Source organism: Helianthus annuus, chromosome 6, assembly GCF_002127325.2.
Source record: "Helianthus annuus cultivar XRQ/B chromosome 6, HanXRQr2.0-SUNRISE, whole genome shotgun sequence".
NCBI lineage: Eukaryota > Viridiplantae > Streptophyta > Magnoliopsida > Asterales > Asteraceae > Helianthus > Helianthus annuus.
The window spans coordinates 90,353,103-90,425,191 of NC_035438.2; the positions used below are offsets into that span (position 1 = coordinate 90,353,103).

Here is a 72,089-nt window from a genome sequence, read left to right on the forward strand (position 1 = left end):
TTTCATTTCTTTAGCGTGCTGTGATAGTCAACTGATGTACTATCATTTCCTCTTTTTCACAACAAAACTCATTTTTTATTTTATCATGTTTTCTGGCTTTTTCAAATTTTCTAATGTTTTTGGATTTTCTGAAATTTCTTACTCCCCTTAAAATTCAAAAACATTTAAAGAAAATTTAACAAACCGATGTGAATTGCTTCAATTCTCCATTCACTTGGCATAAACAATCAGAACTCCCCCGGACAACAAACTATTTTCCCATTAGGATTTCAAAACACTTAAGTTTGTTTTAATCAAAATGGGTTTTCTGGAAAATAAGTTTTGTTGATATTCAAAAACCACTTGTAGGTTAGGGGTTTCATCACATTGTTTTTCAATCACTTGTATGAAGGTTAAATCAGGTTCAACTTAATGACCTTGATTAACCTCTTGTAGGAACAAACACTTGTATGTTCACTTGTCAACCATACCACTTGTAAATTGAAATATAACAATTTTGAGTTTTACCACTTGTAGGCTTTTCAAACAAACATATTCAAGAATGATGCGGATTCCTGCTCCACGATTACCAACTTGGGAGCTCCGGCAAGTCAGGATTTTCAAGCATAGAATACAGACAACCAAGCCTGACCAGCTTTGGGTGTGACCTTCTCAGTTTCACTCGGGGTTTGAACATTCCTTTTTCCTTCATAAAAATATTTTACCCCTTTGGCCTTACCCTTGACCATTTTTCCAAAAATATTTTTCACTTTCCCATTAAAAGCCTTTTTGACATCAAACTCTTTCTTTTCAGAAAAGAATTGATTCGAGATTTCCACTTTACCAACTTTTGATTTTAAATTTTCAGCCCGCAATGGTGGAAAGTTTGCGTCATCCTTTGGCGGAACTGAATTATCACTTTTAACCTCAACTTGTGGCTCCTCTGACTTTGACGAGTCAGATTCATCGCCAGATTTAACATCTGTTTTCTTAGCAACCCGTGTTTGGTTGTTAAGATTTACCCTTCTTTTGTAAAACCTTTTCGAACATTCACCAACTTCATATGTTGAGTTTTTAAACACTTTGAATTTTTCAGTTGGTGGTTCAGTCTTATCAACAACTTTTTCTTTGAGTTTAGAAACAACTTCCTGTTTTGTGTTGGTTGCCTTTGGACAATTCCAGGTGATGTGACCAACTTCTTGACATCGGTAACAGGTTCTTGTTTCCTTTTTGTAATTAGCTCCATTCCTTTCAAACCTTTGTTTTTCTGCAAGAAATGCTTTGTTCGACTGCTTCCAGAATGAGCTTTTCTTCTCTTCTTCAGAACTTGACCCTGAAACAAATATTGTTTTTGTTTTAGAACTTTTCTCATTTTTATGATTTTCAGGTGAAGTAAAACCTAAACCTTTCTTTTTGAAATTACTGTTATGGTTTGATTTCTTTTGAAAACCAGAACCGGAACTGTAACCCTTTTTCTTGTTTAACCTTTGTTGAACTCTTGAGGTGTATTTTTTATGTTTTTCAGTAAGATTTACATTTTTTATTTCAGAAATATTAATTTCTGTTAATTTGAAAACCTTGTTGATCATTTCAATTTTAACACCTCTTATTGGAAATTTCTCATCAAAATATAATTTGTCTGAATCATTCAAAGTATATGCCACTTTGATTGGTTCATCATTCTAATTATTTTTTGATACCATAAATTCTTTATTATAAACCCTTTTGACCGATGATTTTGGACTGTCAACTGATGAACTCGAACTTTCGGATTCGGATTTTGACTCTGACTCCTCATCTTTATCCAACACCTGATCGACCACTTTCTTTATTAACTCAGACTCATGATCGGTTTCAGATGATGTGAACGTGACGTCAATGTTATCTGGCAACTCATCAGTTGTTTCAGACTTTAACTTTATATTTACAGCCTCTTTGACTTGTTCCTCATTTGGTTTTCTGGGAGAATAACCTTCCCAAATCGAAGGCGGACACTTGTTGTAACTGACACTTTATTTCTTACCAGTATCCTTTTCTTCAGTCTTCTTGTCCTGAAAGACTTCAAAACCTGCAACAGTCGGATAAATTCTATCAATCAAATAATCAGAACTTGAATAACTTTGCAGCAATCTTCTGATTCTTTCATTCTCAATTCTTTTAGGTTCCAACTCCTGCTTCAATTTTGCACACTCCTCAATATAATGATTTATAGCCTTCTGCTTAGACATCATCACTACATTCATCATTGATAAAGCATCTTCCCTTTCTGAGTTTGTCTTTTGCAAACTGTTAACTGTTCTGTTTAAAACATCATACGATTCTTTCACATACTGACATCAAACAATAATTTTTCTTTCATATTGTCAAGCTCACTAAACTTCTTGTCTTTCTCTTCACAATGTTTGCAAGGTTCCAAACATTTTAAACAAGGTTTTGTGACTTCTACAATCTTTTCCACAATTTTAACTTCTTCACTCTGTTCATTCTTCACCTTCTGAGCAACATTCTAACACTTTGCCTCTTTCTTTTCATTTGCAGCTCGTTTTTCCTTTAGCTTCTCCAATTTATCTGCAAAATAAAATTTGAAACTTTTAGTAGATAAATGAGTTTTTCCAATGTTTATTTGATTAATTTCTTCATCATCATCACTGCTATTAGTTGATGATTGATCAAAATCTGGTGTCTTTTCTGAACTTTATGAAGAAACAGATTCTTCATCTTGAACCTTCTCAATATCTGCAAACACATCCATCCACTCTTTCATCAACTCTGGTTCTTGAACTATTTGTGCAATGAATGCTCTAAACTTTGAATCAGCCGGAATGTATTTGTCCCAGCTAAAACCTTCAGGCACTCTTTCATCATCTTGATTAACTAGATAAGTTTTCTTCTTTCCATCTTCAATAGCATGGGATGATGATGGTTGTTGAGCAACTTGTTTATATATTGCTTTCCGATAATAATCATTATTCCCAAACGGATTCTGAGCTCCACCTGCTTCTCGATTGGTACATTCCCTCTTGAAATGTCCTTTTTCCCTGCATCGAAAACAAGTAACTTTAGATTTATCAAAACCCAAAGTAGAAATATTAGCATCACGAAAGTCATCTCTTCCTGTAATCTACTTAAATTTCTCAGCTCTCCTCAACACACTCGCTAAACACCACTTAATATCCTTAAGCTCCATTTCCTCAGCATCGATCTGATCGTAATCCTCTTTTGTCAACACAGGATTTCCAATCCTTCCTGCAACCAAACCTTCATAAGATTCTAAGACTGTAGCTAGTAATGCCATATGACCTTTAGCGACTTCTTCAGAGAAATTTTGACCGTTCTGAAGATGCAACGCGATGTTGTATTGTAGTACATGACCATTACAATTGTTTGAACTTTGAACACTCGGATTGACACTAGGATATGAAGAAAAAGCACTTGTGTTGATTGAGCTTTGATTTACTGATCCGGATGAATTTTCTACACTAATTGTTCATTTTAGCAATCTTTTAGCAATCTTTTGTTGTTCAAGATCTTCTCCCTCAAGTTTCTCAATAAATTGTGCAATTGACAATCTATTATACTCTCCGGAATTCTTCAAAATCATGAGGTATGTACCCCATTCTTTTTGAGGTAACGCATCGGCTAATTTCTCAACCCATTCCTCTGGAGTTTTAGTAATTTCCAATTGAGACATTGAATGCACTAGATGACAATATCTCTCAATAAGAGTCTTTGTAGTTTCACCTAGCACACTTGTAAATAGTTCAAATTCTTTCTTCAATGATGATTTTTTACTCTTGATCATCTCTGCACTTCCTTTGAATTTTTTGCGAAGTGTATCCCAAATCGAATAAACACTATTATCATGTTGAAGTAATATGAAAATATCTTCTTTCACAGCTTGTTGAAGTAAACTGACCATCATTTTTTCTGCTTTGTACATATCTCTCTCTTTATCTGAAAATTCCGAGATAATCTTTGCAACTCCCAAATCAGACAGTGGTCTAGCATACTTAGTTTCAATACTTTCCCAAGATCTTAGATGATTTGCTTGAACCCAATTTTCGAAACGTTCTTTCCAACTATGATACTCTTCAATACCCATCAGTTTTGGAGGTTTCTGCAATGTTCCAGTTTCATTTTCCATTGTTACACTCTGAGCAACGGTAACAGGAGTACCCAGGGCACTAGCAAATGCATTGCAGAATTCGTTTTCCATGATTCGGTTTCAAAAATTCTTAAACTAAGCGCTTTCAAACGACATAAAGAATCTTAAACGACCAATCCATACGAAATGATAACACTTTCAAACGAACTGAGCTAAATCGATGCAACCTAGACGATTTGGTGCGGAATGGAGGTTCAATTCATGCGAAATGGATCTCTGATTCACTGTTTCAAATGACCTGGGCTCAATTCGTACGAAATGGGATCTACTGTGTCCAATTCGTGCGAATTGGAAATGATTTCTAGCGAAATCATACAACAATGTCCAATTCATGCGAATTGGAAGTGATTTCAAGTGAAATGATACAACAATGTCCAAATCGTACGAATTGATGCTGATGTCACACAATCAGACAGTTTTTGACAAAATTGATCAGGTTTTAGTTCGATTTTAGGTCTGATTTCTTCAAGGATTGATCAAAACAGAGTTTCGCACGTTATATGTGAAAATCAAGCCACTTTATCCGTAAAATCTTGTTTAATTTTGAAAAATGTGAAGAAAAATGAGTAGAAATCAGAATTTATGATGAAATCAAGCTAAAAATGGTAAGAACTCTTCTTCCTGAGCTCTGATACCACTTGTAGGATCGTTTGCACGACCAAACGAGTCGTTCAGAAGAGTTTTTGATCAATATGAAAGGCAGAAACAGACGTATTGATGTTGAATCAGCTTGATATACACTTTAACTGTCTTGTATATTGATATAACAACGTTTTACAGGCTGGAGACACTTCGGCAGCACCTCGGCTCCGGAATCAGAAAGTTACAAATGAAATGCTCAAGTCAGGTATTTATAGGAGAACCATTTCGCATGGAATGGACATACCCATTTCGTGCGAAATGGCCAGTGTCATTTCGTACGAAATGGAAACTCCATTTCGTGCGAAATGGCTTTACCTTACATATTTCTCATTTTTCTCTATCTACGTGACTTGATCTATCATTCTACTTACAAGACTCGATACAAGACGAAGTCGATAGACATATGCACCAACACTTTCCCCTTGAATTGTAATTCAAAGTGTAGGGAATCTTCATCATTCTCATCCCTGCGAAGTTGAAGTTCTAATAGATCTTGGAGGTCAGCTACACTTAGACCTAGTGCATCCTCCCTTGATATGTGTTCAACTACTCCACTGGACTTGAGCAAGGTCAATACATGGGTCTTTTAATCAGACTTCCACTTTAGTATTTTTGAGTTCAGTGGGTTTCTTTGGAGAGTTTTTATTTCTTTAATCTTTTTTACCATTTCTGGTCCCACAATCCTGCAACTCTCCTTAGTAAAGAATGACCCTTAACCTTTGTCACTCATTTGTGAGACACTAAGGAGCTTGAATTTTAGATTGTCAATGAGATTGACATTTTCAAACTTGACTTTTCCAGACTGAATTGTTTTTAGACCCCAACACCTTTCCCTTACTATTATTACCAAAAGATATATCACCCCCTCCATGAGTTTTGAATTCTTTAAGTAGAGCTCTACATCCAGTCATGTGCCTGGAGCCTCCACTATCTACATACCAAAGACTATCTAAGCATGCAGAAGCTCCCTACACATCAAGTAAATAATTAGTTCAGGAGGGTCTCCAAAGCCGATAAGGCTTTGGATGGGGTCACAACAGTGTCAGAGTCAAGTCCAGGAACATGGACAGTGGTTAGCTTAGCGGTTTGAACAGCTTTTGAAGCATTTCTCTCTAAAAACTGTTGTGGGCCATTTCCTATCAGATGTTGATATCCAAAGGGATGCCTGTTCACTTTTGGTTTAGAAGGCTTTTAGTAAACCTGATAAACACGTGGGACCCTTTGGTATGGAGGTTGACCTTTTCCTCTTTGGAATTGGTTGGCAGGTGGTGCATCTGTCACTTGCACATCTCTTGGAGCAGTGTTTTTGTTTAGCTGTTTTGTAACAGCTGTTTGGACAGACATAAATGGTGTTTGTTTCATGACAGGTTGTTTAGATGAGTTCATGGGTGTTTTTGCAGTGTATTCTTTTCTTTTAACCTCAAAAGTTTTGAGGTACACACACTCATGAGTGAGATGATTTGTTTTTCCACAGATGGTGCAGCTTTTTGAAGGCCCAATGATGCTTGTTTTGTTAATGCCATAGGCTTTTAAGTGAAAACAATCTTTTGTTGAATGATTTTTCTTTGCGCAAAAGTCACAAAACAAATTTTTAACTTTTTCTCTCTATTTCCTCTTTTCAGACTCCCTTGCAACAAAGTTTTGAACCACTGTTGGGATGTCCTTAAGAGGAATTACCTTGGCCTTTGGTGCTTTCACACCATCCACTGTGGAAAAATCCATGGGTTTGAAATTCTCAACGATGTCACACTCATCTGACCAAGTGGGTTTGAATTGGTATTTTTCAATCTCCTCAAAGGTTGAGGACCCCTCTGGCCTTTCAAGAGTGATTTTGTTACCATTTTTATCAGTTATTTTTATTTCTTGACCATCCGTGTTTGTTGGTTTTATCTAAACACTTTTTTGAACAGACTCATTCGCAGTAGTATTTTCAACTTGGTCATTTTTCCTGAAACCTATGCCAAATTTTACATTGATTTTGATCTGTTTTTCTAGCATAACTTCATAACCTTTGCAGGATTCCACCCATTTTTCACATGTGATTTGGGTGGATTCCAACTCCTTTTTACAGGTTTGATATTTTTCTATCATGGCCTGGAGTTGGTACTTGGTTATGCTATGCTCATGCTTGAGGCTGCAAATTTCATTATCTTTTTCTGACAATTTGATTTTTAGTTCTTTAACATACTTTTCAAATTGTATTTCATCCTTTAAGATCTTGTCTCTAAGGTTTTCATTCACCTCTTTAACATAACAAATGCTATGATGCATTTGTCTGAACATAAGTTTTTCAAAACTTGAGATGATACCTTAGCTGCAGCCATCATGGCATAGTCACAGACACTCTCACATTCTTTGGGCTTCTTCTCCTCTTCTTCAACAGACCATGGGTCATACAGTGGCTCCATCAGTGGTTCAGGTTTGTCTTCCAACAGTTGTTCACCAACAACAACAGTAACCACTGCTTCAGCAATTGCATCCACTGTTTCTGCACTAGATTCCCCTTCTTCAGTTTCCAGCCTTTCTGGGATAGACTCTAATGCTGCAAAACAGAATTCATCACTAGAAACATCACTCTTAGCATATAGAGCAAAGTTTTAATCAGCTAAATCTTCAGGCAAGCTACTCCAATCTACAAAGCCTTGGGTAACGAAGCTTTGCTGATCTATTTGACCAGATGTTTGGGTAGCTTGTTGAGGTGCAGCTTGTTGCACCTGAACCTGAGGAGCTGGGGCCTGGACATACTGTATATGTGGGACAGGGGATTGGACATGGTGCACAGGAACAGGTGTTATAGGGTGTGCGTAATAAGCAATGTTTACACGAGCAGCAGGGGCATATTGGGAATAATGCACAGTGTTTTGGGTATTTTGAGGTCTAGGGCTAGGATGTGTAGTGATTGGTCCATTATTTTGACTCCTACACTCTCTAGCAAAATGACCTAACCTATTACACTTGTAGCATTTTATCTTTGATTTATCCAACCCTACTTTCAAATTCCCATGTAACCCTGGAAATTTTCTCCCTGTTCTCTTATAAGACTTGATGGTTCTAACACTCAGCAGTGCAAGTTGGTGCAAAATATCCATTTCATCCAGATCAGTTGGATCAAAGTGCTGGAGATCATTGAGTTCAAAGGATAAGTTGTCAGAACTCTAGTTTTCACTAGTAGTTATGAAAGCATAGTTAATTGAGTAAGAATCAGAGTTATTAAAAGCTCCACCAGCAGTTATGCCAATGTAATGATCATAACTCTGATCCTTACTACTACAAGAATCCTCTTGACCAAGAAGTGTTATGCTACCAAATGTATAGTCATTGGCAACCTTCCCAGACTCTTGTAACTTCTTTTTCTAGTTCAACTCTCTCTCATAAGTGAGGAGTCGACCATGAAGTTGAGTTAGACTTAGTTCTTTGAACCCAACGGAATTTCTGGTTACAAAAGCAATTGTGTCCCATTTTTCAGGAAGTGACCTTAGAAACCTACTATTTAGAGTTGATTTTGCAAATTCAACATTAACAAGTTTCAATTCACTAATGAGACAACTAAAACGTTCAAACTGTTCTGTTAGTGATTCTCCTTTCACATGGCAGAATGTTTCATATTGTTGATTCAAAACCTCCCTGTTATTTTCTATCACCTCTTCTGTACCACCGAACTGTTCCTTTTAGGCATCCCACAACTCTTTGGCACTGTTACAGTGTAACAGCCCAGCATAAATGTCATTTGGAAGAGCTGAGGCTACTATGCTAAAAGCCTTTGCATCTAGTTCAATTTTTTGAAAATCTTGTTCTGAATAGTTTTCAGGGCTTTTAAGCACAAGGCCTTTAGGATCTTCAGAACTAGGCACCTGTGGAACATGTGGTCCATAGATGACTGACTTCCAATAGCCGGTATTTTGTTGTGCCAGGACATGACCCATCCGACGTTGCCAGATGTTGTACTCGGATCTGACCAGCATCGGTGGTTCAAAAAGAGTCCCGGTGTTGTGAGTGTCGTGTGATTGTGATGCCATTCTGGTTGTTTTACAGGTCTTGAATAATCAACTTTTATATGTGATTATACCTTACTCTGTTTTTCAACTAAATACGAACAACTGAAAGTATCAATGAATTCGAGCTGAACTTTAACGTCAAAATGATTGTTAGATCATGTTTGACTGTCCATAGCTCTGATACCAATTGTTAGGATCTGAGTTTCTTAGATTGTGTAGTTTAATTAGAAATGAAGATGAAACAGAGAATTAAAGTGCAGCGGAATATGGAAATAAACTTTGATTACACAATCAAGGAAGAATAGTTATAAGCAAACATGATTTCATTAACTCAAATGATTGTATCTATTACAAGATTGAACTTATGCATGCAGGCACTAGACTCCCCCTCAGCCTGAGCTCAGTGATTTGTTCGTACAGAATGACTTGTGAAGAAAGAGCTAATGGAACAGTACAGAGTACTGTTCTATTTATAGTATAGACGAAACCACTAAGCATCTTTGCTGACGTCACCATAAAAGTGACATATAACCACCTAACAAACTCTAAACACTGTTACATATAAACACTGATTACATAAACCACTGATTCTTCTTTCCATTGTTGTAGTCTAAGCACTGATGATGAGCATCAGTGCTTTCTTCATACTGTCATCAGTCCTTGAATGGGCAGTGCTTTGGTCTTCAACAGCGCTTGGAAGACATCAGTAGATAGAGCTTTCGTCTTTATTCTTCATCAGTACTTTGGCTAACAGTAGTTGAGATGATCAGTGCTTGGAGTCTATCAGTTGCTAGAAAACCACTTTCAAGGGGAGAATCTTGTACAAGCTCTGCTTATGATGATCAACTGTACTAAACTAGTTTTGGCTTTCCTTATCATCTGTTCTTCTAGGTTTGAAAGCATGGACCAACACATGTTTTTGTTATGTTTATCCGAGAATAGAAAGGGAATGGATTAGTTAAATCAATTTCGGACAATGTTAGAGTTACAGCGTATGTGACCATGTTGTTTTGGAGCAATCAAATAAGTAAGATAGACAATGAAAGTCAAGTTTCAAGGAATTCATCCGTTGGTGAAGTATGGTAATCTCTCGGGTCTTGCAAAAGAAATGAAAGAACAAGAACCACAAATAAATGTAGTAGTGGCTAAAGAACATGATGTGCAATTTGTTGGAGAGAATGTTGCTGAAGCTGAGGCAGAATTTGAGAACCTTGTATTTGATGATGAAAATATTGTTAACGAAGATGATCAACAACCACAACCACTACAAAATGAAGAACCTAAGAAGCACTTACCCATAATATCTGCTAAAAGACTTGCTGGAATATTACAATCTTTGCAAGGTAGTACTGGGAATCCTCTTCTCATATTACCCTATGCAGCTGAAGAGCAAGCATCTAATGAAGAAATTCCTTACACTAGTCTAAATACAAAGAAACGAAAGCGAAGAGATCCAAGACCAGGTGTTTTCGATGAATCAAGCCATGTTACAACACAAGATGAACTATCTTAGTCGTTGCCCATAGAACCACAAAGCAAGTGAGAAATAGAACATGTCATGCAAGAAACATTTATAACACATTATGCTATTGAAAGTTCGAGTGGAGCTTTTGCTGATGCACTAGAAAGTTCAAGTAGAGTTCCTACTAATGATGAAGATGATGTTATACGTGATAGTGGAAAGATGCCTGTCTTAGACGACTACAGCGACGATGATGATGTTGATGTGGTTAGATTGAAAAGAAAAGTTGTTGTCCTCGAGCAAGATTCTATTATGAAAGATGTAAAGATAATTAATCTTGAGGACAAGAAGGAAGATAAAGATAGAAGAATTGAGAAGTTAGAGGGAGATGTTATAATGTTGATCTCCTTGGTGTATGATCTGAAGGTAAGCTTGAGAAGAAGTTTGGTGAGGAGTTTTCTAATAAGGGTGATAGAGAGAGGTATGAGGCAATAAGAAAAATCACACCTGAAAAAGGGCTCGCGTTGACGCTGAAAGAGAGGCTGCCCTTCAACAACATTTAGATACTTCGCATGATAAGAAAAAAGAGCTATTCCATAGAAGAAGGAGAAAGAGATAGTTATAATGAAGAACCAAAACAGGAATCCTCTAGATTCTAACTTGGATTCATTAGAACCTAATTAGGTTCCAAAGAGATTCATGGTTGATATCGGTGAAAGTTTGTATTATAAGGTTGGCAACAAGTCTCGAATTGTGAGCTGGAGATTTGATCATGACACAAGTTGCATTTGAGTCTCTAACTCAATCAGATCCGAAAGACTTGATAAGAGTTTCTATCATGATAATCAAACTGATGGAAAGGGCTAGGCATTCTTTAGGAAGCTAGAGCGTGAAGTTAAAGCTGGATTTCATATTATGAAGACTGCTCAGACCTATTTGAAGAGAGCTCCTAGAGTTCGCAATCCAGGCACTTGTAAACCTTTGAAGACAGTGATGTGGCTTCCAAGTAGAAAAGAGAAAACTATTCCACTGCCTAAGAGGTTTCCTAAGGGGTGTATGAAGAAATTCAAGTTCTGGATGTACGATGAGCTTATAAAATTGTTGATCGGAATGATTTGATAAGCTTTCACAGAGAAGATCTAGATGTTTTGTCTAGAATTTAAATCAGGACTTCCGAATAGTATGAGGCTTGTGCAAAGATGTGGACCAATGTTGTGGGTGGTATTCAAGTGTTTGTGAATCGGGACCTGATGCTTCAAGAATGGCTGGTGGCAATGATAATCAAGACTCGTCTACTTAGAATCAATAATAGCAAAAACCTAGGGGAGATTGTTAGGACCTTAAGGTTTATGCAATTATAATTGAGCTTGGTTGTATTAGTTCTTAACATCATGTCTATAAGATCTCGAGATGGGCTTGTTAGTTTTGGGTTTCTGGGTTAGATGTGTGGGCTTGGTTTCGATAGGGTTAGTTGGACATCACCTATATAATGTGACTTAATAACACATTATCTAGGGAATTTGTGAAGAACTTGTATCAAACGACTAAAGTTAATTGTATGCAGGTTTGGTTTTATCGAATTCTTGGTGTTCATCTTATTATTTTCTGCTTTTCGTTTAGTGCTATTGAATCATCTTGTTGGTATGTTTCTGCCATTGAGACAAGATCTTGTTGATATCAAATTGTTGAGATCCAGATTTGCGACTAACATATGCGAGTACTAGGGGTGTAAACGAGCCGGGCCGAGCCCAAGCCTGACTAGGCACAAGCTCGATTTGTCATGTTTATATGAAGCTCGAGCTCAACTCGGTTCAAGCCTACTTATTTGAGCTCGAGCTCGGCTCGCAAGTTAAACCAAAAGCAGAGCTTGGCTCGACCCGGCTCGAGCTATTTTGAGAACAACCTCAAACATGCTAAAAGCTCAGCTCGAGCTCGCTTCAATCGTTTAAACGAGCCAAAGCTCAGCTCGCCAATGTTATCATCATTATTATTATATCATATATTAAAAAAAGTAAAAAAAATTTTGGGCTCGTTTAGGCTCGCGAGCCTAAATGAGCTTTGTGTTTCAGGCTCGAGCTCGGGCTTGATAACTAAGCGAGCTCTATTACAGGCTCGAGCTTCGACTCGGGCTCGTTAAAGCTCGACTTGTTCGAGCTTTTAACCGAACTGATAACGAGTAGCTCTCGAGCCTTTGGGTTTGTTGACACCCCTAGCGAGTACTAATAAGATGGTATGAGAATTAAAGCCAAGAAAGTCATTTGCGAGATGTAAAGGTGTTGTGCGAGAAGTTTACCAAAACCTTTGACCAGAGAAATACGCCACAATCGATGATAGTTACGATGTAATAAAAATGGAGGATAGCAAAAAGAGATTATAACTCCAATGTAACGATTGTGAGCTACAAATATCTCCGATGAAAAACCAGGATGTGTGCTTGTTGAATATTTTTGATTTATGCTTTGATCAACAAAGAATAGATGAGAAAATCATTGATGAAATTTGTATGATCCAATTGAAAGAAAGGGAATCGTTTATTGTAACTGGAAGAAATGGGACTTATGTTCTTGGTTGTATTACTGATGAGGGAAGAAAACCAAAACTCTGATACCAAGCTAGATTAATAGAAATTCACTGATAATGATTCTATTGATTGTATGGAATTCATACATGTTAGCTTATCAAAGAGGGTGTCTATACCTATTCCAAAGGTAAATATTCTACCCTCAACAAACTATATTTACACAAGTAGCTTAATAGTCAAATATAAATAAGAACACTGATTTAATTCTTATTTTTATTGATCCTTCGTCACCGCTCAATGATTAGTACACTAATATGTCATTAATTAATGGGCCAAATTATGTGTAAGTAAGTTGCTTTGGGTTATAAAAAGTCACAATTCATCATAACATATTTTCATTATTAATGAAAAGTGTGGTGATCAATGCACTTATATGCTGTTAGTGAGTGTTATTGTAAGTCCCGTAAAACGGTTCTTTCAATGATATCAAACAATCACCAAGTTTGTGCGGAATCCAAACTTGGTGAGCTTCAAGAAAACTGAAAATATGAAGAACAAACCAAATACGAAGAACACACCGAAAATTAATTTTAAACTTGCACACTATTCTATTACTATGAACTAGCAAAATCGTCTGGTACAAGCTCACAACTCCAAAACCGCCTCTCTCTCTCTCTCTCTCTCTCTCTCTCTCTCTCTAACTCTAGAATTTGTGTAAATGAGGTTCAAACCCTAAAACAAGTTGAAAACTTGTTTATATACCCAGGCAAGCCCACTTCCCTACATGGGCTCCTCTTGGGCCTAATTGGCCCACATGGCCTAAAGCTTGGCCCAAGTGTCCTATAAAGGTCCAAAACCTAATATAAACTAACCCGGTAAGGCCCAGTTCGTAACCATAGCATGTTGTGTTAATTTGATGCTTCAGTCTCACACTTTAGGGCCTAACAATCTCCCCCTAGACTGATGCCATCAAATTGTCTTCATAGCATGAATTCAGCAACGTCTTCAAAGAATTCTATGGTCGTCGCTATGTTGAAGATGTTCTGGAAGTTCTTGACTTCTGAACTCTCAGCACTGGGTCTCTTTCTTCAGGTCTTGTGGTTAGCTTCATATCAGGATCTTGATCAAAATTGCTTGAAAATCTTGTTAAAAAGAATGTGAGAGGAGGATTGTCAACAACTCTTTTCTTCTTCAATCGTTTTCTTTCAAGCAGGTTCACGGTACTTCATTAAATGCACTTTCATTGTCTGATGGCGTTTCATATCCGGTTCTTCTGACTCAGGTACATCTTGTTGTTGTGCTGCTTCAGGCTTCTTTAGCAACTAACAGCATCTCAATCTTCATTAACCCATGTTTCTTGATTTAAATCAAGTTCTACACATGCTTAGAAATTCATAAGCAAACGTTTCTTATGCAACAGGGAGAGTACCATATGAACATTAGGTATATCCAAGTACTTCTACTCCGATTTCACAATTTAAATTCTTTCAACTTTTGATGATCAGTCAAATCTTCAAGAACAATTACATTTTTTATTTTAAGAAAAACAAATAAACACTCTATTTTTGGATTTTTGGTTTTATAGAAAACAAGACACTATTTTTGTATTTTTTATTTTTTATTTTTTTTTTATTTTTAAGAACTAAAAACAAATAAAAACTCAAAATATAAACAACTACCATAATATACAATTACAATTGCAATGGGATTAAAATTCATTCTCGGGCAGACTAAGGAACATTTTTCAGTACGAGCCGAATCAAACTGGTCTATGCGATTGTCAATATGTTTGTCCACTTAAACTTTAACGCTCAACTTTGAATTTTTCAACTTCGTGATATGCTTAAGGTAATATTATACTATTATTCCCATGTGTCCCATTCCAAGGCATACCCCCGCGATCAATGTAAGCACAACGATTCATCGTAACAGGTGAGTATACTGATTTCATCCTTATTGATTTACAACGTTAGACCATTGGTGACAGGTCAGTACTTTCGTACAGCGGAGCGACAAATGATTTTGTCCAACGAGGGCGAGACATATACCTTTTTTGGTACAAATTTGGCTCTTTGAGCATTGGGAATTTTCTCTTTTTGAGATTTGCTTCCTTAGGGTTTTTATCCTTTTGGGATCTTTTAAGATATCCTGACTGTGTCTAGGTCTGCATATAATCTGGATGCAACAGAAGGACAGCCAAGATATCCCCGGATGATTCAACAATATAAAGACTCGAAACCTCAGACATTGGCTATCTATAAAAGCAAGATTTAAGACCATAAAATCATAAGCCATTGGTATGTTACCCACATGGTACATAGTTCGTTATGTTTATATCACTTAGTATCTTTTATCATTTTGAGTGTCAAGCCTATCGACATATCGCAGTAGATCCTAGTCTTTTCAGCTATGGCACCTCACATGTGTTAGTCCAACCCTTTAACACGAACATTTATTTGACTTCCCATATCATGCAATTTATCTTTTTGGCTTTTTCATTTTTCAAATGTTTTTGTATTTTTCTCATTTTCTCCTATTTACAGCAAACTCTTTTTGTATTTTTCTAAGTTTTCTCCCCCTAAACTATATATATGTCTCTCTCTCCCCCTAAATTTATGCATAAAACTTATACGCAAATTTACCATTTACCAAAGAAACGACACTTTATGTACGAAGTAATGAACTAAGAAAAAGAGAAAAAAATATTTTTGATTAACCGTTCTGTCATCAGATTGAAGACTAATCAAATTCAAATCAAAGTACTGAATTTAAATTTTACCTTTTGCTGATCATTTCTTACTTCTCTTATCTCCTCCAAAGGAAACATAGCATCTGTAAAAAATATTGAACTTTTTGCAACAGTGAAATGTTACCCGTTTTATCTCTGGAACAATCGCTATCAACATTCAAGAGATTGTCAACAGGTCCTCCTTGGTTGTTCCTAAAAAATAAGGAGATTAGTAAGACATGGGTACCCAGGCCATCGTGGTCCTGGGATTTCCTGAAGCATCAAAATAAGACACTTCTTTCAAACACAAGTCCCCTTTCATTTCAAGGATTGGAGACGTTGTTGCTTTAGATTTGGGTTTCCAAATCTGTTTCGGTTTAACAAACGTGCTTGTTGCCTTTGGTTGAGCAGCGTTAGCTGTTTCAGGTTTATTAGTTTTAGAAACAGATTTTGTTCCTGAAAAGCTCTGCGTTTGTTTTTAGCAGCATTCCAATCCCCATCAGATGGTTTAACCTTGGGATTCACATTCTTCATTGCCTTAGGTGAAGATACCTTCATTGGCTTATAATGGTAGTTGTCCTTTGGTATAACCCTCCGATTTTACCTATAATATGGTACGCAGGGATGATATGTGCAGTTTCTTGCAATATGACCCGCAATGCCACAATTGTAGCAAGTTTGTCTTTTCATAGGAAAGACATTTTGAGCAGCTTGATTTGCTCTAGCGGGTCCTGAAGGACAAACCAGTCCTTTTGGCATTTGACGCGCCTGCACATTACTCTTAGACAAAGACGAATTTGGGTGCTTGTATTTTTTGTTTGCAGAAATCTTGTTGCTCTGAGCACCATTCTTCATCTTTTCTCCCTGATTAGAGCTTTCATTCACCTTGTCACGAGCCTTATGATGATTATTGCTGCCTTGTCCTTGATGAGCAGACTTCTTATACCCTAGACTCTGATCTGATCATTTTAGCTTCTTTTGGGTGTTGTGAACCGGCTCACAAACATCAGCACAAGAGCGAGTACTAGCATTTTGTTTCACGTTTGAGCGATGAACACAATTTCTAGCAATGTGTCCAGGAATTCCACAGTTGAAACATGTCTGTCGCTTCAATGTATGGAGATTCGAAGAGCTAGCAGCAGTAGCTGATCTGATGGGTTTGGATGAATGAGCTTGTTTAGATTGCTTTGCTTGTGTTCCATGTGCCTTTTCTGAACGTTTAGGTACATGCTGATCAGAACTAGCACAAACATGAGATTCAGACAGATGATGTTTTTCGTCTTTTATAATTTTATCAAGATCATTTTGAAAAGACGATTCAATTTTAATTTCCTTTTCAAGAACATTTTCTTGTGACTTTACATTTAATGTGACCACCTCCTCCTTTTTGAAATCTTGTTCAGTTTTATTTTCAGAAGATGTAGAAGTTTCATCAACACATGTACCCTGTGTGTTTAATAGTGGTTCACTTTCAACTTCAGTTTTCAATGTGGTCCCACTAGATTCAACATTAGGGACTTCCACTGAGACCGATTCAGAAGAAGAATCAGAACATTGTTGATTTTCTTGAGAAGAAGTTTCAGTGGTTTCACTGAATGCATCCTGAGGGACCTCCCCTGTCACACTATCAGTAGCTGTAAAGTTAGAAGCATCATCAACTACTGAATAAACAACCATCATCAGACACATTATTAAATTGTTCATCACAAGCATTAATTGTCTTGCCCAAAACATCTGGCCCACTAGACGACACATAACTATGAAAGGAATTAAGAAAAGCTTGTCCAAAAACACAACCAGAATCAGATTCATTTATCGAGTTTTTAGAAAAATCAGAATTTGAATCTGGTTCATCCCCAAGAATATCTCCAAACTTTACTTCAAATACTTCATCTGCACATGAAGACGAAGCATTAGGATCAATTGTACCCTTAGAAACAAAATTGATTTGAGGAGTTGCTCGTTTATCAAGAGGTCTGCTGTTGATTGTTGACTTATCAGTTTTTGGAGTGTAAGTCATCATGTCCTCATTCATCAATTCCTCCTCAGTAACGGGCAAGTATGTGTAGTTGTTATTATATGGAGGAGGAACTCGATTGAAACCTATACCACACCCTTTCTTTCTCTTGTATGCTAGTTGGAGTTCACATAGATCTTTGACCAATTTACTAGAAGACACATATTTTTCAATGTTAATTTCATTAATTTGATATTTTTCTCTAATGTCTTCCAGTTCTTTGATCAAAACGCATACCTTTTCTTTTATCTCTAAGTACTGGCAAGTCTTTACACTTAGATCATCCTTAAGTTTAATGATGTCTTTTCGCTGAGCTTCGATTTTATCTTTATAAAGCTTTTCATTTTTTACTAAAATAAAATTTTTATTTTTTATATCTTTGTAATCTTGTATTAGCTCAGCATTGTGTAATCGATATGTCTCAACCCTTTCTCTACATTCAGGAGTGCAAAAGACAGAATTACCTCTTCTTTGGTGAGCCCATGAATTGGAGCTGAAAGGATCTGAGTCATGAGTGCCAAGTTTTCAGCTGAAGTCTCATCCTTAGGTGCAGAATTCTGATCCTCGGGAGCTGAAGTCATGAAAACAATGTTATCTGAGGCAGTCTGATTCTCTGGAGCTGAAATGTTTAGTCGTTGAATTTCTGCATTCCAATCAAAAGTAGCATTAGGCTGAACCACCAGGGTTGAACTTTGAGTACTTCCACCAGCAGCTGTTGTGGTGTCAGTTGTAGTAACAAGAGCTCTCTCAGGGTTGGGTGGAGCAGGTTGCGTTGGAGTTTGATATCTATTGACCCGCAGCTTGGGGCAGTTTCGTGAAAAATGACCTTGCTCCTGGCAATTGTAGCAGCGCATCTTCTCAAACGGCATTCTAGTTGGTCCAGTAAAGGCAAGACCTTGCCATTTGTTTCTTTCAGTTTTTTCACATGAAGTTCTTTGCTCTAAAAGCAGCCATAGCCATCTGCCATGTGATATTTATTTCTTCTACGTCCTCGGGATGTATTGATCTAGATCATCCATAAAATCTAGGAGGATCTAGTTTACCTGCAACAAAGGCATTCAAACAGTTTATAACAGATGCAGCAATGTCCAAATTTTCTTTGGACTGTTAAGTGAAGAAAGCAATCATCTCGTTCTTCACAGAAGGATTCGAAGCAGCAGCAGTAGTGGTAGCAGTAGATGGTGCAGCAGAAGGAGCAGGCGTGCCTGAGTAGTAAGCATTAGCAGAAGTAGGAGCAACATTAGAAGACCCTGAGCTGCAGAACATTTGAAAACCACCTTGAGACATGAGAGTAGCGCAGAGGGAGTAGCAGAAAATCCGGCAGCCAGCATACTATTCTTGTAATTAGTTTCCCTTTGTTTGTCATCTAACTCACATGCCTTGATGTGAAAAATCATCTCAGACAAACTTCATCTGGCGAGATCTTTGGTTTTCTTGAGCATGGCAACATGATGATCCCATCTTTTAGGTAGAGCATTCAGAAGTTGTCTATTAGTTGAAGCATTTGTCATGTGTAGCTCTTCCATTTTCATTTGAGTAACCAGCTTGACAAATCTCTGAATTTGATTATCAACAGACTCTCCATAGATATGGTTGAAGTTCTGGCTTAGCAAATTTCTTCGACTCTCTTTCATGTCTTCATTCCCTTCATAGACATCTATCAAGGCTGCCCACATGCCTTTAGTGGATTTGCAAGTACGAAATCCAATAGCAATGTCTGGACCCAGAGCCATAGTCAGGTAGGAAAGTGCCCTGTCATCTTCTTCGACAATAGCGAAGTCTTCTTCAGTGTACTGTTCAAGAGGCTTCTTTACTTTCACACCAGGTTCATTATCTCGTTCCATCGTGATTTCCCTAGGACCTCTTAGAATGCTTCGCCAAATCTTAGCATCCTTAACCTTCACATGTTGTTCAAAACGCCACTTCCACTCAGGGAAGTCATTTCCATCTAACAATCTGGGAACACGAGTGGTGGTTCCAATGATAGAGTCCAATTCTTGATGTTTGTTCATGGTTGCCAAGTCAACAGTCTAATTGTTTGAAGTCATTTTTAATTAATTAATTTTTTAAGTCCAATAGGTCCAAGAGTCCAAAGTCCAAATTCAAATTTACGTTGCAATCTGTCGTTTCCAGTCGAGACAGTGAGTTGAGACCGAGGTTTCGAATAGTGAATCCTTGAGTCAAGACAGGGAGTCGAGACCAGGGTTGCGAGTCGAGATCAGCAACTTTAATAACAAAAGCCTAAGTCGAGACCACGGTTGCGAGTCGAGACTGCCACTCGAGACCTTTGTTTCGAGTTAAAAAGCTACAACTCGAGACCAGGTTGGTTGTGAGTCGAGACCTTGAAGTCTTGAAGCCACAGATGCATTGTTGAGTCGAGATTGTTGTGGTTGCGAGTCGAAACTGTGAAGAGGACAAGTCGAGATTTTGTGATTACGAGTCGAGACCTGCAAAACAGATTGTGAGATAAATTTTTGACTCGCAATCCCTGATTTTCAACACCTTCTAAAATTCAAAGATTGTGAAATCTTTTGAATTTTATCACCAACAAACTTTCCGATTAATCAGCAAACAGCTTTCTGAATCAACAGAAACCAAAATTAGCAATTTTGATGAACTTCGAATGAACACATAAACACTTCCAAATCAGAAAGTATGCAGAAATCACAAATCGCTGAAAAACACTTAGCAAACACGATTAGTATAACAATAATGGCCGTCTTGAATCTGTTTGATATCGAACCGAACCAAGATTTGGTTTCTTGGCTCTGATACCAATTGTAAGTCCCGTAAAACGGATCTTTCAATAATATCAAACAATCACCAAGTTTGTGCAGAATCCAAACTTGGTGAGATTCAAGAAAAACTGAAAATATGAAGAACAAACCGAATACGAAGAACACATCGAAAATCACTTTTAAACTTGCACACGATTCTATTACTATGAACTAGCAAAATCATCTAGTACAAGCTCACAACTCCAAAACCGCCTCTCTCTCTCTTTCTCTAACTCTAGAATTTGTGTAAATGAGGTTCAAACCCTAAAACAAGTTGAAAACTTGTTTATATACCTAGGCAAGCCCACTTCCCTACATGGGCTCCCCTTGGGCTTACTTGGCCCACATGGTCTAAAGCTTGGCCTAAGTGACCTATAAAGGTGCAAAACCTAATATAAACTAACCCGGTAAGGCCCAGTTCGTAACCATAGCCCGTTGTGTTAATTTGATGCGTCAGTCTCACACTTTAGGGCCTAACAGTTATCTTGTGTAGCTAACTTATTTTAGGTTCACATTAGCCCATAAGAAGTCATGGTGGTGTTATGAGTTATGTACGATGATTAGTACACTTATAGGTCTTTAATGAACCTTAGCATGTGTAAGTGTTGTATGTTTCACAATCTTGTATTTAGGTCTTAAGAATTCATTTAGTTGTTAATGATATCAGTACGCTCATAGTGTATGTGAGTTTTAAGTTACACAAAGTCACGTTATGTGATAACAAGTTATTTTGGTGTTAAATACTCATGTATGATGGATGATTAGTACATTACCAGACCGTTACAAAGAACACAAAAATTAAACCTAAATAAATATAATGGGTGGAGATAAGAAAAATCAACATCGATCATATAATCAACAGTGAATAAACAAAAAAAAGTTGATTTTCTTTTTCTACTATTCGTTGCTGATTTCCGACTTAGTAAATGGTCTAGCAGTGTGTAGATGAGAAAAATCAACATCGATCATATCATTTTTGTTATATTAATTATATTCAAAATATTTTTGCAATTATTCTCTAAAATTTCTGTTTATGAATTACGGACAGCAAAACTTAACAAATAGAATAGCATAACCAAAAAAAAAAAAAATCAAATCTCAATTTTTATAGATTGTACGTTAATATTTGTCATACGATCACAAAAATTAAACCTAAATAAATATAATGGGTGGAGTATAAATCTCATAACTACAAGTATGTGAGCATTAAACGCTTTAATACAACCCTTACGAAAAATATGAGAAAAAAATAACGTTTTCTTTCTCACATCATAAACGCACATATAAATAATGATGTTGATTACCAATAATGATTACACGAAACAATTATTTTAATATATATAAATATGAAAGCGAATAAAGTATTGTGGAAATTTATCCTTTCTTTAAAAAAGAATCAAAACAAAATAAAAGAAATTGACAAATCCTTAGAAACCTATTTACACAATTATAAGATAAAAGAAAGAAAAACACCCTCTAGAAGGGTCACACACCAGTATGAACTCTGAATTTGCTGCATGTAAGTCTATGAATATTGTCCATAGCTTGTTGTAATCCTCTCAAAATTCTTGTTGTAAGTATCCACACTTTGTTGTCCATGATACAGTTCATGGTTACTTTGATCAATGGTAGACTTCCCCATTAAAAATGGAAGATATTGATCATTCCATTTCATGTAATCTTGTTCTCCCTGTACACCATTAGTTTGGTTTTGAATCTTTGTCCCGTCACTTAATCCCCATGGATGATACCCATTGTTTGTCTGAAAGAAACCATTGTTGTTGTTGTTGTTGTTGTTGTTGCTGCTGCTACTATTATTATTACTTCCCCAATGATTTTGGTTCCGCGTAGCTGAGAGTAAAGGGTTGGAGATTGAAGAAGTGTTATATTCTGGAATCAGCTCAGATGATGACTTGGAATCAGTTTGAAAGAAAAGATCAGTGGGTTGCTGTTGTTGGGTATAACTGAAAGGGAGAAATCCGGCGAGTTGGTGGTGGGAATCGGGTTGCTTGATTGTAGTCTCGTGGCTTGCTACGAATCTGTTGAGGAAGAATTCATGTGTTGCGGGTGGAGAGTTGTCAATGATGGGGTATGATGTTGCCACAGCACTTGGTTGAACTTTCTCGTCGATATTATATGAGTCTTGCGAGTTCTTGTCGTTGCTACCGGATGGAGCGATATCATTGAGTTCTGAAAGTGGCTTGTGAGTGTTTGGATCAATCCCTCGTTGTCGTAGCTTTTTCTTGATCGATGAGTTCCATAAGTTCTTGATCTCGTTATCTGTTCTTCCCGGTAATTGAGCTGCAATTTGAGACCATCTACCATCAAAACAACAGACACTTAGTTTTCTGGTTCCAAAGATTAAAAAAGATATTAAATATAATCCCACAAACCAAGAGTTTGTGGGTTGAAGAGCATTCATACACCATTTCAAAACAAAAAAATTAAAGATACCCAGTAAAGTTTCATAAAACTGCGATAAAAAAAAAAAAAAGAGAGAAACGTTAGAGAAAAACAACAAAACACATACTATATCCAATTATAGAGGCCAGCTCAACTCAAGATCATTCACCATTAAAAAAAGGTACAAAACATAATTCAAGAATAACTTACTTGTTTCCAAGAACAGCATGTAATTCAATGATTAGTTTCTCTTCTTGTTGAGAGAATGTGCCTCTTTTAAGATCAGGCCTCAAGTAGTTAATCCATCTAAGCCTGCAACTCTTGCCACATCTTTCAAGGCCAGCAAGTTTAGGGACAGAACTCCAGCAGCCATGGCCAAATTTGGTGATGTGTCTGATGAGTTTTTCATCTTCTTCAGGGGACCAGAGGCCTTTTCTTAGCTTTTGTTTATAACAACAAGAATGCCTTCCCATGTGGATGACACAGATTCCACAAAGATTGGTAAAGGGTTTTGTTTTTAAGATTACTTTAGTGTGTGTGTGTGAGAATTGTCACCCAAAAGTAAGGGTTGATAGCTAGTTCACACACTCAAACACACAGTAAGAGAGAGAGAGAGAGAGAGAGTTATGAGAGAGAGAGAGAGAAGGTTTTGAAAATGGAGGGGCTGACTGGAGGTTGAAGTTTCAAATTAATAGAGGGGAGCCCTCATGAAACTCATTTCACATTTTTTATTTCTTTCATATTCGATTCTTATCTTTATTATTTATTTTTATATTCTTTCATAACGTTAAAAAATAACTATATAGTTTATAAATTAGGAGGAAGAGAACGTTTTAATAATCTTCTAATAATTTATTTAATTTTGAAGTATTGAATAGTCATATAAAAGTTTGAAGTTTCGACCCCTCTTAATCTTATTACTTTTAACATTTTGGCGTCACTAGAAGTGGATAACAAAGAAAGGTCACATCTAGATATGCCAAAGTATGACAATCTCCATATTTTATTCTATGATTTTTAACCAATTAATGAGTCACAACACGAGTGTACGTACATGGTTTGATTAGGTATAACAAGATGTGAAGATTGGAGGGGTGGGAGTTTGAGGCCTATAAGTCATACCAAGATTGAACTTGACAGTCACTTTATATGGATCATGTGTTTCTAAGCTTAAAATTGACCATAAAAGTTTTGGCATTGATTAATATTTTGCTCATTGCAAAGAGACATTATAGTGATATTTCACATTTTGTAGAGAAGATATAGAAATAATAAGTAAACAATAATAGTATGTGCTTAAAACTTTTGTTAACGTCACATCTCACTCGATTATGGAATTAATAGAATTGCCGTATTTATATAACTAAAGACTAATTAAAGATTTTAATAATAAATTATCTCAACTTCACACATTTACTCTCCATAGATTTAAGAATCTCGAATAAGACAGAAAGGCTTAACCCTGTGTTATTTTAGGTCCGCTATGTGTGGGTCTTTGCAAGAGAAATTTATATTCTAAATGAGGAGTCCGAATTAGGTTTTTTGGAATTTTGTGTTTTGAATTTAATCTAAAGAGTATGTTCTTTGAGATTGTTTTTTTTTTTTCACTTCCGCTTACCAAAAATGGTCTTCGTGTCCTAAATATCAATGAGAATCATGTTTATCTTAAATTTAATTGTGTTTATTTTCATTTGGGGCTTCAACCCCTATTTTACTCCGATATTTGTTTTTCATGTCAGTCATATCCTCATTATTTCATTAACTGGGATAAATATGCATGTTGCGATTAGATCGAAAATAAACATAAGACAAATCCAAAGCATCATCTCAAAATCTACACTACAAATATATTATACAATGTTACTGCTTGCATATTCTTTGCAAATGCTTGTTGATTTTGTCTTGCTCTTACATGTAGCACATGTAGCCTCAATTTTACATTTTCGTACCATGCAATCAACAGGATACTTGTCTTTTTTATTTACGCGCGTATATACAAACGTAGATTTTGAATTTGTGTTTTGCTTGTTCACCTTTTATCTAGTACAGTCTTGCCTGGTGTAGCACTTTGGGAGGAGCATGAGTGCATGACATAGGGAAACATTGATCACGGGGGGCTATCGATCCATGTAAAACATGAAAAGTAGGCCTGTAAATAAACCGAACGTTCATAGACTATTCATGAACTTGTTCGGCGGAAAGTTCGTTTATCTTCGTTTATTTTATAAACGAACAAACACGAACAAAAAAAATTGTTTATTTAATTAAATGAACGAATATGAACACACCTTGTGTCCGTTTACTTAGAGTTAATTACACCATTAGTCCCTGTGCTTCATGAAAAGTAACATCCTTAGATACTAATAGTTAAAAGTGACAATCTAATGTTTTAACTTTTGATTTTGTAACATCCTAGGGCCTTAAGACTAACGGGTGTTAAATACTAACTGAAAACTTAAGGTATTTTGTCAATTAATAACTTAGTACCCAAGCTTGTTACATTGGAGAAATCACAGGGACTAACCCTACAACAAACTCTGATAGTATTTATAACACGAATTTTATTTTCTTTTTCTCATTTTCTTTAACTAAGTTTTTTTATTATGTAACTAAAAATATAAAAAATAGGACAAACCAAAACACACTAATTTATAAAATCCAAAATGGTCAATATGAGTTAAAAAAACTTCTCGAAACCATGGAATAAGTCACTTTTAATTCTTTATTAAAAAAAAAAAACTCCATCAAGAACTAAATTCATCTTTATTAAAAAAACTCCACATGATTGATCAATATGAAGTTTAGTGTGGTTTTCAAACAATAAAGCAAATATGAAGTTTATATCCATCATATACCCATCTACTCATCACAATTTAGTTTGAACTTAATTTCTATAAAGTTTAGCATATCTTTATTCTCATCCATTCATCACTTTATATCCATCAAGAACTAAATTCTCATGTGCATGGTAGTCACCAAAAAATACTTGGATGGTTCCATGGCATAGTGCCGATGGTGGTTCACGACACGGTGTTGGTGGTGGTTCCACGGTACGGTGGTTCGATGGCACGGTGGTGGTTCAACGGTTAGGTGGTGGTGTAACAGTACTGAATGATCACAATGTGTCTATTTTTTATTTCATTAACTTTATTTTTCTCTTTTATTAAATAAATTATGTCAACATATTTAATAAAAATAAATGTTACCTAAGATAGTTCACCTCCCATTCAGGTTAATTATATAGGATTAGAAAATAAAATAAACTTTAATAAGTTAATTAGAACAATTTTTTTATGAGTGACCTAATTGAAACACTCCTAAAACTTGGTTATCGTTTTGTGAAATATTCCCGTTAATTTACTTGTAAGCTAATTACTTAAGTGGCTTCAAATTAGCTTGAATACGTCAATTACGTATAACAATTTAAAAATAGTTTACATACATAATAAAAAAGGTTTAATTAAATAATTAGAGAAAAAAGAAAATTTGTGTTTTTAATATTACAAGAGTTAATTTTGTGGTTAGTCCCTGTGGTTTCTCCAAAGTTTAAGGTTAGGTACTAAGTTCTCAGTTAATTTTTAACAGCCGTTAGCCTTACAAAATCAAAAGTTAAAAACTTAGATTGTTACTTTGAACTATTAGCATCTGAGGTTGTTACTTTACATAAACCATGGGGACTAACGGTGTAATTAACTCATTTATTTATGTTTGTGAACGTTTGTTTATGTTAGTTTAAATTTTAGTAAATACATAAATATTAGGTTTTCTAACTACCTATATAAATATAATTAATTAGTAATTGAGTTTTCTAATAGTAAAAAATAAAATATTAAAATTTTCTTAGATCGTAACTGACCACTTACTTAATATTTATATAAAAAACTAATTAATTTTAGTATTTATGAACCCTAACTTAGATTTGTTTTCAGATGAACTGTAATATATATGACTTGTTTGTTTGTGTTCACTAATGTTAAATTGGGTTTGTTATATTTGTTTAATTACGTTCATTTGTATTCGTTTATGTTTGTTTAATCGTGCTAATTTATGTTTGTTTTTGTTTATTCAAATATGGTTAGTTAAAGTCTTTTTGTTTATGTACGTTTATGTTCGTGAACTGTTCGTTTAGGCTTTAAACGAACGAACATAAACAAACACGAACATGTCTGATTTCTTAATGAACGAACACAAACAAAAAAATGTGTTAGATTATATGTTCGTGTTCGATTAAAGTTAAATGAATGAACATGAACATGTCTGTCTTCATGTTCGTTCGGTTCGTTTACAAGCCTAATGAAAAGTAATTAGGTATGTCATTTTGAGGACTGTCTTACGCCCCGCTTGCGGTATGCGCATATACTATATATATGTGTGGCCCTCGGGGGGCAAAAGTGAAAGTGGACTAACTTTAATGTTATTTTACTAACTTGGTAAAAATAACGTTAAATACGGGGGGATGGTTAATCATGCATCATGCGGTGGCGTTGATAGCCGAAGGAAAATAGGGTACATGAACTAATCGGCCTTTGATAAGTGATATATGCATTATGTCCAAGGCTTGATGCAAAACTACTATCGAGTCGGGGGGTCTCACTGGAAGCAACATCTCTATTCCTATAGGGTAGAGGTAAGGTTATCTACATCTTACCCTCTTCAGACCATACCGTAGCTTTGCTATTGATACGATTTACTGCGTATGATGATGATGATTTTGAGGACTGTCTCTTTTCCTTTGACAAATAGGAATGAGAATGTATGTATGCAACATATTGTTGGGGAATTTTCAGATTACCGGATGATTAGAGAGGCGTGTAGTCACTCTCAAATCAAATTATTTCGGCGTTTCACCCGAATAATTTAATCAGATACAACTTTGATTTTCAAGAAATAGAACCAGGGTATGTGTGTATGTGAATTGTCTGAACTAGAAGAAGTTGCGACCAAAACTATCTGCGAATTTGAGAGGTTGGGGATGATTAACTGCCATTAGGAAATTATCTCAATCTTAAGACAAAAAACTGCCACCAAAACTGCCAGTTTTTTTATATTTCAAAACTGTGGCAATTACCAGGAAGAGCTCAACCCAGCCAGGGACGCTGCCCCTGGACCCCCCCCCCCCCCCCCCCGCCAAGGGGGCGTTGCCCCCTTGGAACCCCCCGTAGAATATGGGCTCCGCCCGTACACTTCAAATTATAATAACTCAAACAAGCGTGCACTCCCGCACCTCCTAACTTGCTTGTTAGATATTTTAGTGTAATCGGGATTGACTTGGTGATCAAATTATAATAACTCAAACAAGCGTGCACTCACGTACCTCCTAACTTGCTTGATGTGTATTATTATTCGCTTTGATCACCAAGTCAATCCCGATTACACTAAAATATCTAACATTCCTCCCCCATTTGACCATAATCCTTCTAACTTAAACAAATTAACAACAATCAAACTTATGCATAAATGAAATATCACGACGATTGAATTTCACATTAGTATATATTACACATTCCAAATATTCGAATATAGGGGTGTCGCTAAGGATTGAACCATTTCTATTCAGTGAATACATGAAGATAATATACACACAAGTTTTCACACTCTAATGTTCTTTCTTGACACTATTTTACTAGCCTGTGTCCCATCCTTCAATGAGCATATTAAAGCCAAGTCCTAGCTTCTTAGAGCGGCTAAACATCATGCTCATATAGGTAGCTCTTTATTCTTGCATCTGCATATGCAATTTTTAACCTCCTTTAACTTGCAGGTCTGAACACATACCTTGGTATGATGCTACTAATGTGTTCTAATTTCTAGATGTTAAGCTTGTTGTTAATCCACTTCTAGAAGAATGATCTTCCTTGTTGTTAATCTAGCCTGCATCCAAATAACCTTCTAAAACCAAAGGAAATCCAGTATAAGTCAAAGCATATTTCATGGTTCCATTCAAGTACCTAAATACTCGATTCAATGCTTGCCAATGACTTGCACCTGGATTGCTAGTATACCTACTAAGCTTTCCAACAACATAAGTTATATCCAGTCTAGTGCTAATCATGGCATACATGAGAGATCTAATGGCCCTTGAATATTCAAGTTGGCTTACAGCTACACCTTCATTAGGTGAGAGCTTAAAAGCAGGATCCATTAGAGTGCTAACCGGAGAACTATCATGAAAATTAAACTTTATCAATATCTTCTCAATATAATGAGATTGAGAGATCGATATGCCATTGTTCTTCCGTTTGATCCTTATACCAAGGATTACATTTGCCTCCCCCAAGTCTTTCATGTCAAAACCAGATGACAAAAATTTCTTTGTTCTATCAACTTGATCCTAGTCAGTACTGAAGATCAACATGTCATCAACATATTGATAAATTATGACTCCTTTCCTAGAATCATCAAATTTGCTATATACACACTTGTCCGCTTGGTTTAATACAAAACCATTAAAAAAACCACATCATCAAGATTTTGATGCCATTGTTTAGGTGTTTGCTTTAAGCCATACAATGACAGAACTAGCTTACACACTTATGCTCATTGCCAGGCATAACAAAACCCTCTGGTTGTTTCATATATATCTCCTCATCCAAATCACCATTCAGGAAAGCGGTTTTCACATCCATTTTGTGAATCACAAGATTATGTATTGCAGCTAAGGCAACCAACAATCTAATGGTGGATATTCTTGCTACAGGAGCATATGAATCAAAGTAGTCAATTCCTTCGTTATATCTAAAGCCTTGGATAACCAATCGAGCTTTAAACTTATCAATTGAACCATCTACTTTCATCTTCTTCTTGAAGATCCATTTACAACCAAGTGGTTTACACCCAGGGGGTAGATCAGACAGTTTCCAAGTGTTATTCTGCATAATAGAGTCCATTTCATCATTTATAGCTTCTTTCCAGAAAGCTACATGCTGAGAAGCCATGGCTTCACTATAGGTTCTAGGATCTTCCTCAATATTGAAACAATATTGATATTGTATTTTAACTTCATCTCTAGATCCTTCAACCAAATATAGTTGAAAATCATCACCAAATGATTTAGCTTTTCTTGTTCTACCACTCCTCCTAGGTTCCGGAGTAGTATCAATCACTTGATCAGCCACTTGAGAGTTACTAAAGCTTGGAACCATGTCCCTAGACCTAGGTATTGAAGAGAATCTATTCTCATCATAATCTGCAGTTCTTGCCTTAATTACTGTATGCACAGACACGTAGTCATTTGGTTCTATAACATAGAAGCTGTGAGCAAATGAATGCTCCGCATACCCAATGAAGATGCAGTCTATACATCTTTCCCCTATGTTCCTTATCTTAGGATTAATGAGCCTTACCACGGCTCTACAACCCCAAACTCTCAGTTTATGCAGCTTAGGTGGTTTTTTTATGCCAAAGCTCAAAAGGGGTGGTCTTTTTACTTTTATTTGGAACCCTATTTAACAAATAGCAAGCTGTCAACATAGCCTCACCCCAAAAGCCCTCACTTAGGCCCGAATAGGACAACATGGTTGATCATTTGCTTTAGAGTCCTATTCTTCCTTTTCGCCACACCATTTTGTTCTGGTGTGTAAGGAGCTATGGTATGGTGTATTATTCCAGTCGATTGGAAATACACCGAATAAAAATACTCACCACCTCTGTCCGTATGTAGGGTTTTGATCAACCCACTCCGAGTAAGCTCTACTTCTTTTTTATAGATCTTAGACTTTTCGGAAGCTTTATCTTTAGCAAGCAACAAATACACATAGCAAAATCTAGTAGCATCATCTATGAACGTTACTACATACTTTTTATTACCTAGTGATGGTGTAGCATGAAAGTCACATAGATCGCGCTATGTATCAAATGAAACGTTTTACTTTCCCTATGAACATGTTGCATGAAAGGCTTTTTAGTTATCTTATTCAACTTGCAAATATTGCATTTATCATTGTTTATGTTAATAGGTGGAATTAAGCTCATTTTAGACATTTCCTTAATCCTTTTGTAATGTACATGTCCTAGTCTAGCATGTCATAATTCTGAATCAGTCAAGTTGTTACTATTACTAGTTAAAGCTATGTCATTAACATTACTAGTTGAAGCAACACAAACAGATTCATTCATAAAAGAGACATCAACATTCAACATAAACATACCATTACATAGACAACTGAAACCTACAAAGGTACCATGTCTTGACAAGATATACTTCTCACTTTCCAATACTTGTTTGTACCCACAATTATTCAACACAATGCCACTAACAGAATCTTTCGAACTTCGGGCCCATACAAAACATTGTCCAAAAGTAAAGATTTTCCAGAAGTAAAAACAAGATTCATGGTTCCTTTGACCCGCTAGAACCAGCCTCATTCTTGTTCTTTGAACCACACTAGTTGGCATTCATCATCAATTTGCAGTCCCTGTTAAAGTGACCAACCGTATCACACTTCCAGCAAGGGTAATTCGGCTTTTTGTTTTGACCCGAATTGTTGTTCCCTTGAAATTTTCGTTTCCCTTTGAACTTACGGTTTCCTTTGGATTATTCACCTGTTTCAACCATATTCACAGAAGACGTTCCAGCCTTTTTCTTTTCATCATTGACCAACAATTTTTCTTGTGCTCTCAAGCCTTCTTCAATTCTGAAGAGGCTTCCAAGTTCAACCAAAGTTAACTCTCCTTTTTGATATTTCAGATTATGTTTAGAATCTTTCCAGGAAGGAGGTAACTTGTCAATGATACATGAAACCGAGATGGACTCATCCATCTTCATGTCATGTTAGGTATACTGCCCCAGAATTCGTAACAATTCATTGTATTGTTCTATGACAGACCTTGAATCAACCATTTTGTAATTGCTAAAATTATTGACAAGAAACTTCTTACTAGGAGAATCTTCTGCCATATATTTGGCTTCCAAAGTGTCCCACAATAACTTTGTAGTTTCTACGTTTTGATAAACATCAAATAAGGGATCAGACATACCATTCAGAATGTGGCCATGGCATATGTAATTGTCGTTCTCCCATTTCAACCTATTTCTGATTTGCTCCAGATTGCCCTCCTCCAGTATCTCCGGGATTGGAGTAGTCAACACGTACACCACCTTCAGCATTGTGAAAAGAAAGTGCATCTTCTTATGCCATCTTTGGAAGTCCTGCCCTTCAAACTTCTCCAGTTTGTCAAACTTTCTTGTCATGTCCTTCATCGATCTACTTGCCATCTTCACAGAAAACAATTTAATCTTTGTTGGGGAATTTTCAGATTACCAGATGATCAGAGAGGGCTGTAGTCACTCTCAGATCAAATTATTTTGGTGGTTCACCCGAATAATTTAATCGAATACAACTCTGATTTTCGAGAAACAGAACCAGGGTATGTGTGTATGCGAATTGTCTGAACCAGAAGAAATTGTGACCAAAACTGTCTGCGAATTTGAGAGGTTGTGCCAGTTTTTTATATTTCAAAACTGTGGTAGTTTCCAGAAAATAAAATTTTTTGATGCAGCTCGACCCCAGCCAGGGGCTTTGTCCCTTGGACCCTGCTCCCAGGGGCGCTGCCCCCGGACGCCCCGCCAAGGAGGCGTTGCCCCCTTGAAACCCCGTAGAGTATGGGCTCCACCCCTACACTTCGAATTATAATAGCTCAAACAAGCGTGCACTCCCGCACCTCCTAACTTGCTTAATGTGTATTATTATTCACTTTGATCACCAAGTCAATCCCGATTACACTAAAATATCTAACACATATTGAACATATGTAGTTACATGAAGAACTTTCATTAGATGTTGCATATTTTTGCTACCATAAAGAGGAAGAAATTTTATTAAATGTCGCTGATCGGAGTGTCGCGCTCCGGTCAAAGATAATATTTATATACCCTAATTACCCTTAACAAATAGCTAGTGGTAGCAAGGGGTCGAACCACGAAGAGTATGTGGTTTGTGTGCGGATTTGATTGAATTATGAAAAGTTGTCACTTTTATGAAGCTTGCTAACTTGTTTTTTTTGAATATTTTGGTTTGATTGAAAGATGTGAGTTGAAATTACTAAAACGATTAACTAAAATTAACTACTAATTGCAAGAAGTGAAAATGATTGTTTAAACAATAATAAGAAAACAAGGCTCACACCCGGTTTCAACAATTGCAAGACCTAGGGTTACTATGTATTTTAATTAGCTTTACTTGAATTAGTTCGTTAACGGGTCGCAATCACAAAGCTTAGGTGTCAATCGCTATCAACGTTGTAAACAACGGACCATGATACACTTCGTTACTTTGGACTAACAAATCCTACCAAAAGACAAAGCATAAATACGTGCATTCATTTCACAAAGTCAAATTTAATCATTCACTCGACAATTTGCAAATTCAATACCAACGTAGGACAATTGTCTAAGATTCAAACGCAATTCAAGTTGTCACAAAACAATCAACAAAACATAGTAAACCCTAAATCTTACAAAAGTCTACACCGGGGTGAAACCTCCAAGAAATTAGCCGCTCATGGTGTAAACGGTACAATCAACAGATGCACAAGACTTCAATTGAATCATCTTGGAGCTTGAGGGTGGATGGTGGAATGATTCGGGTTTAGGAATGGTTGGTGGTGATGGATGGATTGAAGGTGATAGAATAGTTGTGATGATGATGGACTAGGGTTTGGAATCAAGAAGATGATGGTGCCTTTGTTCTTGATTCCGGATGTAGAAGTGATCGATGATGGATTGGTGATGAGATGATCCATGAATAATGGCTCCAAGTTGTGTTTTCAAACTCCAATTAAGTTGTAACTGTCGTATTGAATGAGCCTCCTCCAATAAAAATCGAACTAACCCCCAAAATGATCAAAATCCCGTTTCTGTTTTTGACAAGCCGTCGCCGACGGCCCTCAACCCGTCGGCGACGGGTCTTGGATTTCCCACTTTGTCCCGACGGCTTAACCTCCTGGATACGGGTGTTTCAGCATACGGGGTTATCTAGGGGGCGTCGCCGACGGCCTATACCCCGTCGCCGACGGCTCCCTGAAAACCCAATTCCCATTTTTGGCTCCTTGCACCTCCGGTTGATCCGTAACGCATCCCGGTGCTCCGGTTTTCGACCCGGTGACCTGTAAAGCTCCCGAAAAGCTCCTTAAACTCCATCAACCCTGCAAAACACATTCTTGATTAAAAGTAGGCTATTCGAAACTGAAACTTACGTAAAAACATTAAGTTAAACAATAACAAGCACCGGTTTTCAACCGCGTATCACATCCCCACACTTGTCTTTTGCTTGCCCTCAAGCAAATCTGTTTTTCACTTTCATGTGGGTCAAACAACGAACATACATCCCATTCCCGAGACAAGGTTAAGGTCTAATGTCATACAAAAGTTCAAACTCTTTACAATATTCAATGTATTTAACGGTGACGTGCTTTAGATACACAAATGGTTACCCAAGATTAACCCGCCCGTAAAACTAACAAATCATGCATATCCCTCACAATGTGCTCTCCACTCGGCTTAAAGTTTGCTAACATGTGTAATGCGTTAGCTTTCAACAATTAATCTCTCAAAACCAAATAGAACACGTACCCGCATAGGCTTGCAACTCAATCATTCTCCACTATCGAACACAAATACTAAGCACAAGTCAAAAGGTCTTTGAAGGGTTGTAACGGGGCTAGGCGAAGGGTAGGAATAGGATATTTTTAAGTGGTTATGGTGATGGAAAATTCGAATTTTATTACAAAAGACTATCCTAAACTAAAGCAAACCATAAACATCCACAATGGGCAAAAACTTTCGCCTTTTATTCAATAAACTACTAGTACATCTTTTTGTGTTTTTCTCACTGCTTTTCATTATTTTTCGTAACATTTTCTGATTTTTTTTTTTTTTTTTTTTTTTGATATAAACCACAACTATACAAACAAGTAATCCTAAAACCGAATTTCCATCACACGGGTTTAAAAGAAAAAGGTTTACGGTTATGGGCTATAGGGTGGTCAAATGAAAGTTTTAGGCTCAAAGTGGGCGACTAGGGGATTTATTTGGGTAAAGGTAAGCAAATGGTGTAAAAGAAAAAAGTTTACCTAATGCCTTAATCATTCTCGTGCTTGTATTCGGTCTATAGTCTCGAACGTATCAAAAGTTGCAAGTTCTACAATACGCGACTAATGGCCCACTCAACAATGAAACATGTAAATGTGAATCTATGATGTAGAATGGCTCAATCCTCACGTATAAGGGTATGATATGTGATATGCATACATTGCTAGTTCCTTAGGCGAATTATTCTCAAATAACCACCCACTAAATACCCGATATGCTTATTAATTTGAACTTGACCATGACAAAAGACCAAATGGTTTGTGACATCCCTCGTTGACTTGGTTACTTGTGCTTTTGAGATTGCTTTGAAAACGGGACATTTTTGAAAAATTTTTGAAATTTTCCCCCATCCCCACACTTGAGGTAAACATTGTCCTCAATGTGTAGTATTTAAATGAACGGGTCAAAATCGAAAAATTTTTACTACTCCCCCATCCCCACACTTGAGGTACATATTGTCCTCAATATGTAAGAACTAGAGTTTGTAAAACGCAAGGGATGTGACACGGCTAACCTCCCCAAAATTACACCCCGGAAATAAAATACAAAATACACTCCACTTATTTGCTAACTAAAGATCAAAGGTAAAAAGAAACGTATGCACCTGGTTTTTCGCTAGTTCCTTGTGTGCTCTTCATCTTTTCACCAAGCAGTTGTCTCACGAACATAACGTACCTACAAATCTTAACCCTTGTGTAGAAGCATGCTTCTCACAACCATCAAAATTTGTTAACTGCCTAGTTCTACCACTTTTATGAAATTATTACCAAGCCATACGTTATTGTACCTTTGACTTTATGTGGAAAATATTTTACAACAACAATCAACCTAACTCACTTTCGTAGGAATCACGGTTGCATTTAGCTTATGCAACAAGCCCTTTTAAACCTCCCGATAGCTCGGGAGGACGAGTAGGTCTCGTGAGGGTTATATAGGGAACACACCCACAAAGTTCATTTAACTAGGCAATAATTAAATAAAAACAAAAAGAAATAGCGGAAAATAATATACAACAACAACAACATAAAACATACCATACCTCTACCGCTGATATCGCTCGTTTGGATCCATGGGCGGGTTGGGTTGGTATGAATAACCAGTGAGGGCCTCGAACATCTCCCTATAGTTATCTAAGGGGCTTTGCTCCCCTTGGGGTGGTGGTTGGTACGGGATTGGAACGAAGCTAGACCCTACCGCTTCAGGCCAATGCGGGGTCGGGTCGGATGGGCCTTGAGGATAGGGAAGATCGGAGTAATTTGTCCACCCCGAGTGCTCGGCGTAGGGGAGGCCGGCTTGGTAGTCTCTATGGTGTCGCTCCTGATCATGCAACACTTTGGCTTTATTAAGCGCCATCTCTTGAGAGACATACATGGCACTCCAACGGCGGCGGTTCAATTCTTCTTCTTGTTGTCGACGCGCCGTTTCCGCTTCTTCCCATGCCCGCCTTCGGGCTGCTTCATCCTCCTGTTGCTTTGCTAACTGTTCCATATGTGATCTTTGCATGGCTTGAAACAGTTCTTGCTCTTCCATGAACTTATTCATTCTTTCACGTTGGGCTCCTTGAGCGTCCCAATATTCTTGCATTGAAGCTCCGTAAGACCCTTGCCAAGCTTCTCTCCTTTGATTGTATTCCCGACCCTCTCCTATACACGCGGAGACATTATCATATATCTCCTGTTGCCCCCTGTCAAAGTTTTTGTAAGAGGGTACCCGTCGTCGGGTCACAAAACCTGCCACCTCAGCGTTTATCTCCCTATGTGGCCGCATATAACGTTGCCTTGGCCTTCGTGCCTCGGAGGGTTCAGCTTCCTCCTCTTCTTCCTCTTCTTCCTCCATCTCCACATCCTCTTCCTGCACGGGTGGTGCCCCGGAAATACGAACCTCAAACTTGTTCCCCAAATCATCGGTCACCACATACCGATTGCCCGAAAACTTGACCTCTATTCTCCAATTTTTCTTCATGTAACCCCAAGTAAATTCCTCCACTGGCTTAGAGACCCATAGTGCCTCCAAAGGTAAGCAATTCTGCTGCACAAGCATAGCACTGATGAGGCGTGCATACGGAATAAATCGCCTTTGGGACGACTCCCTGGTGGCCCATGTGTTCATCATGACTATGTGCCTCCACGACAGTGTCGGGGCTCCATACAATAGGGCATGCACCACCCTGCAATCACTAACTCGCACACCCCCACGATCACCAAATCTTGCTAAAATGTTCTCAACCGAGATCCCTTGAAGGATCTTTCCCTCGAGTGACATATGCTTTCGTTTCATATCACCCCCCGGGTGGGTTGGCAAGATAACATCTACCAATTGATCAATGTCGTTGGTGTTCAAATGATTATCCAAGAAATTTTCGATGGATGGATAATCATAGGCTTGTACCCCCAAAGAATCAAACCTAGCAATACGGTTCATCGTTTCAAAAGACATCGTCATGTTTCCTCGGGATGTCTTCCCCACTAACTTCCATTGCGAAGGGGGTTCGTTCTTGTTGAGAAGCTTCAATGTGGACAACCACTCACATACTTCTGACAAGTAAATCCGGTGAGTGTTGTCTTCACACCAATCCAATACACTCTCCCAGCCCAACCTCTCAAACATTTGCACAATTCCGATTTTCCGGAATTCTTCTACATTCACGGTCCGTTCACAGATCACTCTTGTTGGAACCGGTGTGTTCACCCCATTTGTCATCTTCCATTTCCACAACTTAGCTTCCAACTTTCTGTCTTGGTAGCTCGACAACTGCTTGTTCTTCTCATCATCCCAAATTCGGGCATTTTGACTATCCCTGAACTTTGCCCATTCCCAATCTTGTCGGTATAACCTCGCATCATTTTCCTCAACAGAGCTCGGTTGCTCCCACTTCTTCGGTATTAAACCGGAAGAGGACCCAATCCCGGATGATGAAGCTTGACCGGTAGTCTTTTGTCTCTTGCTTCCTGCCATGACTACAATCAAAAACAAGCAAAACATCAATATAGACTCCATCTTCATTAACAACCAGACTTTGAACATGATGTATGATGTTGACAATTTATTAACAAGTGTATACAAAGTCGCCTCTTTAAACTTCCAAAGTCGCTTACTTTATCATAACTTACTAATCTTTTGTCAATCTTATAATATCTTATAATTTCAACAAGAATCAACATCATATTCATGTTCAATCATGTTCATAACAGTGTAATCACTTCACTATGGTTATGACATGCTCAAATTCCATTCAAAACTACTAATCTTGCCCAAAATCATGCTATCATAACATACATTGTCTAAACAACCTACTCTTAAACCAAAAGTTTAAAATTTCGGAAGAAAGACACTAAAATATAATAATCAAGCATAAATTTAAGAAGAAACCATACCTTCGATGTTGTTAGACAAGAAAAACTAAGAAAAGATGACAAGCAAGCACTTTGATGAACACCCTTTCAAAAACCCTCAAGAACACGCCGAGAAATCTTGCACAATAGCAAGAATTGATGAAAACCGTGTTAGGGGTTTTGTTCGTCTTGAAAAACTACTCAAGATGGACCCAAGAATCAGAGGATTTGGTGGAGAATGTGTTTTGCAGGGTTGATGGAGAATTTAAATTCATTTGGGTGGAGAATTTAATCATTTCTTCCACCTCCGTAACCATATTCATCTTCCCCAACGTAATTGGCGTTTTGAGACCCAAACTCCTCATCATCATACCTTCGAGCATTATATACGTTTCCCCTATTCAAGTAACCCCAATCTTCATCATCATTGGCTCGATCATCATAATAACCCCCATCGTCCGAATTTTCCGTATGAATACTCACGTGTTCCGGCGATTGATAACCGGGAACACTATACGGTTCGTCATCGGGAATTGCATTCCGTAAATCGTCAATGTTGAAGAATGGGTCTTCGTTCACGGGATTGCCGTGATCACGGTTACCTCTTCGATCGGAGTTGACATTCCGATCATCAAGGTTAATAGGCAACGATGCTTGTCGGTGAATAGGTTGTTGCTGAGGTGTTCGTTGGGTGTTGTTGGTGTTTTGGTTTCGGAAAGGTGGAGTGGGTGGTCTTGCATTGGTGTTACCACCCGGTAGCTCTTGAGCGGGGAAAAAGGTTCCTCGGGTTTGGAATTGATTTGGGTGGAGGTTTTGGTTTGGGTTAAATTCTTGGTTGGAATTGTGGTTCGCCATTGAATCGGTTTCAATGGTCAGTGTGAGTCGGTTGGTTTGATTAGAAGCAAGAGTTGCTTCTAACCGGCTTGCTAAGTTTCTTCTTGCGAGTCTTTCAATTTCCGGTTCGTAGACTAGAGGTGAAGTCCTCCCGGAATTACGTGTACGCATGCACTACTTGTAACCTGCACAAGTAACACACCCCGCGTAACAAGGAAAAAGACAAGTACAAAAAGAAAATTAAACAAATTAAACAGTTAATCACGAAATTTCAAACAATATCCAAACACAAAGCGCACGCACTCCCCGGCAACGGCGCCAAAATTTGATCGGAGTGTCGCGCTCCGGTCAAAGATAATATTTATATACCCTAATTACCCTTAACAAATAGCTAGTGGTAGCAAGGGGTCGAACCACGAAGAGTATGTGGTTTGTGTGCGGATTTGATTGAATTATGAAAAGTTGTCACTTTTATGAAGCTTGCTAACTTGTTTTTTTTGAATATTTTGGTTTGATTGAAAGATGTGAGTTGAAATTACTAAAACGATTAACTAAAATTAACTACTAATTGCAAGAAGTGAAAATGATTGTTTAAACAATAATAAGAAAACAAGGCTCACACCCGGTTTCAACAATTGCAAGACCTAGGGTTACTATGTATTTTAATTAGCTTTACTTGAATTAGTTCGTTAACGGGTCGCAATCACAAAGCTTAGGTGTCAATCGCTATCAACGTTGTAAACAACGGACCATGATACACTTCGTTACTTTGGACTAACAAATCCTACCAAAAGACAAAGCATAAATACGTGCATTCATTTCACAAAGTCAAATTTAATCATTCACTCGACAATTTGCAAATTCAATACCAACGTAGGACAATTGTCTAAGATTCAAACGCAATTCAAGTTGTCACAAAACAATCAACAAAACATAGTAAACCCTAAATCTTACAAAAGTCTACACCGGGGTGAAACCTCCAAGAAATTAGCCGCTCATGGTGTAAACGGTACAATCAACAGATGCACAAGACTTCAATTGAATCATCTTGGAGCTTGAGGGTGGATGGTGGAATGATTCGGGTTTAGGAATGGTTGGTGGTGATGGATGGATTGAAGGTGATAGAATAGTTGTGATGATGATGGACTAGGGTTTGGAATCAAGAAGATGATGGTGCCTTTGTTCTTGATTCCGGATGTAGAAGTGATCGATGATGGATTGGTGATGAGATGATCCATGAATAATGGCTCCAAGTTGTGTTTTCAAACTCCAATTAAGTTGTAACTGTCGTATTGAATGAGCCTCCTCCAATAAAAATCGAACTAACCCCCAAAATGATCAAAATCCCGTTTCTGTTTTTGACAAGCCGTCGCCGACGGCCCTCAACCCGTCGGCGACGGGTCTTGGATTTCCCACTTTGTCCCGACGGCTTAACCTCCTGGATACGGGTGTTTCAGCATACGGGGTTATCTAGGGGGCGTCGCCGACGGCCTATACCCCGTCGCCGACGGCTCCCTGAAAACCCAATTCCCATTTTTGGCTCCTTGCACCTCCGGTTGATCCGTAACGCATCCCGGTGCTCCGGTTTTCGACCCGGTGACCTGTAAAGCTCCCGAAAAGCTCCTTAAACTCCATCAACCCTGCAAAACACATTCTTGATTAAAAGTAGGCTATTCGAAACTGAAACTTACGTAAAAACATTAAGTTAAACAATAACAAGCACCGGTTTTCAACCGCGTATCAGTCGCTAAAAACAATAACTGTGTTAAATAAGTTAAAAATAACTTTTTTTACACTTTTTATTAATTTCCATAAGTTAAACTTGTTTAAGATTTTTCAGATATTTTAGTGTAATCGGGGATTAACTTGGTGATCAAATCGAATAATAATACACATCAAGCAAGTAAGGAGGTGCGGGAGTGCACGCTTGTTTGAGTTATTATAATTCGAAGTGTACCGGCGGAGCCCGTACTGTACGAGGGTTCCAAGGGGGCAGTGCCCCCTTGGCGGGGGTCCGGGGGCAGCGCCCCTAGTAGAAGGGTCCATGGGGCGGCAGCCCCTGGCGGGGTCCAAGGGGCAGAGCCCAAGGGTCCGGGGGCAGCTCCCCTGGAAGCAGGGTCCAAGGGGCGGCAGCCCCTAGCGGGGTCCAAGGGGCAGAGCCCCTGGCCTTAATGAAACTGCATCAGAAAATATTATTTTCTGGAATTTGACACATTTTCGAAATGTAAAAAACAATGGTAGTTTTTGGCAGTTTTGTCTGAAAAAATAGAGGTAACTGCCATTAGGCAGTTACAACCCCAAAAACCAAAATTCGTAGACAACTTGATTAGATTCTTCTTCCTTGTTCGAAAATTCATAGACACACCAACATACCCTGGTTCAATTTCTCATAAAATCAGAGTTGTATCCGATTGAATTTTTCGGGTGAACCACCGAAATAATTTGATCTAAGAGTGATTACACGCCTCTCTGATCATCCGGTAAACTGAAATTCCCTAACAAAGATCAAATTATTTTCTGTGAAGATGGCAAGCGGATCGATGAAGGGTATGACAAGCAAGTTTAACAAACTGGAGAAGTTCGAAGGGCAAGACTTCAGCAGATGGCAGAAGAAGATGCACTTTCTTCTGACTACGTTGAAGGTTGTGCACGTGTTGACTACTCCAATCCCGGAGATACTGGTGGAGGGCAATCTGGAGCAAATCAGGAAGAGGTCAAAGTGGGAGAACGACAATTATATATGTCTTGGCCACATTCTGAATGGTATGTCTGATCCCTTATTTGATGTTTATCAAAATGTTGAAACTGCAAAGTTACTGTGGGACACGTTGGAAGCCAAATACATGGCAGAAGATTCTTCTAGTAAGAAGTTTCTTGTTAGTAATTTCAATAATTACAGAATGGTTGATGAAAGGCCTGTCATGGAACAGTACAATGAATTGTTAAGAATTCTGGGGCAATTTGCCCAACATGATATGAAGATGGATGAATCCATCTCTGTTTCGAGTATCATTGATAAGTTACCTCCTTCCTGGAAAGATTTTAAACATAATCTGAAACATCAGAAAGGAGAGTGAACTTTGGTTGAACTTGGAAGCCACTTCAGAATTGAAGAAGGCTTGAGAGCACAGGAAAATGTGTTGGTCAATGATGAAAAGAAACGGGCTGGATCAAGTTCTGTGAACATGGTTGAGACAGGTGAATCATCCAAAGGAAAAAGTAAGTTCAAAGGGAAACGAAAGTTTGAAGGAAATAACAATTCGGGTTCAAACAAAAAGCCGAATTACCATTGCTAGAAACGTGGTTTGTCACTTTAAGAGGGACTGTAAGATGATGAAGAATAACAACAAGTCCGGTTCAAAGAACAAGAATGAGACTGGTTCTAGCGGGTCCAAGGACCCGGGCAAGCAAGGTCAGAATTTAATAATTCGGTTCAGAATTATGTGGTCACTAATTTCTGAGGCATTTTATGTGTAGGATGATGACATTGCTTGGTGGGTTGATTCGGGTGCGACAAGCCATGTATGCAAGGATCTTCGTTGGTTTAAAGACTTTCAACCAATCGAAGACGGGTCTATCATAAAGATGGGGAATGTTGTAACTGAACCAATCAAGGGAATAGGAACTGTGAATCTTGTGTTTACTTCTGGAAAAACTTTACTTTAGAACAATGTTTTGTATACGCCCGGGATTCGAAAGAATCTATTAAGTGGCCTTGTGTAATAATTGTGGGAACAGACAAGTATTGGAAAGTGACAAGTATATCTTGTCAAGACATGGTACCTTTGTTAGTTTCGGTTATCTAGATAATGGTATGTTTATGTTGAATGTTGATGTCTCGTTTATGAATGAATCTGTTTGTGTTGCTTCATCTAGTAATGTTAATGATGTACCTTCAACTAGTAATGCAAATTGCATAGCTTCAACTAGTAGTAGAAACAACTTGACTGAATTGGAATTATGGCATGCTAGACTAGGACATATACATTATAAAAGAGTTCAAGAAATGTCTAAAATGAGCTTAATTCCTCCTATTAACATAAACAATGATAAATGCCATGTCTGCAAGTTGAATAAGATAACCAAAAAGCCTTTCATATAACATGTTCATAGGGAAAGTAAAGTGTTAGATTTGATACATAGTGATCTATGTGATTTTCATGCTACACCGTCTCTAGGTAATAAAAAATACGTAGTAACATTTATAGATGATGCTACTAGATTTTGTTATGTTTATTTGTTGCATGCTAAGGATGAAGCTCTTGAAAAGTTTAAGATTTATAAACAAGAAGTAGAGCTTCACCGGAGTGGGTTGATCAAAACCCTACATACGGACAGAGGTGGTGAGTATTTTGATCTGGTGTATTTCCAATCTACTGAAATAATACACCATACCACAGCTCCTTACACACTAGAACAAAATGGTGTGGCGGAAAGGAAAAATAGGACTCTAAAGGAAATGGTCAATACCATGTTGTCCTATTCGGGCCTAAGTGAGGGCTTTTGGGGTGAGGCTATGTTGACAGCCTGCTATTCGCTAAATAGGGTTCCAAATAAAAGGAACAAGACCACCCCTTTTGAGCTTTGGTATAAAAAACCACCTGAGCTACATAAGTTGAGAGTTTGGGGTTGTAGAGCCGTGGTGAGGCTCACTGATCCTAAGATAAGAAACATAGGGAAAGAGGTATAGACTACATTTTCATTGGGTATGCGGAGCATTTATTTGCACACAGGTTCTATGTTATAGAACCAAATGACTACGTGTCAGTGCATACGGTAATTGAGGCAAGAACTGCAGAGTATGATGAGAATAGATTCTCTTCAATACCTAGGCCTAGAGACATGGTTCCAAGCTTTAGTAACTCTCACGTGGCTGATCAAGTGATTGATACTCCTCCGGAACCTAGGAGGAGTGGTAGAGCAAGAAAAGCTAAATCATTTGGTGATGATTTTCAGCTATATTTGGTTGAAGGATCTAGAGATGAAATTAAAATTCAATATCAATATTGTTTCAATATTGAGGAAGATCCTAAAACCGATAGTGAAGCCATGGCATCAGAAGCTATAAATGATGAGATGGACTCTGTTATGCAGAATAACACTTAGAAACTCTCTGATCTACCCCCTAGGTGTAAATCACTTGGTTGTAAATGGATCTTCAAGAAGAAGATGAAAGTAGATGGTTCAATTGATAAGTTTAAAGCCCGATTGGTTATCCAAGGCTTCAGACAAAAGGAAGGAATTGACTACTTTGATACATATGCTCCTGTAGCAAGAATATCCACTATTAGGTTGTTGGTTGCCTTAGCTGCAATACACAATCTTGTAATTCACCAAATGGATTTGAAAACCGCTTTCTTGAATGGTGATTTGGATAAGGAGATATATATGAAGCAACCAGAGGGGTTTGTTATGCCTGGCAATGAGAATAAGGTGTGTAAGCCGGTTAAGTCATTATATGGCTTAAAGCAAGCACCAAAACAGTGGCATCAAAAGTTTAATGATGTGGTTTTGTCTAATGGTTTTGTATTAAACCAAGCAGACAAGTGTGTATATAGCAAATTTGACGATTCTAGGAAAGGAGTCGTAATTTGTATATATGTAGATGACATGTTGATCTTCGGTACTGACCAGGATCAAGTTGATAAAACAAAGAAATTTTTGTCATCTTGTTTTGACATGAAAGACATGGGGGAGGCGGAGGTGATCCTTGGTATAAGGATCAAACAGGAGAACAATGGCATACCTATCTCTCAATCTCATTATATTGAGAAGATGTTGAAAAAGTTTAATTTTCATGATAGTTCTTCGGTTAGCACTCCAATGGATCCTACTTTTTTAGCTCTCACCTAATGAAGGTGTAGCTGTAAGCCAACTTGAATATTCAACGACCATTGAATCCCTCATGTATGCCATGATTAGCACTAGACCGGATATAGCTTATGCTGTTGGAAAGCTTAGTAGGTATACTAGCAATCCAGGTGCAAGTCATTGGCAAGCAATGAATCGAGTATTTAGGTACTTGAAAGGAACCATGAAATATGGTTTGACTTATACCGGATTTCCTTCAGTTCTAGAAGGTTATTCGGATGCAAGTTGGATTAACAACAAGGAAGATCATTCTTCCACAAGTGGATGGACTTTTCTACTAGGAGGAGCTGCCATATCTTGGGCATCTAAGAAACAGACTTGCATTACTGATTCGACAATGGATTCTGAGTTTGTAGCATTAGCCGCAGCTGGCAAAGAAGCTGAGTGGCTAAGAAACTTGATTTATGAGATTCCATTGTGGCCTAAACCTATATCACCAATATCTATTAGATGTGATAGTGCTGCTACCTTGGCTAACGCCTATAGCCAAGTGTATAATGGGAAGTCTAGACACTTAGGTGTTAGACACAACATGATTCGTGAGCTCATCATGCATGGGGTGATATCGGTGGAGTTTGTGAGAACTCAACAGAATTTAGCCGACCATTTAACCAAAGAGTTATGTAGACATCTTGTGCACAAGGCGGATGTAGGGATGGGATTAAAGTCCACCTGAGATTTCTCGTGTTAAGATACCCAATTCCCGCCTAATATGACGTTAGGTGCTGAATTCAATGTGAAAAGCTTAACATCTAGAAATTGGAACACATTAGTAGCATCATCCCAAGGTATGTATTCAGACCTGCAAGTTAAAGAAGGTTGAAGGTTTTCATCTTAATAGTTTTTGAAAAATTGCATATGCAGGTGCAAGAATAAAGAACTACCTATATGAGCATGAAGTTTAGCCGCTTTAAGAAGCTAGGACTTGGCTTTGATATGCTCATTGAAGGATGGGACACAGGCTAGTAAAAATAGTATCAAGAAAGAACATTAGAGTATGTAAACTTGTGTGTATATTATCTTCATGTATTCACTGAATAGAAAGGGTTCAATCCTTAGCGACACCCCTATATTCGAATATTTGGAATATGTAATATACTAATGTGAAATTCAATCTTCGCGATATTTCATTTATGCATAAGTTTGATTGTTATGACTTTGTTTAAGTTAATCAAAGATTACGCTAAAATGGGGGAGGATTGTGAGATATTTTAGTGTAATCGGGGATTGACTTGGTGATCAAATCGAATAATAATACACATCAAGCAAGTTAGGAGGTGCGGGAGTGCACGCTTGTTTGAGTTATTATAAACAAGTTAGGAGGTGCGAGGGTTCCAAGGGGGCAGCGCCCCTGGGAGCAGGGTCCAAGGGGCGGCAGCCCCTGGTGGGGTCCAAGGGGCGACAGCCCAAGGGTCCGGGAGAGAAAAGATGGGGGCGGATAATGAAGATAAAACCCTAAATGAAATAACCCTAAATGAAAATGTAGAACGCGTGTTTTTTTTATCAAATAATGTATTGTGCATTCAGTGATTGTACAATATGCTTTATGTGCTTGTAAATGTTGAAAAGTGGCAAATGACCATTTGTGTCCTTCGGATATGCATTATATATATAGTATAGATAGAGTTCATTGAAAATACATTCTAGATAATAAAAAATATTTTTGTGCTAATTTAAGTACGCCTAAAATATTTAAAACAACAATTGGTTTCTTAGATTTTCTTAGCGAGTTGGAATCTAGGTCAATCTAAGGTTGCTAGAGCATCAAAGAATACTTCTTAGAAATGTCACAATATGGTCCGTGGATGCCTCACATAATCCGTGAAAGGGTGGAGATGAGTCCTTATATACAGTTATGTGTAAGTATTTCTATCTTCAATGGCTTGTGATGAAGGCCTAAAATGTGGTTGTCACTAGAAACAATGGCTGACGATAACATCAAACTTTAATGTCGCTAAAAACAATAATTGTGTTCAATAAGTTGAAAATAACTTTTTTACTCTTTTTATTAACTAGTGTTTTTCAATGACGCGCGTTGCGCGAAAGGCATTGGTGTTTTCGACCGACATCATTCTTCAAACGATTCGAGATAAATGATGTGTAACCAGCCATATCCGGCATCGTGGAGTGTATTAAAAAGGGAGCAATTGGACGATTGGATGTTGGGTTAGGTGTTTCTTGGAATGTCCACGGAGTGTATTAAAAAGGGAGCAATTGGACGATTGGATGGTGGGTTAGGTGTTTCTTGGAATGTCCACGGATTGTTCGGGTCAAAACGATGTGTAACCAGCCATATATATCCGGCATCATGGTTGGATGAGAATTTTTTTAAAAAATAAGATAGAGATGATTATAGAAGAGGTGAGTAGTTGTGGTAAAAAAATGAATAGACGTGTGAGTATTTATAGTGAATAAATTTTTTTAAACATTATCCGTTGGCCAACGGCTAGCCCAAACGGCTACTTGTCTTGACCAATGAGATCCCGCCATATCATCTTGATAGCCCCGTCCAACGCCTGGGCTGAAACCCCCCGCCCAAGGGGCCACTCCGAAACCCAAGCCCACCCAGGGTGGTGACTTGGGCGTTTGTACCCAACCCATGCCACAACCCCCCCCCCCCCCGGGCTGAAACCCCCGCCCAAGGGGCCACTCCGAAACCCAAGCCCACCCGGGGTGGTGACTTGGGCGTTTGTACCCAACCCACGCCACAACCCCCGCCCCATTCCCCATATTCTAATATACCTTAAATGCACTGTTTATTTAGTTTGTTTTTTTTATCATATATGAATATGAACTAGGTTATCACCCGGGACTGCTTCCCGGGTTAGAGAAAATGATTTAGATAAACATTAAGTGTATTTAAATAATATAAACAAAGTGCCATGTTACATAAATTCATCAAACAAATATCTCGATCTTTAATGTGATAGTATTATTTTTGTAACCAACTAATCATAATTTACTCATCTATCGGTTATTTAAATATAACTAAAAAAATGGATAAACAAAGTATGTCAACCCACCCATCTTACCTATTTTTTGTAGGACCAACAAAAAATCATATATATTACCAAATTATACCAAAGACAAACTAAAAATGTTTGATATTACAATACAGCCACTAAAGAAACTACAACCATCAAACAAACTACAATTTCATACACGATAGATCACATTTATACCAAAGTTACCATGTTCATTCTAGAACTTTTGTCTGGTTCATAAGCCACAAGAAGCCAAAGCCTTTAATCTCCTTCGTTAAGCTTACAAAGTGCGGTTGTTTTTTTGTTGAATAGTATGTTATGTCGACACTTCCAAATACACCAAATCGCCATTTGCATGGTCGTATACACCACTTTTTTCCTGGCTAAAGAAAGTTATTTATATTAATTATCCATCTTCAAACTCCCATCCATCATCCAACCCGAACCCAAAACCCAAATTATACATTTACCATCAAATTCCACCAGCAAAAAGCATTTAAAAACCCAATATTGTATCTTTAAAAGTTTGCCCTTCGTATATGACATTAACATAAATGAGATGCACTTGAGTCTTGTCTTTTGAGTTTTCTAGTATAACATATACCATAAGCTCTCACTTGGCCAAGCTAATACCTAAAACGCCCCTTGAATTATACAAGTTTTTTAAAGTTCACTTTTGACAGCATTAGTGTGCTCGTATTAATCAAGTGGAAATAACAAAAAAAAAATTATTTAAAATTCAGTAGCAACCTAGACGTGCTTAAGCCATGTAACGCGAACACGAACCACGTAATTCGTTTATCTAAAAGGGTTTTAAACATGTTGGTGTGTTGAAGATATAAGTTGTATATATCTTTTTATTGAAATTTAAATGAGTTGTGCCAACCGTTTATCTAAAACCCAAACAAAAGTTGAAGTGTTGGCAATAATAAACTACAAACCCTTGACCAGCAAGGTGTTAGTAATTAGTGTCCTTCCCAAACTAAGGCAACAACCTATGACATGAAGAGAGATTGGGGCATCGCATACCTTTTGTCTTCGATGGCTTACCATTTCCCTTGAACCGAGTCATTTAGGTGGTGAGGTATTAAGAAGGCTAGTACTGAAGCCTGAAGACAATCACTTGCTTAGCCATGCTGGTAAATGATGTAGCTTTAAACAAAGATAGATAAACAACAAAAAAATGTAAAAAACAGCAAGAAGTTGCGAAACAACAGCAAAAACGACATCGAAAAACAGCTAAAAACCAAAAGAAAGGGTCTTTTTTATAACAAATAGTAGATCCAGTACAATAGCACGTCAAACTGGTTGGGTAGCGATGAGCTCGGTAAAGTACCGGTACCGAAAGTACGATTCTGAAAATTACTAAAAAATAGGCACCTGTACCGAAATTGCTTGGTACATACTCGAAGGTAAATCAACCCAAATTACCGGTATTGTGCCCTACTTAACCGAACCGAAAGTACCGTTCCAAAAAACATAAAAATGGGTACCGAAAATGACCCGCTACGGTATCGGTTCGGTTTTGGTACCATTTGCTCATCCCTAAGGTTGGATCAAAGTTAGTAATTTTCGTTAACACAAGCAAATGAAAAAAAAAATAGCAACCATTTGTTATTTGTGACGTTACATTAGAAAAAACTTAAAATTTGCATAGGAATAAAGCATCAACTACGTCATACCTTAAAAAAAATTAGTATTTTTTTTAAATAAAGCCTCTTTCATCGGCTTAGAAAACCAAACCAATAATAGTATAATACCTACATGAAATGTCGCCAACGGCACAACCTTAAAACCCACCAGAAGAAGATGAAGACGGTACAAAATTGCTGGCTCTTCAACATCTTGTCTTCCATGTATTAGTTGTTTTGGCTGGAAAATATAACAATCGGTGCATATTAGTTTATGGGCTTGAAAATGTAATCACTGTATGATGAATTGAAACATTCAGGATATCAAAAGTTATAGTTTTTTAAGATTGCAAAAGGGGCAAACTTACTTTAAAAACTTTGCCCTGTTTCATTTTTCCAAGGAATGATTTGCTTTGTAACATGACTAATGTGCATACATGTTTCATATTATTAAATTAGCAAACAAAACAAACTATGCTTATAATTATCATTCTTTCGTGTTGATGATCACAAAACAGTGAAGGCCATAACAAATTGGAAATAGGAATGAAAACCTTAGGCAACAAAAAGATTTGACCTAAAGCTTGTATCCATTCGCACGACCAAAAGTGAGTGTATAGCATTCTGGCGGTCCTGAAACAACGATTAACTGTGAAGAGTGCAACATAAATTAGTAAAATGGAACTAAAACTGGAATGAAGAAAACGTCAAATTTGCTATTATATGTTTAAAGTATAATAAATTTATTCATGTCCACTTTAAGATCAGCTTCACCGGGCCAGAAGAATACCCGCTAGCCCAAGAGTCCTGAGTCGCTAAAGATTCCGAAAAAACTTTCATCTCCTTCCTTTCTAGCTGTTCCCCAAAACTAAAAGTGTTTCATCATTATCTTCCTCAAACTCCCACTCAACTTATTTTATATCTATCAAACCACTCTTTGATTTTCATCAACCTCCTGTTATCTTTTCAAAAATCAAACACAAATAATCAGTCAAACTAAATCCAACCACCCTTCTAATGACAATCATGATTCTACATTTCTATGTCATATACAGTCAATGAAGATCCTAATTCTCATTTCCAATAAAAACCCACAATCTTGAACTCAAAATCAAACCACTTTCACAACAAAAAAATCAAAACTTTCTTATCCCAAATTATACATGACAATAATTTAAAGCTCATAAAGCAAAAAAAAGAAGCATATATTAAGGTTATAAAACTGGATGAAGAAAGCCAATAAAAGAATAGGAATTCGAGGGGTATAATATCCATGATGGAATGAAGGAGCTCGATCCATCCATATCCAGTTGGAAAAAAAATAACTCCAAAAATGCGATCCCACTATAATTACCTTATCAGCAGCAAAACTCAAGTAAGCTTTGGCCCTTATCAGCTGATCTTTCATCACTTTAACCTCAGTATCCATTAGTACCCTCCGTGCTTGTGCTTGTGCATCCTGATCATGCCCTAGTGTTGCATGACAACTTCTCCCTGCCACGTCATCAAAACAAAGAAAAATCTTAAATTGTTCACACTTTACATAGGCAACAATATAAATAATTAACACATTTATAAGTAACTATTGTTAGACAATAGATACCCTTGTATTCTTGCACAAAAAAAGCATAAATCAAACATTATAAGTTACCAATCTTTTCTCTTCATGGCTCTGTCCATTAATTCCTTTTGCATCAAGATCTCCTAAAATCATTCAGCTAATAATCATCAATAATCAAGAAATGTACAGTAATCATCCAATCGATCAATCAAGTTACATTCGATGACATCAAGAGACCAACCATTTCCTTTCATCAAATCACTATTTCCACCGCTTCCAACATCGTCAGACTTTATACCCGAATTCGCGACTTTGGAACCGACAGGAACATCAACCTTTACATCTTTGTAAACCTTCAAAATAGGTTCTCTTAACCCAACACCTTCCTCCTAGTAATAACAATAACAAACACATTTCATTCACATAATTTTTTCAATCAAACCAAAGTAGAAACCAACATTACAAAAAAAAAAAAAAAAAAAAAAAAAAAAAAAAACTGCTTTATCAGATTCAGCGTCAGCAGATCCCTCCTACCTTTCTGCAAAATAAGTTAATAATAAAATATTATAAATTATTCTCCATGATAACCAGCAACACCAACCATAACAAAATCAACAAAAGTGCTTAAACAACAATATACACTTCGATTTAAACTTCATAGAATCAGATTTTAAAATGTACACACACATACAGTTTGATTAACAACAATAATCACAATAGCTTAACGAAAACATAAATAGGCGGTTAAATCATACCAAAGTTGATAAATCATCAACCAATCCATTCGATTTTGCATCAGAAAACACAGATGCATCATACAAATTGAACTTGTAAAACCGATGAAACAATAACAGTAAAAGCGTACCGTATGGCAGACGAATTGGGGCGAAAACTGAGAGAGAAAGCAAATAGAGGATGAAAATTGTCGTGGGTCAACGGAATTGCTTCATGAAACGGGAAGAATAGGACCTGAAATTGTAATCATTTGCAGTACAGAAAGTGGAAACTTGATAAATCATCAACCAATCCGCTATAATTTCCAAGTAGAAATTTCAACATTGGCGACTTGAGAGGCAAAAGTAGTTGCAGCAACGGGAAGTTGATTACAATTAGGGTTTCTTCCACAACAAAACCATCTAGTAACACCAAGATTGATTGAGAAAGATAAAGATGTGGAGATAGATTCTCAGTGAGGATGCGGCGTCTAGGGTTTGCTATAGGATGGAGAGGATGATGAGTTTATGAGAAAATTATAAAGGATCCACTTTTCCAAAAGTTGGGTCAATAAAGGGATTCGGATCCCGCATCACTGAAAAGCGACCCAGGATTTTCCCGCCAAAACTGAATCTACGAGGCCCTAATATTGCGACACGTGTCCCAATTTATTTTTTGTTTATTATATATAATAGATTTCCATAAGTTAAACCTGTTTAAGCTTAACTTATTTTTCCCCACCCAATCTATTCAAAAGTTTAATTCAAAAAAAAAAAACATTTTTATCTAAAGTTTTCACGAAATTTCTAAACTTTAGGTAATGTATTTCTTCATGGGGACTTTTCAACGGTGTTCTCTTTTCAAGTTACTAGTCGGTATGGAGGGTCGGCTGAGGCCCGTCTTCCTGCCGCCGCCCCAAACTCCCCACCCCCCATGTCCGTCGCCGCCCCATTTCCGGTAACTTCGTCTCCCACCAGCCGAACTCGACGGCCCCACCTCCTCTCTCCTTCTCTCACATATACCTATACATACACATATATATATATATATATATATATAGAGTAAGGTTAACATACAAAAAGCCTTATCATACATCACGTAGGAGACAATGGTAACCGTTGGATCAGGGGTATAATCACGCATGGGACCACATAATCACACATGGGACCACATAATCACGCATGGGACCACATAATCACGCATGGGACTATAATCATGCACGTTCTATGATAATAACGCACGTTATATTTTTTGTCATGTATGTTAATGTAGGTTAAGCCCTGATGTACATTATACTTTATCTATATATATATATATATATATATAGGTTCATCCCCCACCCCCTAGGTCCATCACTCTCAAACCCTTCCTACGTGACGATGATGTGATGGTCCATCCTCTTGAAGATGAGGCTCTCCATACCCTCTAGTCTTATAAGAAACAATTCTACAAACATTACCTACTGCTATGACACGTCCCATCTTGTTGTTTGTAAAATTTGTCCAAATTATGCTAAAAGAAGCAAGTGGAGTTGTCATGAAATTTGTACAAGGAGCAAAAGCGTTTAGATCCAAAAACAAAGGGGTTAGAGTGAAATTCGCAAGAAGTGGGCAAAGTCTTTGGGTGAAATATTTAGGAATCAATGAGTTGTGATTTGTGACTTGTGACTTGTGACAGCAGTGGTGGGGTTGGGGTTGAGAAAAGGACAGATATATTTTTTTATTTGGTAAATACCGACAGGAACTCAAGGAACAAATCGTTTTCCCATACGGTCCATGTCAATAAAGGCTTCACATGAATACATATATTTTATAATTTATTTCTACTATAAATAAGAAAAATAAAAAGATCACTTTTAACCAACATCAAACAACTTTTGTGTTTCCACAACTGCAGTTTCTTCAGAACTAAAAAATATATACAGATATATAGAAAAGGTTCAACTTAGAAGTATCAAATACTTATACTTTTAAGTTCAGATTATCTTAAATCTTTTAGAACGAACAACTCTTATATCCTGTAATCCGACAACCATACTACTTTTGTCTATTATGGGATTCGAACCTTCAACTTCATGCAGAGGACGTCTTAATTACTAACAATTTAGTACCAATAGGCTACAAACTATTTGGTTATATCGTCTTAGGGGTTGTTTGGCAACTTTTAAATGGTTAAGTGCCGAACCATTAAGAGGTCTGAACCATTAAATGTTGAACCAGTAACATGTTTAAACCATTAAGAGCTAGTATAATGCTTAACCGTTTAAAGGTAAATATCTGACCAATTTAGATAGGAGGTCTTAACCATTCAGACTTAGTATAATGCTTAACCATTTCAAAGGCAAATGTCTGAACCATTCAGAAATCTGCTCACAAAACAAACAGTCTAAATCATTAAGTGTTGAATTAGTAAGAGGTCTGAACCATTAATAGTTTCATTAAAAGGTAAACAAACAACCCAGAGTTAGAGATTTCTCTCCTTTAAGTCTTTAAACATTTTCTCTCCTACCATTAATTGTCAATGTTCACTATTTTGTGTGGCACCAAAGGGTAAAAGTTTTTATGCTAGTTTCTATTAAAAAAATCAGAATGACTATTCTTTGGTATTTATGTAGTGGATGAAAAGGACTAAGAGGGGTCGTGATTCAAACAAACATTCATTCATCAACTGTTATGTCAAAACAAATTTACACATACATATATATACATACTGTTGATGCAACAAATAATAGACCAAGGCCTGTAGCGATATCTTTGGAGTAAAAGGGTTCAGGGGTTCGATTAGCCTAACGCAGATCGTGGGGTCCCCCCACGTTTGCAAGACGTGGAGAGAGATTCACTAGTATTGTTTTTATCTTCCTTAGATCTTGAGCTGATTAGAAATCAGCCCAGAAAGCGATCGTTGGAGAAGATGAATTATTTAGTGTGAAGAAGAGAAGCAAGCATGAAGCTAGTTCTCAAGAGGGAGAAGGAGAATCAGAGAGTTAGAGTGACATCTGCTGATCCTGGAGTGAATGGCATGGTGGAATGGCCTGCATTTTATAGGGGAAGGTGTTTCTCAAAGGAGAAACCCGTGACTAGTGAATTTGTGCTTGCAGTGAGGGGTTTGCCCATTTTGGGGGTTGAAAGGTTTGGACCTGCGGACAAAAGGGTGTGCTCTCCAACATGTTCTGGTTGCGGCTGGGCAGAAGGTTTCACACGTTAAGTGTTGATGTGACCGGACACTGTGCTTGTCCTTTTTACTGTTCATGACCGTTGGACCATTTCCGAACCTTTTAACCTTTTAACCTTTTAAGCTGTTGTGTCTCTAATCAGTTTATTAAGGTTTGAGCTACCCCCGTCATCAGCCCCCCAAGTCAGAGGTATTTGGGGTGTAAGCTCAAATGCTTCTGAATTTTGTACATGATTTTTATTGCTTAAAGGCTTCAAGGCTTGAAAGGTTATCAGGCGTCTAAGTTTTTTGGATTTGAATTTTAAAATGACAGTTAATGTGATGGATGGCAGTTTTTTGCCTTTTGCGTAATAATAACTGCCTATACTTCACTTTCTTTTTTCTTTTGATCGCCTCTCCTGGGTGCTAGCAAAGATCTGTATGTGAGTTATTCTTGTCTCACTAGATAGGAAGTTGAGGCTTTTTGTAAATAATGGGGGATCGATCTAAAGTTTAATCCGGTGGCTCCGGGTTTTAGATAAATCGTTCGATCAGTGTCCCGCTGGTTCGATTACTCTTTATTGCTGTCATTTCGAGTTTTCCAACTTGTGTCATTCGTTTTTGGTCTTTGTTCTTGAATATTTTAGAGTATTATCGTGTGTCGCTTGGTTAGTTGCGTCCTCAAGGTCTTGCTGGGACTTTACACTTTGAGGTCTTGAGATATGGTATGACCTATCGTTGTTGTTTCGATGTTTCTTACGGTTGACCAAGAACGACGATTGGGTCATGTTTGAGACATCCCAAGTTGATGTTTGTTTGACTTCCTCAATGGTTACTACCGTTGGTTCTTGGAAGGACCGATTTTTCTAGATTTCTGAGTCCATTGTTTCCTTCAAGCTTGTTTGGAGGCACCCTGATGCTATGTTAAACAAGCTTAAGCCATTTGAGTCTGAACTAGATATTTGGTTGTTAAAAGCCGTTAGGAAGTGTCCTTCAAGGCTTCGTCCCTTTCCTGGACACCTTTTAGTGTTGATGGGTGTGAGCACCTTGGGGGACAAGCCGGATCGTGACCCTGTGCACATGAGGTATGATCAGGGTATGATGTTTTGCCTTATGCTTTATCAAGAGTGATGATACCTCTGATATTGTGTTTGGGGATGCTGAGGCCAGAGGTGCTGAACACAGGTTCGAGGGTTCAGGTTATGTGAACGTTCCAAATGTCAAAGGCTTTACTAGGGTAGGTGCTTCCAAGGCTTTTACCCATTGTTTAACCCGACGTATGTTAAAGAGAGCTGACCAATTATCGGCCTCCGAGCCAGTGCAACCGAGTGATGATATAGAGGCTTCGGACGACTTTCAAGTTGGGGTTGAGAGAAAATAAAAAAAAGACAAGGAGTTGCACTTGGTGATTGGTAAGGAGAGTAAAGCAGCGGGTAAGAAGGTTGTAAGCTTGAAGGGTTTCAGGAAAGGTGGTGAAGGTTCCACCAATGTTGTAGGATCGGTTTTGCGACCTGAATGAGTCGTTCGGAAGAGCTCTAATCCGTTTCAGAGGCGGAAACTAAGAAACGAACTTGAAAACAACTAGAAAATCACTTTAATCCTCTTTTTCATTCAATAAACAATGTCTACAATGAGAGGAAATACCGGCAGCACCTCGGTATCAATTTTCCGAATCGTTACAAATGACATCGTTTGAATGATATATATAGTGCATGACCTGACCGTTTGAACACGCTCAAACGGTCACTAAACACTCAAATGGAATGGCTTTCAAACGGATGCCTCACTCAAACGAACAGCATCTCTTCAAACGGAAAGGCTTCATTCAAACGGCCAGCCTTCAATTTCTTGTTTACTGATGTCATGCTTGATCAAATCCACTCCGAGACTGAGACTCGACATCAGACGAAGACGATAGATGACTGCACCAACAGACTCCCCCTCAGATGTTGACGAGTCTGAAGTGTCGAGTCTTCACAATCTTCAGTCTTAATCTGTCTCTAGGCTTCACTCTCAGTCTTTTCTTGCAGGTCTTCAGACTCCCCCTTGCGATATGCTGGCATTTCTTCAGATCATCAGCATCATCAGCTTTAGGATCGTTGTCTGGCTTACCTACTAGCAACTTTTCATCCTATCCTGCAAAAACTCTACCTCAAAGTAAATTTCTCTCACATACATATTTCAAATGTAAACACTCACACTATTCAGAATCTCTATCAAAACAATTACAGATCTTCCAACCAGATGAACCATTTTAGGGTTAGATTATGAAAACATTAAATTCTAAACAAACACTCCCCCTCAAATATTGCTCATCATGTTTAGCATTCAGCATTTTTAAAATCTGCTTTTCAATATCAGTTGTCGAAAATCTTTTTGAATTTTCAAAAATTTATGCTAAAACACACCAAAAGTCTTTTTGAATTTTTGAATAGAAGTAAATGCAGAAACGAAATATTTACAGACAATATTTTTGTGAGTTCGTGCAAGAGGATCATATCAGATTTTGAGACATATCACAAACACCGTTAAGCTTGATTACATTTTAAGTTCTAAACAATTTACCTAGATTGTCAGTATGTTTGTCCTCTTAAATTTTCACACAAATTTCAACTGTTTCGAGATACACAATTAGTGTCTTAGATACTTAAACTTATCCGTGTGTCCCACTACTTGAATATACTCCCGTATCCAGATCCCAATATTCAGTCTTACAGGTGAGTATACCACAACTGATATCTGTAAAGGGGTTATGTGTGAGGGCCATGAGAGCTCAGGTCGATACTTCCGTATACGCAGAGAGATGATGGCTTCGACTTTTGGTGGCTCCCCTTTAGAGGATCTTTTGTTACAACAGCAGCGACTATCAATTTTATTGTTTCATCAGCTTGCTGAGGGCGAGCTTATATTTCAAAGCATTTTGCAGAAACCATTATCCGGGGACTAGGTCAGTACTTCCATACAGCAGAAGTCCCAGGATGATACCCCAGATATCACTGAGTATAAAGACCTAGTATCTCAGAATACGGGACCTTTCAAACAAGATTTCAGGGGTTACCTATATATCCAAGCAGTTTTGTTAACCCACCGAATAAGCAAGTTTGATTTTAGGTTTATATCTCGTTACAGTTTACTAAATGTACGAAAACATACTGACACATCCACAGTAAGATTGTTTATCACATTTTGACTATACATTTCTTTAGCGTGTCGTGATAGTCTACTGATGTACTATCATTTCCTCTTTTATGCAACAAAAAACTCATTTTTTCAGTTTTATCATGTTTTTGTCTTTTTCAAATTTTCTGATGTTTTTGGATTTTCTAAAAATTCTTACTCCCCCTAAAATTCAAATACATCTAATTAAAATTGAAAACAAACTATACAGAACATGACAACTGATATCAAATTGCTTCAATTCTCCATCCGTTTGGCTTAAACAATCAGAACTCCCCCTCACAACAAACTATTTTCCCATAATGATTTCAAAACACTTAAGTTTGTTTTAGTCAGAATGGTTTTTCCGGAAAATAAGTTTTGTTGATTTTACCACTTGTAAAATTTGGGGATCAAATCATCACATTGCTTTACCAATCTTTTGAATGATAGTTAACTCAAGTTCAAATTAATGACCATGAATTAACCACTTGTACGATCAACCTAGTTCAAATTCTGAACCACTTATAACAATCACAAACATACAACTCAAACCTGTTTTTCAACCAATTACCATCAGTTGGTTGAATTCTCAAGGTGCCGATTCCTACTCCACGCTTACAAATCTGGGAGTTCCACCAGCAAATCCTGCAAAACTTTAAACACAGATTAAGAAAGATGCCGATTTATGATCCACAATACCAACTTGGGATCTCCGGCAAGTCAGGTTTTTATTCTTTGAAAAATATATCCACCCAAGCCTGACCCTCTTTGGGTGTAACAGCATCTTTTTCATCTTTTCTTTCAACAGACTTGTAAACACGTCCTTTGGAAGCATAAAAATCTTTGATACTTTTGGCCTTACCGTTGACCATTTGTCCAAAGATACGTTTCACATTTCCGTTGAAAGTCTTTTCAACATCAAATTTCTTCTTGTCAGAATAAAATTGATTTGAAATTTCAACTTTTCCAACTTTCTTCATAAAATTTTCAGCACACAACGGTGGAAAATTTTCATCGTTCATGATTGGAACTTTCCTTTCAATCTTTTTCTCAACACGTGGCTCCTCTGATTTTATGGAATCAGATTCATCACCAGAACTATTACCTGAACCTTTCACAACCCATTTTTGATTTGGCACATTATCTTTTCTTCTTGAAGCACTCTTTGGAAATTCTCCTTTCTCAAAAGTTGAATTTTCAAAGCCAGTAAACTTCCAGGTTGACAGTTCAGTCTTTTCAACTACTTTCTCTTTCATTTTTTCAGAAACTTCCTGTTTTGGCTTGAATGTCTTTGGACAATCCTTAGCCACATGACCAACAATCTTGCACTGAAAACACGTTCTCTTCTCAATCTTCTTCAGACCTTCATTCTTCTTCAGTTCTTCTTGCTTCTTGGCAAGGAATTCCTGATTTGTCTGTCTTCTAAATGATTGTTCTTTTTCAGCTTCTGACGTTTTCCCTGAAACAAACATAGTTTTTGATTTATACATTTTTTCATTTTTATAGTTTTTCGGTGGAACAAAACCAAGACCTTTCTTTTTGAACTTACGATTATGGTTTGGTTTCTTTTGGAAATTATAACCACAATTGTAACCCATTTTCTTGTTAATTCTTTGTTGAACTCTTGAAGTGTATTGTTTAGGTTTTCCGAAAAGATTTAAATCTTTTATTTCAGAAATATTAATTTCTGTTATTTTGAAAACCTTTTGAATCATTTCAAATCTGACACTTCTTATTGGAAAACTCTCGTCAGAATATAATTTGTCAGAACCTTTCAAAATATATGCCACTTTGACCGATTCATCATTCAAATTATATTTCGAAAGTAAAAACTCGTTATCATAAACCCGTTTGTCCTTTTTATTTGTCGGCTTTGACATATTTGACCCAGACTTTAACTCGGGTTTGGACTCCGGTTTTGACTCCTTACTTTCATCTTTGTCTAACACCTGATCTACCACACTTTTTATCAACTTTGACTCATGATCAGTGTCTGATGACATATACGTAACATCAATACTTTCTGGCAAGTTATCCGACGGCCCAGACTCCCATTGTAAATTGATTGCTTTATTGACTCTTTCAGAATTTGGATTTCGAGGCATAAATCCATATTCGACCGGGGGCGGACATCTATTATAGACCACACTTGATTTCTTACCAGAAGATTTCACTTTTCCTTCATTTTCAGTCACAGCTTTCTCTTCTTCAGACATTTTCATTTCTTCAAACATCTTCAAATTCTCCACTATGGGATAAATCCTGTCAACAACAAAAGAAGAACATGAGTAACTGTCTAACAACTTTTTAACTTTCTCAGTCTCTATCTTCTGTGTTGCCAACTCCAATTCTAAATCAGCACATTTTTTGATATGAAAGTTAGCATCATCCAGCTGTCTAAGATATGCTACTTTCAAAGTATTCATCGCCATTGCTTGTTCACCACTCGAATCAGTATATTTGTTGATTTCTCTGTTCATTGTGTCATACGAGTCTTTCAACTTGTGAATATTGTGCAACAACTCATTGTTTTGTTTGATTAACGAATCACAGTTCATGCACTTTTCAGAAACTTCAACTCGTTCTGCATCAATCTTCACTTCATATTCTGGAACTTCTTTGACACTTCTGCTTGATTGTAAAAACTCAGCTCTTCTTCTTTTCTCAGCTTTCGCTTCGGTCTTCAATCTCTCTTCCTCTTCTTCCTCTTCTTTGTTCTTCCTTCGTCTTTCTTCAGCAGCTTCCCTGACTTTTCTGCACCTTTCTGCACATTTCAAGTCATAAGCATTAGCAAAGAAAGCATGAGAAGTGTTTTTGGACATCTCTTTGGCCATAAATTCTTGATCCGGGCAAAAATCATCCCAACTAAAACCTTCAGCCAACTTTTCATCATCTTGTTCAACCAAACACACGTTGCTATCTTTCGAAAGATACTTTTCCAAGGTAAAATTATCATACTTTCCCTGACTAACAACACATGCCTTTCTATCAACTACATCTCTCCCATTAGCTGTTTGTGCCAGTTGCTGTGCCGGTGGTGTGATTTGATGATAGATGGCCTTCTTGTGATAGTCGTTGTTTCCAAAAGGGTTCTGGGCTCCGGTAGCTTCACGGTTTTTGCACTCCTTCTTGAAATGCCCCTTCTCCCTGCAACGAAAACACGTAACTTTAGATTTATCAAAACCCAAAGCTGAAATGTTTGCATCACGAAAATCATCACGGCCTGTAATTTGTATAAACTTTTCAGCACGTCTCATCACACTCACCATACACCATTTGATATCCATCAATTCCATTTCCTCAGCATCGATTTGATCGTAATCCTCTTTCGTGAGCATTGGATTTCCGATCTTTCCTGCAACAAAGCAACTATAAGACTCTAAAATCATCCCTAACAAAGACATTTGATTTTTTGCAATATCTTCAGAGTAGTCTTGATCATTTTCAAGGCTTAACACAATGTTACATTGAAGTTTTCTACCATTCTTTGATACAGAGATATTAGGATCGTATGATGAAAATCTTGTGCTGTTTGATCCTTGAGATGCCTTCTTCTCAGGAGAATCTTTAACACTGTAAGCAGTTTCGATCTTTGTAGAATCAGTAGCACCACTCTTATAGTACAAACTGATATCCTGTTCTCCATCATAGTTTTTCATTCTAGCGATCTTTCTCTGCTCCATCTCCTGAGCTTCTAGATGCTTGATAAAATCTCCCAGTGTCATTTTCTTATTATCTGTTTTGTTTGACCTCAGCATCATCAGAAATGTTCCCCATGTTTCATATGGTAGCGCATCTGCAAGTTTTTCAATCAATTCATCAGTATCTTTTTTCACGCCAAGTTTCGTCATATTTCTCACCAAGTTACAATATCTATCAATTATTTGTTTGGTACTTTCCTTTTTCAAACCCCTAAATAAATCAAATTCCTTTTTCATGAGAGACATCTTATTCCTAAGCATATCGTCACTTCCAGTAAACTTTGCTTCCAACTCTGTCCAAATAGAATATGCAGTTCCATCATGTTGAAGCAGTATCAAAATATCTTCTTTTATCGCTTGCTGAAGCAGACTCACCATCAATTTCTCATCTCGATATTTCTTTTTATCTGCAGTACTCATCTCTCTAAGTGTTAATGGAGTACCATTCACAACATCGTTCTTTCTGGGCTTAACATACGGCTCTTCAGTGTGTTCCCATGCATCTAGATGATAAGCCTCCACCCAATTTCCAAAACGTTCAGACCACACGTTATAGTCATCAATATCCATGAGTTTGGGTGGTTTCTGAGATGTTCCGGTTTCATTTTCAATCATAGCACTTTGAGTCACTGACATCGGTGTTGCAAAAGCGTTATAAAACTCAGAATCCATGATAAACAGAATACTTTCTCAAATGCACACAACTTCAAACGGTCAGACAAAACTCAAACGACTGGATCTTATCTCAAACGGTCAAGAAGCTTTCAAACGGTCTGATGTGATTTCAAACGACAGAATTACTTTTCAAACGACAGAATATCTTTCAAACGGACAGATCTGGTTTCAAACGATAGGTTCTAATCTCAAACGATTGGACAGCAGTTTTCAAACGATGGGACCCAAACTTCAAACGGTCATGTAAATTTCAAACGATCACTCAAACGACAGGGTAGTTTCAAACGGACAGGCACTATTCTCGTTCAAACGGACACTAGTTTTCAGTCAATTTTCACCATTTTTACTTCGAATTTTAAGCTGAAACTTTCAAGGGTTTGTCAAATGTCAATTACGAACATAGTGTGAAGATTTGAGCCGATTTTAACTGTAAAAAGTATCGGTTTTAAGAAAGAAGGTGTAGAAAATCATATTTTCAAGCTGAAAATGGCAAGAACTCCTCGTCCTGAGCTCTGATACCAATTGTAGGATCGGTTTTGCGACCTAAATGAGTCGTTCGGAAGAGCTCTAATCCGTTTCAGAGGCGGAAACTAAGAAACGAACTTGAAAACAGCTAGAAAATCACTTTAATCCTCTTTTTCATTCAATAAACAATGTCTACAATGAGAGGAAATACCGGCAGCACCTCGGTATCAATTTTCCGAATCGTTACAAATGACATCGTTTGAATGATATATATAGTGCATGACCTGACCGTTTGAACACGCTCAAACGGTCACTAAACACTCAAACGGAATGGCTTTCAAACGGATGCCTCACTCAAACGAACAGCATCTCTTCAAACGGAAAGGCTTCATTCAAACGGCCAGCCTTCAATTTCTTGTTTACTGATGTCATGCTTGATCAAATCCACTCCGAGACTGAGACTCGACATCAGACGAAGACGACAGATGACTGCACCAACAAATGTTAATCCCGAAGAGGTTTATGTGCCAGATTGGAAGGTCACAGTTGGTGACAGCTTCAACTATTCATCCGTTTGTGAGGACGTTCTTACCCATTTTGCTCCTCCTATTATACGAGGTTCTTGCTCGTCTATGGACGACGACCCGATGATCTCGAAGATGATGATGGGTGCTTGCAACCTTGCTGCCTTTCTTCTAGATGGTGTATCCCGATTTCGCAAAAGGATGCAAGAATATGAAGTCTTTTCGAAGAAGAGGGATGAGGTGAAAGCTTCAATGGTTGCTTTGAAAGAAGCTGAGGGCTACGCTGAGAAGGAGAAAGCATTGCTGTTTGAAGATTTGAGTAATTTTCTTCCCGCACAAGACTGATATGGTTAAGTTGGAAAAACGCTTGGAGGCTGACAAGGTTTAAGTCAGGATCGATAAGGCTGCCTTGGAGGTTCAGAAAAAGGCCTTATCAGAGGAGAAAGAAAGGTTAAAGGCTTCACTTGCCCATGCAACTAGTGATAATAAATAGCTCATTGAGCATGGATTCCAGCAAGTGGTTAACTATCTTCTCCATTCATCGGAGTTCAAAAAGGTCTTGGGTGATGTACACCAAGGTTTGTTTGCTGGTTACAAAGCTTTGTGAGCCTGGGAAGTCTCAGGAAAAGTCTTCTCTTTTTCAACCCAAAGCCTTAGAAGTCTTCAAGGAAACTGTTTTGAAGGTAGGGCATATTATTTACCCTTTTGTGGGTGAAGTCTCCAAGTGTTTTGGTAAACCTTTGCCTGTCTTGCAGGAGCTAAAACCCAAGGGCCTTAATGAGGCTGTTTGTAACGAAGTGTTGAAGTCCCTCTCGAAGAAACGTTCTTGCTTCGAAGATAGCGAGGAAACGTGTTCTGAAGGTAGTGAAGGCTCAAAGGGTGATCCTTGAAGCCTCCAAGGCAGCGGGTGCAGCAGGGAGGAAAAAGAGGAAGGCTAAAAAGACCCAAGATGATGGAGGTTTAAAGAAGGATGATGCATCAAAGTCTACCATTCATGACGTTGCTAAGTGAAGAAGAAACCTTAATTCATAGCTTTCTTAGCATGTCGAACAATGTTATGGGTTGTTTGTTTTAACATCTTTTTATTTTATAGGAATCGTCTAGATCCCTTGGTGGTTAAAGCCTTAAAGGCTTGTGGACAATGTTTTATGTTTGATGGCAAGTATGGCACTTGCTATCTTTAACTTATCTTGCTATGTTGTTCTATTTATTCCCTTGCGTTTTCGTTGGTTTTGCATGTTGTCTTTGTTTTGGGTGGTGCATTTTGGGTGGTGCATCTTATGTTATTTATACCTTAAAGGGTTCAGTGCTGCAGTCACTTAGCTTTAGGATATTTTTAACAAGAAGATACCACCTCTATCCTATGTATGACATTCACTTAGAGTCTTTTTGGTTCGTAAGCCAATGTTAGGGCTTAAGGAACATTTGGTGTAGGCTGTTCAAACCCGTCTATGAGACATGATTTTTAAAATTTCTATGAATCTCATGGAGTAGTATTGATTTAGGAACTCACCCCTTATATAGGTCCATTCAACCCTTGAACCTATTGAGCGATGTGGCCTGGGAGCTCATCCCCTTACATGGCCCTTGCCATGGAGTTTCTTGCTAGGTTCTCAACCTGATTATAGGATAGAAAGACAAATTTTGATCCATCGTTCATTCATTTCAAAGTAATTTGATTACTAGGGGAATATAACAACTTTTGGGAACTATTTGTAACACATTTTGGTTAAACGTGGAACCTTTTAAGGTTTTTGCCATTCTAATGGCGGGGAAGCTTTTTGCCTTGCGGACCTGCCAGCTTGTATGATCCCCCTTTGTGGGCTTTAAGGATAGTGTATGGCCCTTCCTACTTAGGGCTAAGCTTTCCTTGGCTTTCTTTCTTGTAGGCCTCATTATTTCGAAGCACAAGGTCCCAGGCTTGAAGCGTTCATGCTTCACCTGTGTATTGTGATACAATTCCATGTTTTGCTTGTACCTTGCTTTTTGTATGGCTGCTTGATCACGAGCCTATTCGAGTAGTTCCAAATTCAACATTGTCTCTTTCTTATTTGGCTTGAGGACGATGTTAATTGTTCTTTGTGTTGTTGCACCGATTTCAGCTGGGATTACAGCCTTTGATCCAGACACTAGGCTGTAGGGTGTTTTTTCTTTTTGGCTGGTTTTCTTGGTTGTTCGAATTTCCAATAGCACATTGGGAAGCTATTCGAGCCAGTTGTTGTCGTATCTTCCCAATCGAGATTTAATCCATTCAACAATGTTGTGGTTTGTCCTATCAACCTGGGCATTGGATTGTGGGTAAGTTACCGAGCTGAATACTTAAGTTATTCTGAACTCCTTGCACCAGGAGCTAGAAGGTTTCTCGGCAAACTATTTCCCGTTATCCATGACTAGTACCCCTGGGAGCCCAAAACGATAGATTATGCTTTCAAAATCAATGACATGTTTCCCTGAGATTTTTGCCAATGGTTTTACTTCTGGTCAGTTGGTGAAGTAATTCACGGCTACCAATAAGAGCTTAACTCCTCATTTGGCTAGTGGGGATGGACCAACGATGTTTATTCCCTACTTGTGAAATGGCCAAGCCGAGGAGATGGGAACGGGGTCATGTTTGGGGCTTTTGGGTACCGTAGCATGTAACTAACAAGCTTCATACTTTCGCAGTTGTTCGAAGGTATCTCGATGCATGGAAGGCCAAAAGTTTCCGAGGTTCATCAACTTTGACACTGCTGATTTTGGGCCACAATGAGCTCCACATATCCCTTCGTGAACCTCTTTGATCAGATATTGGCTTTGTTTTGGGCCAACGCATCGAAGTAGTGGTGCAAGGTATCCTTTTTTGTAAAGGATATCTCCTTGTAACACATATTGCCTTGACATGATGCGAACCCTTTTAGCCTCGGTCTGGTCATTAGGTAATTCACCATTTTGAGGAACCTTTCAATGGGAGTCATCCAATTTGGCCCTTTTTTAGTGATCACATCTTGAACCTCAAGTTTTTGGATAGATGAGGTTTTTAATACCCCAACTAGTACCTTCTTGGTGAGGTGGGTAAACGTAAGAGATGCAAGCTTGCTAAGTGCATCAACTCTCTTGTTTTGAGATCTTGGAATTTATTTGATGGTACACGTTTGAAATGCGTTCATTGATTTCTCTCAGTATTTATTCATGTTGGGTTCTTTTTCTAGGCTGCTGTTATTGTCTTGGCTTGAGAGAGTTTGTGAGGACTTGAAGCTTTTGAACCCCTGTTTCTTTGGCTATGTAGTTGTCACTTACTTGGTATGAAACAAGCAACGAGTCTGTGAAGACTTGAAGCCTTTTGACACCCATATTTTTTGCAAGCTTGAGCCCGGTAATCAATGCTTCATACTCAGCTTCGTTGTTTGTAGTCTGAAATTCAAGACGAAAGGCATACATGAATTCCAATATGTTAGGATCAATTAGAACTAGCCTTGCTCCTGACCCTTCAATGCTAGAAGCTTCGTCGGTAAAGAGCTTCCAAGTATGGGGGTCGGAGGGTTCAGTGGAGACTGTATTGACTTCCGTTGTGACTTCTTTAGGGACTTCTATGATGAAGTCAGTTGAGACTTGGCCTTTGATAGCTTTTCTCGGGACATAGGTGATTTTCAAGCAAATTCCTAATAGGTTAGTCAGTGACCACTTGTATCAGTTGTGACTGAAAGTACCTTCGAAGCCTTCTAGCCGTTTGGACTAGGGCTAGAGCAAGTTTTTCCAAAGAAGAATATTTGATTTCTGCTAATTTTGAAGTTTTGAAAAAGTAAACAGGTATCTGAACATTGTTTCGTTCAACGATCAGAGCCGTATTTATGGTATTTTCAGCAATCGAAAGGTAGATAGAGGTTGTTCCTCCTATTTCCGGAGCCAAAATAGCTGGGAGTGAAGCCAAGTGTTGCTTCCTTTGGTTGAAGGCTTCCTTTTGAGGTAAAACGCTTCAAAGCTGTAAGCTTTCCATCGAAGTCTTTCTTGTTAGCACATCCCTTGAGGGTTGGCTTTTATGCTTTGTTTCCCCATGATATGCCCTACAAACGAGCACTTGACTGGATTAAGCTTCATGTTGATCTTTCTCGAGTTTTGGAAGGTTTCTTGTATGTTATCGAGCATTTGGTATTCCGTTTTGCTCTTGATCATCAAATTGTTAACATAAGCTTTAATGTTCTTGCCGATTTATCCGGCAAACGCTTTGTAAACTAGACGTTGATAAGTGGCACCTGCATTTCCAAAAGGCTTTTTTTTATAGCAAGATATACTTTTATCAGTGTGGAATGTGGTTTTTCCTTCATATTCATTTTTCATTAGGATCTGTTGGTAACCCTTTTAGGCGTCAAGAAAACACTTTGAACGAGAAGCATGTGAGTGAGTTATCGTTGAGGTCTATCTGGGGCAGCGGGTAGCAATCCTTTGGGCATGCTTTGTTCAAGTCTATAAAATCGATACACATTCTCCAAGACTTTTCGGGTTTTTAAACCATTACCGGATTGGATACCCATGATTGATACATGACCTCTCGAAGGACTAGAACAAGCTTTTGCATCTCTTGGCGTTATACAAGGCTTCTTTTAGGGGTTTGACTCCGTTTCTTTTGTATAATGGGCTTAACATCAGGTGGGATCCATAACTCATGTTTCAACAATGCTACGAGGGATGCCGGTCATATCTTCGGGGCATTAAGCAAATACATAGTGCAAGAGCAGCTTTTAAAGGGAGAGGGTTTCATTGGAAAGGTTAGCGTTTACCCTTATCCCCTGTTGAGGATATTTTGGGTTTATGTCCAACCCTTGTATATCGTCTTGAGCTTTCCCCTACAACCACAAAAGCTTCTTGGGTAGGTTGAAGGGTTGCTATCCCTTTTCAATGAGAAACTTCACAGCGCCTTGGCCAACTGAAACTGTCATTCCGAATACACTTTGCCATGGCCTTCCTTTGATGATATTATTGTTGGAAGGGGATATTGATCACCGCAAAAGTGAGTTGTTCGGTTCGTCCCTTTGTTCTTTCGCTGAACAAACATTAAGGGTTATTTGGCCTAAAGGCTTGATAAATATGTCTGCGATACCTTCGATGGAGTATTCAGACTGTTGAAGCTTTGAACGCTCATCGTCGCTGAGAGGGTTAAAGCGTTTCAAGCTTTTCATCAGCTGAGAGGGTTAAAGCATTTCTCAAGCATGATTTTGGTGGTTGCTTCAATGTCAATGTAAGCCTTTTGTGTCTTGATGGTTCCTATGTTGGATTCCATCACCAGAGGGTTTGAAAGCAACTCTCCTTTCGATGGTGGGAAGCAATCATATTGACGTTCCTATGCCTTGAAATGATGGCCTTTGTGGGAAGCTTTGTTTTCAAGGTCGACCATGTTCACTTCCTACTTTTTTTTTCAACCATTTTGTCCTTGACCCCTTTAACCAAGTGGGCCAGTTCGGACTTGACGGCTTTTTCGATCCTCTTTTTGGGTTGGAAGCAATTATTGGTATGGTGACCTTTCTATTCGTGAAACTCACAATACTGGTTTAATTTTTCCAATCTTTTGTTTTTCGGCAAAGGTTGAGGAGGTCAGAAGCTGCGTTTTACCTCTTCGTTTACCAAGATCTCTTATGTAGCCTTGGTTAAGGCTGTAAAGTTTATGGTTTTTTCTTGGCTTGGAGGGTTCCGGCCTTCTGGAATCCGAACATTTGAACCGTTTGTCATAAGAGCCATACTGGAAGCTCCAGTTAAGAGTTCTCTTTTTTTTTTCTTTGATGTCTACAGCTTATTCTCCTCGAATGTGGGCTTCAGCCCTTTCGAGTGTTTCTTTAAGGGTTTTGGGCAGGCATTTATTGAAGTCTGTTGTGAGATATTTGGAATTTATAACATTCATTAACCCTGCAACCCTAATCTTTTCATCGTTGTAAGTTAAACCTTCCTTCTTGTAACTTTCGATGAAGTCTCTGAGGTTTTCATCATCACGTTGTTTGATCTGGAAGATTATCGTGGCGTTCTTGACATACCTATGTTTTTATAGGGAACTTTTGCTAAGATCGTCAAAGGCCTGAACACTTCGTCCAGGAAGGTCATTGAACCATATGCGCGAAGACCCTTCAAGGGTTTGCCTGAACATGAGACAACATTCGGAGTTGGGTCATTTTTCAATTCTTGCAGTTCCGACGAAGATTTGGAGGTAGTCTTCAGTATCGTGATGGCATCTTTATCTGGGTTTGAAACTCGTACTCAACAATATGTTGGGAGAAGCAAGATAAGTCATTGGGCTTGTAAGGTTTTGAGAGGTATTTTACTACCCTTGAAGCTGGGTTACCGCTTGAGGTACCCTGGTAAGTGGTTGGCACTTGGTTGATGAAGTTAAGGTTAAAGCCTTGAAGGCTTTCTGTGTCATCATCCAGCTTTTACGTGCTGCAAAGGAAATTATGCCATCATCCGTGTCACCAGCTAGGTCATAAGGTTAGAGCCTTAAAGGCTTTCTGATGGTAATCATAAAAGATGTTATCATCTGTGTCATCAGCTGGGTCATAAGGTTAAAGCCTTGAAGGCTTTCTGATGGTACTGTATAAGGCATTTCCATGGATGTGCTCATGACCGTATCTCAAGCCAAAGACAGGGTGGCCACGAAGTAGCAATGGGAGGAGGAACACCTGAAGCTGGTGACTGCCATAATTGATCAAGAGTGGTTACTTGCTCAATAGGTGCACTGGCTGTAACGGGTTGGGAGGTAAATAAGGGAAAAACGGTTGGACTAGGCCTCCCCAAAAGCTAAAGGGCTTGAGTGGTTGGTCTGTCACACTAGGGCCAGCTTTAATGTAAGATGTGGCTGAACGTGAGCTGCTAAAAGGAAGAGATGAAGGGCCAGGTGATAATAAGGGTTCAGACTCCTCATAATTTAGTCATATTCTTACCCTTTTCTTCCTTTCTAGGCTCACATGCTAGTTGAGAAAAGATCTCAGTTATAAGAAATTTCTAGATACTCCCTCGGGTGTTAGATCTATGCGTTCCGGTGTACGCATTACACCGATTTGAGGAGATGCAACCCCTGATCGAGATGGGGTTGGTGTTTGAAAAGAAGTGAATTCCGGGAACATAGTTCCCGGTGGAGTACTTCCGGGAGTAGAAAGAAATGTAGATTTGACCGGTGAGATCCGACCAGAATTTGATGTTTAATCGGTGTTGTTAGGCACCTGATTTACCTGACCGAGAGACTCGCTTTCAGACATGATGTAAAGAGAAAATGGAGCTACACAACTGGTCTTTAAGATAAAGTAAGCGGCGTAGCCCCACGGTGGGCGCCAACTTGTAGCGATATCTCTGGGGTAAAAGGGTTCAGGGGTTCGATTAGCCTAACGCAGGTCGTGGGGTCCCCCCACGTTTGCAAGACGTGGAGAGAGATTCACTAGTATTGTTTTTATCTTCCTTAGATCTTGAGCTGATTAGAAATCAGCCCAGAAAGCGATCGTTGGAGAAGATGAATTATTTAGTGTGAAGAAGAGAAGCAAGCATGAAGCTAGTTCTCAAGAGGGAGAAGGAGAATCAGAGAGTTAGAGTGACATCTGCTGATCCTGGAGTGAATGGCATGGTGGAATGGCCTGCATTTTATAGGGGAAGGTGTTTCTCAAAGGAGAAACCCGTGACTAGTGAATCTGTTCTTGCAGTGAGGGGTTTGCCCATTTTGGGGGTTGAAGGGTTTGGACCTGCGGACAAAAGGGTGTGCTCTCCAACATGTTCTGGTTGCGGCTGGGCAGAAGGTTTCACACGTTAAGTGTTGATGTGACCGGACACTGTGCTTGTCCTTTTTACTGTTCATGACCGTTGGACCATTTTCGAACCTTTTAACCTTTTAACCTTTTAAGCTGTTGTGTCTCTAATCAGTTTATTAAGGTTTGAGCTACCCCCGTCATCACATACATATATAGATACATACATATGTATCGATACATGTCAATTTGTATGCCCGTGAAACAAATGATTGGCAAGTTAGAATAATCCACTTTTTATAATTTACATATTGCGACTCGTTTACCAAAAATAAAAGATATATGTAATAGATTCAAGTACTTACTTTTTATATTCACATATCTTCTAAAAGTTTCTTTTCCTCTTCCACATAAATTTTGATACGTTAACAAGGTTTGAGAATATATGCTTTATAGTAATAAACTCATTATTCATGTACTATTACGAGAGTATTAAAATATCATTTGGCTTGTTATCATATATGTAGCTTTGTTCTAATAAAATCATTGATTTTTTTTTTTTGAACTGCGAATTTCTTTTATTATTGTCGTTTGTAGGAATTGAAACCAAGACATCTCTCTCACAAGGTCTTTAAAAGTTTTGGCTTTGCCAATGAACCATCACCCTACTAGTATAAAATCATTGATTTATAATAGAAAAGCAACTTATTTTCTGTATCACATAACAAGATACTTTGAACCCAAATTGGGTTCCAAGACACAAAATCAGCCAAAAGATTCGGGAGTGTTTCCCTGATGATAAGAATGCATGATAAGTCTTCATAAATAAAAAAGAAGTAAATTACAAAAGTGATCCTTATAATAACCCAAAGTTTCATTTTGGTTAATTTGTAGTACATTACGCATTATACTAGAAAGTTTATTTTGGTTAGAAATGCTATAAAGTAATTTTGACCATCAATGATTAATCAAGAGTTTGTATTAAATGAATATAGTTGATAAAAAAGGAGGCACATGAGT

General features: G+C 37.9%; 2 protein-coding genes and 1 long non-coding RNA gene across 17 annotated transcripts; 1 reads left to right on the top strand and 2 right to left on the bottom strand.

Moving 5' to 3' along the window:
- Window positions 1-21,648: 21,648 nt before the first annotated feature.
- On the bottom strand, window positions 21,649-23,352 carry LOC110865780 (transcription factor MYB61). Its single transcript, XM_022115102.2, has 2 exons — window positions 22,900-23,352; window positions 21,649-22,604 (listed from the first exon to the last, which is right to left on the bottom strand). Exons 1-2 carry the CDS (start codon window positions 23,160-23,162, stop codon window positions 21,812-21,814), a joined length of 1,056 nt encoding a protein of 351 aa, XP_021970794.1. The 5' UTR covers window positions 23,163-23,352; the 3' UTR covers window positions 21,649-21,811.
- Window positions 23,353-41,468: 18,116 nt separating this feature from the next.
- Window positions 41,469-42,020, top strand: LOC110944946. Its single transcript, XM_022186590.1, has one exon. It carries the CDS (start codon window positions 41,469-41,471, stop codon window positions 42,018-42,020), a length of 552 nt encoding a protein of 183 aa, XP_022042282.1.
- A 5,845-nt stretch (window positions 42,021-47,865) lies between these two features.
- On the bottom strand, window positions 47,866-52,228 carry LOC110864130. 15 transcript variants are annotated; one of them, XR_004859787.1, is made up of 8 exons: window positions 51,856-52,228; window positions 51,525-51,528; window positions 51,232-51,379; window positions 51,081-51,133; window positions 50,784-50,923; window positions 49,984-50,391; window positions 48,828-49,670; window positions 47,866-48,181 (listed from the first exon to the last, which is right to left on the bottom strand). It is a non-coding gene; the product is annotated as an uncharacterized LOC110864130 (long non-coding RNA). The 15 variants fall into 15 exon arrangements; XR_004859789.1 differs by having other exon boundaries at window positions 48,103-49,670; window positions 50,007-50,062; window positions 50,220-50,391; XR_004859784.1 differs by having other exon boundaries at window positions 48,103-49,670; window positions 49,984-50,062; window positions 50,220-50,391.
- Window positions 52,229-72,089: the final 19,861 nt, after the last annotated feature.

Excerpts from the sequence above, each read along its gene's own strand:
- LOC110865780 (XM_022115102.2), bottom strand. The coding sequence starts at position 23,162 with ATGGGAAGGCATTCTTGTTGTTATAAACAAAAGCTAAGAAAAGGCCTC. Across the intron at positions 22,605-22,899 it reads CATGCTGTTCTTGGAAACAA|ATGGTCTCAAATTGCAGCTC; the intron begins GTAAGTTATTCT and ends TTTTGATGGTAG.
- LOC110944946 (XM_022186590.1), top strand. The coding sequence starts at position 41,469 with ATGGCAAGCGGATCGATGAAGGGTATGACAAGCAAGTTTAACAAACTG.